The following is a 62,913-nucleotide window of genomic DNA, read 5'->3' as shown; positions in this document are numbered from 1 at the left end:
ATTACCGAAGGCTTTTGACCCTCGGTAATTACCGAAGGCTTTACGCCCTCGGTAATTACCGAAGGTCAAAAGCCTTCGGTAATTGTTAGCGACAAGGGATTTACCGAGGGCTGATTGGCCGTCGATAAGCCGTCTGTAAATGGCATTTTCCGAGGGCTTTTGGCATTTTCCGAGGGCTTTTGGCCTTCGGTAATACCCTTTTTTTTTGTAGTGTAAAATGCAATTGTCTGCGTGCCAGCTCCCTCTCAGATCAGAAACCAGGTTTCTTCCTTCTTCTAGATTCACAACAGCGTCTCTACTTCAAACAAAAGAAGCCAAGAAAGTTGCCCTTACCTCTAATTCATCTCCTCTTCTTCAACACAAAACGGAAACCCCCACTTTCTCATGGACAAACAAACACCAGGCCATGGTTTCGCTGACGCTCCCCTCCCACCGGTCAGAGCCACCGCCGATACCGCGTCGTTTCGACCTCAGGCCCCACCGGAACCACTAACGACCGCAGCGCCGCTGCCTTCTCTTCTTCGCGTGCGAGGCCGACACACTCTCCTTCTGTCTAGCGCGAAAAGCCCTCCGCCAAACCGGCCACCATGGCTCTCCCGCGCCACTGCTTCGTCAACTCCAGCCACCGTGCCACTGCTTCTCCGATCCCATCTGCTCTCTCCGACACCGGCAACCCAGGGAGGGGTTCGTCTTCATCGCACGTCCAAACCTCCACCCGACTGGCAGTCGCGAGCCACCGAAGCCGTCGCCAGTCGAGGCAAAATCTCTCCTCCTCCGTCGCTCGTCGCACGCGGGAAGTTCTCTCCCTTCTTCGTCCATAGTCGCCGCCACCACAGAGGCGGAAACTGCCGCCACCGAGGCTACCGCGATGGGCTCTCCTATTTCTCTTTCAAGGGTTCTTTCGTCTCCAGCATCACCACCGGACCGAAGCATTCTTCCCTCTCTTTTTCTCATTTTTTAAATTTATTTACTGATTAATTTGACATTGATTGATTCAATGTTTTACTGGGATTGAAAATGACGAGTGTGTGTTGTGTACATCTGAGTGTGAGGGGTGAATGCTGGATCTGTTCTGCCTTGTGTGTTGATTGGGTTATGTTTGTTGGGGGTGGTTACGGTCGAAGAGCAATCCGGTCGAAATGATTTCGCGGGCGACAATCCGGACGAAAAAGAAGGTGTGATTGAAACGAAGGTGACGAAGACGAGACGAAGAAGAAGAGTAAGAGAGTGAGAATGAGCGTGAGTGAGTAGCGAGTGAGGTGAAGGTGGGTGTGTGAGGGTGTACGGTAACGGCTGGGGATGCGGTTTTTTAGGAGCCAGGAACCTCGGGTTTTCGCCATTTCATATATAAATTTAGGTTTAATACCACGTAAGCACACACACAATTGCGTTTTGACACCTAAGCACTAATTACTGTCACATCATCATCCCATTAACTCCGTTTGCTTATATTTAACGGAAGGGACTAACTTGACTCACAAATCTATAAGTAAGGATCCATTACAATTACTTTTCTAACGAGGGACTAAATTGAGATTTCCGAACCAAACTGGGGACAAAATTGGGTATTAAACCTAAAAATAGTTATGCAATTTTTATACTTTTAAATTTATATTGATAAGAATTTATAAAAACAAAATTAGTTATTTTTTTTTTCATTCTCAGTATCCTCCTCCCAACAAGCTCTATATAAGTTTGAATAAAATAATTCTATATTTTGTAACATCCCAAAAATACAGTATACAACCATATAAGAAAATAATCACATATTAATAATATTATAAGTCAGTCTTACAAAAGATCGGAAGCACAGTTATGGCCGAACGGCCTTACAAGCTAGCAGGGAGTTAAAATTGTACAATGGTTACAACTAAAACGAACGGTTTACAAAATAAACTTATACCGAACGCTATCTACAAAAGAAGAGGCCAACAACTGACCGAACGGTCCTAAGGTTCAGTCTTCACTTCCACCTCTTCCAGTGCTTCTTCCAACAACTCTTCTCCTTCTGCTCACATCCACACGGATGATCATTGCAATAGGACAAACAACCGAACATACAACACATACAAGACAATAAATAGGGTAAACTTATGTAATTTAATTAATTCAATAAAACATACAATTTTCATGATTAAATCAAACAACAACCAAATCATAATTCATACATCATGGCATGCAAAGAACGACCACTTGACTCTAACTGTCCGGACTGTATGAATTATGTGTAGCTATGACGTTCGTGCACCCAGGTGATGTACTAAGTGGGATACCTCAACAGTTGCCACCCGAGGTTAATCCATTTCGTCCAAGTTAACCTTATGGACTAGGACCTCCTGCCATTCCCACACATGACTTACTCCTCTCTACGTGAGAATGAGTAATCACGGAATATCAGAATAAACTCCCGCTAAGCTTTGCCCACATTCATACTTTACTATTCAATAATCACTTTCTGAGATATTCTTCCCTGGAATACTCTTTCATAACCAAATTATTTCATTCGTATCACATTTTAAATTCCCTTATACTTCATCATCAATATATTCAACTGAATAAGATCACACTTTCTCATCGTAACACAAGTCCGAAAGGAATAACACTCCTTAGAAACTAACATGACCAAGCTATATTTATGAATTGATCTGCTTCAATGAACTGACCCTTAAGAGTTCAAATCGAACACCACGAAGCCTAGGTCGAGTACTAAGACTCTAGGCCGAACACCATTTAGAGACTAATAATGTTTGACAAACCGAAGTACTATGAAGAAAACAAACGCTATTGAGTTTGGCTGAATGCTCTTATTTTAAAAATTGTAATAATAGATTACTAAGACGAGACCCAACGCTTGGTTTAAGACCAAGCACTACAGAAACCGACACTATTGAACGAGCATTGGTCCAAGACCAAACACTTATCAAGAACGAGTGCTACTAAGACTGAAATCTTGGTCCAAGAACGAGCACTATTAAACTTAAATAAAAAAGAGAAGGAATATATATATATATATATATATATATATATATATATATATATACACACACACACACAATTACGCCACTCTTATTTTTAATGAAAAATAACGATAATATCTATGACTTTACGTATTATAGAATACATTAACTAAACTGTTTAGGAAACCTAAAGAAGGATTATACTTGGAACGAACGCTCATTTACATATATCTAATAATATAAAACGATCGTCATTAACTAAATTCTCTACAGAAGAAGAATTTAGTTTAGACGGACGCTCAAAGGAAAACCGAATGGTCAATACTGACTCTCGGTTACAGTTTACATAATTCTGCAGAGTATTATAGAATGACTCTCAGAAAATATCCCTAAAGCATGAGAATTCAATTAAGACCCTACACTTCCATGAAGAATCGAACGATCACGAATGACGCTCGACCACAATTACAGAATTTACTCAGAATACTGCAGTTTGAAGATCAAACCCTATTTCCACTCAGTTCACACCATTTATCAATCGTCCACCCACACATCCAAACATGCAGTAACACGAATATTTCATATTCATCAAATAATCAAACAAAGTATCATACAAACATACAACCATTCAAAAAAAGAATCTTAATCAAATTATATAAGTTTCCCTTACCTCTAATGTAGTCGAACGCTCAAATGATGCAAGTTATAGCTCACCACTACCAGAGACCTTAGCGTTCTACAGTCACGCTTTAAGAAACTAAACCAAACAGAAGACCAAAAATACTCAGAATGAGATAATACACTCATGCAACCAGAAATATGGGTTTGCATGTGAAAGGAAACGAACGTTCTAGGGAGAAAGTAACTCATCGGCTTGAAACCACAACGTGATCGGTTTAAACGAAAGCTCTTGACGTTGGGAGAGTTCAAACGGTGCCTGAGGGATAATCGGAAGAAGAAAAGATGATAATTTCTTAGAGAGAAGGTGGAGATGGTAGAGAGAAGGAGGAGATTCAGAAGGTTGAAGATGAATGATGCATGCAGAGAAGTGGCACGAAAATTTGAAAGTTTAAGTTTTTCTCCTATCGTCAAAACCGTTCGTCCAATCTGCATCACACACATGTCTTCCACTTTCTGAAATTTAGACACCCTTTTTGTTTACACATGTAATCTATTAAGTTGGAGTTTTAAGGATTATGAGATATTTCAATGTTATTCTTTATAAAGTTCTTTTAATTATCAACTATAATAAATGTTGAAAAATATTTGATTTTCAAAATGTCAATCGCATGTTTTATTTTAAAAGAATAATAAGAGGAAGAAGTTAGGAAGAATATTAACAAAAGAGAATGGTCACATCACATCAATGATCTGTGAATCAATTGACTTGTTACGTGGCAAGCTAACATTGTAACAATGTGAACGTGAGGAACAACGAGAACGTGAGGAACAACGCTGTCCCTTCAACAAAACAGATACATTTGGTTTTTGTCGTTGTTCAAATTTCCGCTCTCACCCAAAAAAAATAAGTGTCCTTGATTGCAATTCCCAAATAATAACTAATTACCAAAGAGACCCCTATTATCCTCCTCCGGGTAAATTATTCAATTCAATTAAATTAAACTAAACCCTTTCTTTTGCCGAAACTGTTCTGTTAATTCTCTTTCAATTTAATCAACACAGGCTACGCCCTTCCTTTCCCGCCACCGAGTTACCCATCAGCGCCGCCGCCGCCTCCTGCAGGGTATGAGCCGTTTGCGCCACCGCCTCCGCAGTACCAAGGTTACAAAGCTATTTGAATCAACAGTACCCTCCGCCACCTCCTTCGCATTACGATTGCCACCACTTACAGTATCATGACGATGGTACCCCCGGTTTTACTTCCTTCTTGGAAGCCTGGTACAATTCTCTCTCCTCTTGATTTTTAATTTTATTTTCCTTATTGTTTGTGGGTTTTTTTTTTCTTTTAAAAGAAAAATGTCAAGCTCAGAGGTGTTGCTTTCTAATTCAGATATGCATTTCTACAACGTTGTGTGTACAGAAATAAAGCGGTTATCAATTCACATGATGTGTTTAACATTTTTATATTAATTTCTTCCTCCTGTTTTAAATGTTAAACTAATGGATTAGGATCGTATAATTTTGTTTTTGGAAATTGGTTTAGAAATTGGATATTGGGATCTGAGTTCAATGGAGAAAGGGATTTGAAAGATTTAAATTTTCCTGCATGATTTTTAGTTTTTACAATGTCAACTAATTGTTGATTAATATGCCATTAATTTTACAAAAGTTACTAAAATCAACAAATTTATCATAACATATAATTAGATGATTATGTAAAAGAGTACTATGTTAGTACATTCTAGTTGAATCGAAAGGAAATGTTTCTGAATTAACAATAAATGCAACATTGCTGAACCAAAGGAAAACATCCTAACTAACAGAGAATTTTTTACACAATGCAAACAGATAGATGGCACAGGTGCTCCTGTGTTTTACTACAATGAGTAGAGACCCTGTGAATTTTATAGAAAATTTGTTATTGTTACAATATTACCTTTCAAGTAACATCTTTGTTCCTTCCATTTTTCCTTCATTTTTTTCTTTCTGCACAATGAGTTAATGATGCAGAAGTAGAAGTCAATCGTTGCTTTTTTTATCAATGATAACCTTTTAGGTAGAGTATACCTATAAGGTTTCGGTTTCCTATACTTCCTGAAGAAAAGGGAATCTCAATATTATAACTATGCTGACAAGCTGCCAAATTTTTACACACTGATGGTCTGTTTATAGAATCCTGTTCTTCCATCAAATATTTTGCTTTTTCCATAATGCTCGGGTTCAAATATCCATGGATTAGATGACTATTCATAGCTATTACTTTTAATGTCGAATCGGGATCAACTAGGACAGAAATAAAGCATTGGGTCGAACTCTTCTTTGATGTCAAAGTAATAGCTATGAATAGTCATCGACTCCCGGTAAAGGGTAGAAGAGTACGACCTATTATGGGACATACAATGCATTACAGACGTATGATCATTACGCTTCAACCGGGTTATTCTATTCCACCTCTTAGAAAGAAAAGAACTTAAATCAAAATACTTAATAGCATGGCGATACATTTATACAAAACTTCTACCCCAAGCACACGCAATGGAACCGTAGACAGTCGTCAAGTAAAATCCAATCCACGAAATCATTTGATCTATGGACAGCATCGTTGTGGTAAAGGTCGTAATGCCAGAGGAATAATTACCGCAGGGCATAGAGGGGGACGCATAGAAAAGCATCATAATAAGATAACCCTATTCTATACTGGAGTAATTTAATCCCGTTCAACATAGGATAAACTATCTAAATAAAAATAATCACAAGTTAAAAAAAAAAAAACGCTAACTTCAAAATCAAATCCTAGGCTAAAATTGTAAAACCACTCTCTTACTCTGAATAATAACCAAACACATTTTATACATTTTTCCCGCAATACTGTTCCTAGAAATCTCATGATCAGGAAAGTAATTTAGTTGGGAATGAAAGATGAATGATTCCTTGTTCCAAACTATACTTTAGGCTAAAGTTTAGGTTGAAGGCAAATGGAACATAGTCACATTAAAACTTACAGTCTAGCGATGCACACTAACAGTCACTTCATAATTATTTCTATTCAATGCAAGCTATGTCTAACATTGGCATTCCAATCATAGATATGAGTAGCTAAGGACTTAGTAGAATGTGAAGGAACAACACTCAGCAGGCTAAGGCTAATAATTAAGAGTAATATGGAGAGAGCGTATGTACACTAGGAGATATACCTTTCTGACTGTTAGGATATTAGATAGAGCTTCTGTTGGTGGTTAGAGGTGTAAAGTTAATCACAGAAAATGCAGGGGGCGTATTCTTTTGTGTGGTTTGAATAGATAACCGAGCGCATTGCTCAGTTGTTGCAACTTGTAAGTTCATAAAGTTAAACCAGTGTAGGAAGCTTTTCTACTTCCTTTGTGCTCTGGTATTCAGTAACAGATGTCCTTTTTCGTTGTTCTCTCGTTTCCTGGATCCTAATTGCACTCTCTCCCTGAGTTTCGACACGGTATATACCAATGGAGCCTACATCAGTAAGGAAAGCAACCCCTTGATAACTTGAAACAGTTTCTAGTATGTTCTGATTTATTGATTTCTTTGGAAATAAGACAATTCTACGTATAAATTGTTGGGAAGTCTTATATCTCCTTGTCTCCATTCTTGAGATGCGGCTTTTATGTTTGTTCCAATTTGTTTTGTGATCTGACATAAATCATCGTAAAACTCATTAGTTAGAAACAATGACACATGTACTATACTTGCCCATGGAATTCATAGATTTTCATTTATAATTCACTTCACATCACCATCAAATAATTTTTTAGAGGTCTTACATGTGACAAGTCTTTTGTTGTGTAAATTTTATGACAGTTCTTTAAAATTGCTTATGACTTGAGCCCAAAAGTATTCTGGAAATGTAAAACAAAATCCTTTGGACAACCATGTCCCCTCTTTTGGCTACACCTGTTGGTCAGAATGGTTAACCTGGAGTCAAATCTGTGGTTCAAGAATTATATCAAGTAAATATTGAAATTCTGGAAGAAAAATGACAACAAATAGAATGACTAGAGTCAGTTTCTCTTTAATCATTAAAGTCAACTTCCAGCTGTTGTATCACTTCATTAATTTCACATTACACTATAACAATTAGATTAAAATATGATCTAAGGTCAAAATTTTCTTAGAAGTTACATTATGTTGATGAGCTTAACCTCTTTTTTCTTTTGAATGCAAGTCTCATACTTCTTTTTATTCGATAATAAAGCTTAATACTTGAGCATTTGTGAAATTTATTAATCCGAAGCCAAGTTTTGAAGTGGCAACAACCAAGTTATTTTATTTTATAATCCAAAGCCAAGCTTTTTTAGCAACCTTTCATCCAGCTCTAGGGACTAGGGACTGGAGAGAAATATTTGATATGACTAGAAGCTTTCCATAATATGCAGAAATATCATTTGCTTTTCTCACATAGCCTTAAACAAAGGGAAATTCTAAACTTGTTATCTTTCAGCTTGGGAAATAAACCTTTTCAATTAAAAATGGTATTGAATCCTTACCTTCCCTGTTATGTCCTTTTTGAAAAGCCTTTTTGGTTCTACAGACTAAGATTCCTTTGTTCATTTACATGTGCAGCTTGACAGCGCTTTGTTGCTGTTGTTTGCTAGAAGATTGCTTTTTCTGATGATCATATTAAAAGTTGCATCTGCAGTTTGGTGTACTTGGCCGGTTATAGCTTCTCTGGATAAATGTTGCTCTAATGTCTTCATGTGTGCGGGATCTGGTAAGTGTTAGTCATTGTTGTAACTCTTGGGTCTTTACCTTCTCCCTCACTCGTTTCTGGTTCTTCATAGATTTTCTGATGTGATCATTGTGAATGCTTAATGTTGCTTAATGTTGCTTAATGTATATTGGAAACTGTAAAGAACAATGTTTTTACCTGGAATAACAAACTAATATATTATGGTTGTCCCTTGCTCCCAGTGGCAAACACCACTCATTGTTTCGTTTTTGGTACCAAATGGATTTAAAATCGGTAGTAAAAATTAATTTACGTTCATTGGTTCAATAGTGTATACACAATTAAATGTTTTAAATATATTTTTATCCCTCTTGAATGTTCTTTAGTTTTAATTTTAGTTAGTAGAACAAGACTAATAATATATTTTGTTTTAGTACGAGAAAAAAAAGTATACTCTTAATACAGTCGCTTTAATTCTTTACTTTTATTTATACTCTATTGCTAATTAATTATTTAAACATGTGTTTAGTCTATTATCATGCGTGTTTATTAAAGAAAAAATAATGTTACTATGTAGTTAATTTTGAAGAAGTATCAAAGATCTTAAATTTTGAAAAAAGAAAGTATAGGAAAGACTTTCTTTTTTAAGGTTAATGACATTAATATCAATTTCATTTAATAACACAATAATTATTAAATACTAAAGACGTATTTAATTATCTTAAACATTAATAAGGTTCAAATAAAATTAATAAATTAAAAAATTTGTATTATTATTATACTAAAATTGAATATATCAATCATTGTTGTATTAAACTAACTATTTATTAAAATTTTATGCCGAAAATACCCTTTATAATTTATAATTTTCTGAAACTTAAAACAGTGTAAGTAGAGATTAATTCACTAGATTCAATGAAAATATATCTAAAGACTATATATTATAATAATTCCAAGTTTGTTACTTATATAAGTTTATTAAAGTTAAAAACCATTATCCAATAAATTTTATTATGATTGAAAGTAGTGCTTACACAAGAAAAGAAATCATGAACGAGAAAAATTAATAAAAAAATATTTTAAATTTTGATATCAAGTCAATTGTGAGACGAATGGAATTATGATAAATTTCACTTTAATAACCTTAATTTGCTGGAGTGAATTTTGTATAGGGTGTTTAAATCTATAAACATTGCTCACAAAAATAAGATAAGTAACTTATTTAAAGAACTTTAAATTAAGTCTATCTTAGAAAATTATAAGTAATGAACAAATGGTAGATTGAAACCATTTCACCATAAGAAGCTGAATTTGAAACAGGCAAAATCAAGCATTTTTCAACATTATGAACAGACAAGCCTGTTCAAAGATTCTGGAGTTGGTTTCTGATTCAGTTTTTGCATTTAAGTAGATAAAGGAAAAACACTGATTCACAACTAAACCAGTCAATCCAGATTGATTTTTAAAACACTGTTTAGCACAAGAAGCTAGAATGGAGTTTATTATCTTCGGCTTAAGGACTTCATTATATTATGTATAGAAAAATATATGTGTAGTGTAGCTAACAGATGCATCTACCCAAGAATGAAAATATACTTTTGATCTTCTGAACAAGCTTGAGCAGTGGTTAAAAAAGTACACCTTATGTCTGCTTAAATTTCACAGTGAAGTATATATAGTACACATTCAGTTTTAAGACAAATTAATAAGTCTCATCATTATTCGCAAACTTTTACTCAAAAAAACAAAAAGAAACTGTCAATTTATGATGATAGATGGCGCTGCTTCAAGACTACAGCATGTTATTAATTATACTTGTACTTAAGGACAAGGATTTGAAAAACCTATGAATTTATAGGTCAACCAAATAAATACTTGTATTGAATAGATATTTGGAAGTGCTAGGCAGACAAAATTATTTATAAGTGAGTCATTATAGTTTATGATCACGTTGGAAAACTCAACATAGCAGCATTTCTTCATAGGATATTTGTTTTTCAACAAGTTGAACTCATGATTTGTGTCTTTCCATGAAAAACAAACATGACAAGAACAGTTGAAGAACAAGTTCAAGTGGAGGTCAGTTCAGAAGTATCATATAGAGGGAGAAGAAGAATAAGATAAAGAGTGAAAACTAAGCGCTCTTGCATTGAACAAGTAGATCAAAACTAAAATACTGAACTCTACCGAGAATACAAGAGATGAAAAAGTGGCATGATACTTCTGAAAAAGTGGCATGATAATAACGAGGGGAAAAAGGCAAATCTAAGATATGTATAAAAGTAGGAAATGCAAGGAAGTGAGAAAACACTACACCCGGCTAAAATTGCATTAATGAGTCAGCCTAGAAACAAGTACAAACATCTGAATAACAAGAAATTAAATGAGCTAAAATGCACCTAGAGAGTCCATACATATTCTGGTGCATCTTTCCTTTTCCCAGCCAATGTACGATACAAATACATTTTCTCTACCCTTTGCCCATCTTCCAAGATGCAATCTTCTTGCTCACTTTCATTGAAGATCTCCACATTCAACCTTGGCATCTTCTTGGCCAGCAACTTGCAGGCTCCCACAGTCACTTCGCAGGACGACATCCAAAGGGATCGCATTGTTTCATACTTCCCTACGTCTGTCAGAAGTGCCAAGTCACCAAAAGGGCAATCTCTTATCTCAAGCTTCCTCATTTTCTTGCATCCATTCAACACATACAGCATTCCCTTGTCACTGTCTCCAGCAAATGCAATAGACAGCATTTCAAGCTTCTCAGCATACATTCCAATGTAAAGGAAAACCTGGTCTGTCAACTTCCCTGAGAGTGATAGCCGCCTCAGTCGCCGGCAAGACTGCACAATTGCACCAAAACCTTCGTCCAGCGGCTGCATTGTATCAGGGTCAGGTTTTGTTGCATCAAGGATGCATAACCTGAAGCGGATGAAATTGGGGCAGTTCTTGGCCACTGTAATCAGTGCAGCATTTGTCATCTGGTGGCAGAAGTAGAGCAATGAATGAAGCTTGGGGCACCCCACTGATATTGCAACAAGTCCCACTTCTGTGACAGCCAATGCATTTCCAAAGGGAACGGATGGAAACACCCTCAGTTCTTGCAAATCTGTACATGTCTTGGCTACAACACCAAGTCCTTTGTCTCCAATGCAATCCATTATCTGAAAAAGTTGAGGAATTTGTTATATTCAACAATTGAAGAATTAACAAATAAAATTAGAATGTTCTGAAAATTTGATGTATTTACCCATAAGCGCTGAAGTTTCACACAGTGGCGAATTAGTTTTATCAGATCACTGCCCTGAATGCCTGCGGCATAGCTCAAGTTTAAGGATGTTAAATTGGGGCAAATGGGAAATATCGCAGCAAGACAGTGAGGAGCAACTTCCAAAAGTCCTGACAAACTGGTTATGGACTTGCACTTGAGAATGGTGTTCTTGAGCTTTATGAATGCCTCTGATTCAGGATCTTGGACAAACGATCCAATTCCCAAATCCGCTAGTTGAGGTGCTCGTGTCATTATCCTTTGCAGGGCATCAAGGGGAACTGAACGATTCAGCTTCAAACTCTTGAGGTTAGGAGACCTGGCCACAAGTCTCTCTAGAGCTCCCAAACTAACCTCTCCTTTAAGGCAAGCGAAATTCAGAGAGACAAGCGATGTGCAGCTATCAGGAAAGCAACTTAGCCACTGCCCTTTGTGATCTTCAACTTCATTTTCTTGCAGATCCAGCTCCCTAAGATACCTACATTTCAAAACAAGTAAAACACCAACAACATTGGGAGTCAAGAACACATTCCAAGAATCCTTACTCTATTCTCAATCGGCAAGAGCTTCACCAACCCCACTCGTACCACATGCAAAATGGATATTATTTCACAGGACCATGTTGTTCCAAGATTAAAAAAAATAAAAAAACTCCTAATCATGTGCAATTCACAGACAGGCAATCAACTTTTGTTAATAACAGATCAGTCAAGCTCCCAAGATCCTCCGGGACCTTTGCTGCATGGCTTGACATGTACCAAAAGCAAGTTCAAAGCCATTCACTCAGCAACTCTTACTCAACTAATTAAACTCCTTTATCCCAAACTGGTACATACAAAGAATACAAGCCAGAAGTCACCTTAGAAATGTCGAAAACAACTCAAAACTTTGACAGCACAAGAAGACAAAGACCAAACTAATCAGAATATACCTTCAGCCATATATCCTCCAAGACACAAAAAGCAGTAGGAAGTCATCAAACATGTTCCAAAAAGCCCCCCACGAACCATATATAGTGCAAAGACAGACAAACCAACAAAACTTGTGCAACAAAAGCTTAAATCTAAACCAGCAGAAGACTCAAACTCACAACTTATTCTCACCTGCAATTAGCAGCTACGGCAGCAAGGCCATCGGTGGAGAACCCTTCACAGCTAACAAGAACCAAAGACTTAAAGTTTGTGAAAGAACGAGAAAGTAGCTCCAGGCTCTCATCCGAGACCACCATCCTCTTGAGCCTAAGCTCCTCCAACCCAACTCTGCTCTTGGCCAGAGCCTCAATCCATGGACACACAAAACCACCCCACCCGTAAGGAACCAAACTGAAGTCAGCAAAATGAGGCTTTCCCTTCAAAGTCAAAGACTTGAGACCAGGAAACCTTTGGATCAACCTCTCTGGAGAGATAGAGTAACAGTTCCCTATGAACACCCTCTGCCTCGTACACCTCTCTATCCTGTACCAACTTTTACACACCAAAGACAAAGCGTTCCGGTCACGGTGTGAAACCACATAATCAAATATGTGCTCTATTACCTCGTCGGGGAAATAATTCATCATTTTTTTTCTTGACGTTTCTCTTTCTCTTACTCAGTGATCCAAACTCCCAAACTTTCCAGGAAAGCTTTCATACTCCATACAAGGATAGGAAAAACAAAAACACCCCGGAAAGGTAAGGCTCCTAAATTTGAAGTTCTACCACATCATGGAGAAAACCAAGATCTAAAGCCAGAAAAAGTGGGAACAGATCTAGGCCGAAACAAGAGAGTGAGAAAACAAATCTTGAAATCTAGAACATCAGGGGAGTCTAAAAAGAGGGTACTGATAAAAACTGAAAATTTTATACTCCCCAACTGGGATCTGCTTGGAGGGTAGCCAAAAAAACTCAATTTTTGACAAGGAAAAACCAACCAGAGAAAAAAAAAATGAGCAATGAGGTGGAAGAGAGGAAACCCAAAACAGAAAAATTATGATCTTGCAAATCAAAAGGTGATGATGACGATTTCGAAACGGGATAAAAGGATAAAAAGAGAAGTAGGATAGATCTGAGAAAATCCAAGTTTGGCAGAAATCTTAATTTACACTTTAGACCAAGCCACACAAGAGGTGACTGAGCTTAGAGCTTAGAATGAGAGAAAGACTCAAACCATTGGTGTGACTCACTCACATGTTCTGTGTTAAAAACAAAAGGAGTGAATGAGGTAAGAAGAAGAGGAGCAGAAGAAGAAGGGGAAAGAAGAGAGGGAGGAGGTGGTGGTGAAGTGAAAGAAAGGAAGTAAACCCAACTGGTTGAGTTGAGTGTGGATTTATTTAACCATGGTTACCATATCGTAGGTTAACTCAACCAGGAAGGATGGTTGGTTGGGGGCTTTCGAATGAAATCTGATGAGAGAGCGCAGGCGTCGATTTTGATGATGGGATATTGAGAGAATCTTGACCGTTGAGTGCGTGAACATGCATCAGTCCTTGTCACTGCTTTCCAAGTGAGCCTCACCCTCTGCTAAAGTCTCACACCCTCTCTGCTAAAAAAAAGAGTTTCTGAGAAAGAGAAAGAGAGAGAGAAAACGGCATGGACAAATCGAAAACGACTGTCGGATTAAAGACACCTGCTTTCGTGAAAAACTACGAAAATGCCACGCCTAGGTCTTAGATAACTATGTAGATAAGATCAAATGTAGACTTGACACGAACCTACTCCGCGCGTCTCACATAATCGCCCCTTTTCAACATGTTTCCCAATGGTACAGTAAAAAAGTGACTCATTCTCATTAATTTTTACTTTCGTCATTAATTAAATCTATTATTTTCATACCTTTATTAATTTTAAATTTCAATTCAGAATATTTTGATAAAAATAAATTGAATATATATTAATATCTTATATTTCATTATAAATAGGACAGTTTTACACATATTTATGTTTTACATTAAAATGTTTTTACTTTTGGTCGTTTTACAACAAATGATTAATGATGTTAATGAAGATAATTTTTCATTCATATTCTACAATGACAAATAAAAAAGAAATATGAGTTTTTTTTTTTGTTAAACATCAAACAGCCGAATTAGTCTAAGAATTTGGAAAGAGGAAGACAAACACAATAAAATCTAGTATTTATTAATAATGGCGAGGTTAAAATTTTTACATTATAAAAGTATTCAATTTTTAATTTTAAAAATTCTTAATTATTTTGCTACTTAATTTCGAGACACATAAAGTAACTTACCGTCCGACAGTCCAATTAATATCACGCATTTAAAGAGAATTTAATTATTCAATTTGGTAAAGTCAATTGATGGTATTTCATGAACACAAAAATTTAACTTACATTTTCTAAACCATTAACATCAAATTTAGCATCTAAATAAATGGTAGGACTCTGTATTATTTGAAGATAATTGAAGGATGAAATTCGTCAATTATTTGTCCTATTTTGGTAACGGGAAGACAACGACTTAGGGTTAAAAGATTTATTGGTCAATTGTTTCAAAGGACAGAAGACGATATTTCTGGACTTTTTTTTGTCATATATTTATACGTAGTTTTATTTATTTTATTTTATATTATGCCGAATAAATAAAATTAATATTAACATAGTTTCTTATAATTTAATTGAATATAATGAGTAGAGTGTTTCTGAATAACAAAAATAATAATTTGGAAAGAGATTGATAGAGGAAAGTTGAAAGCAAATAACAAAAAGCAAGAATATTTATTGAAATGATTAGGAAATTAAGTTATGAAAAAGAATAAAAATAAAAAAGAAATGATACAGACAATGAGAGGGAGAAAATGTGTGAGTTGCATGAATGGGAAGAAGTAATAAATGACGATATTAATTGGAGTTAGGGATCCATAAAGATGTTAACACTGCCTACACATGATTTGTTCTTGTTTGTGTTTTTTGCCTTTTGGGTCCTTTGATGATTCGGTGCGTTACGGTGCACCGTACTCCTCTCAACAGCTCCACGTAATTGGTTACATCACTGCGTTCATCACATCAGTCTAAGTCCATGATAGGGACCGTACAGACCACCGCAGTAGATAGAAAGAGAGAGGATTTGTGTTTTGATTGGATAAGGCATCCGAACGCAACCCCTTCGGAATAATACAGCAATCATAGCGGTGGAATTCAAGGATCACACCCAAAAATGGGAATACTCTGCTTCTTTCAATTTCTAAGACTATTTAATTATATTAATATTAATAATAATTATTAAAGATATGTTTTCAGATACAATGTTGATATTCTGCTTTGAAATCTATTAAAATATTATTACTTACTACGTCTGATATATTACTTAATTTAAAAATTAAAACTCAATTTTATTTCAAAAACATTTCAAAAAATTAGAAAAAGTATATTTAAATTATATTTGATTTTAATTTTTAAAGGATATGAGATTATTCTATGCATAGGAAGAAAATGTTTATCATTTTTTTCTAGTATCAGTTCAATTTTTTTTATGAATTTCAATTTTAAAAATATTATTTGGTGTATTTTGAAAATTAATTATTTTAATTTGGTATATTTTATTTTTCTTAAAAGTTATTCCTATCTAAAAAATAGTCTTACATTATTATTTAGAAGTAGATATTAATTAAAGTTTACATATTTTACTTTTTTATTTTTTGAGATATTTTTTTGAAGATAAAATGTAAAAGAAACTCTAAAATAATAAATATCTTATATATATATATATATATATATATATATATATATATATATATGTGTGTGTGTGTGTGTGTATGTGTGTGTGAGAGAGATTAACTTAATTATAAAAAGTTTTTTTATTTGATAAATAAATTTTTATCTCACATTCACTAGTGCAAAATTGGCTTTTATCGTCACTCCGTAGATGTCGGACCACAAAATAACCAATGTAAATTATTGACCGATGACATTTTCGTAAGTAAGTTGGGCATATAGACGTCGGTTAGAGGGTCCCCGAAGTCTATAATATTATAGGCATCGGTGTCCCTCCTAACAGACGTTTATATGTCTGATAGGTAGATGAAAAGTTCTTTTTTTCGTCATATAGACGTCTGATCCCGCCATCCCGACGTCTATATACAATTATCGATGTCGGCCCCCTGTCACAGACGTCTATATGCCTGACAGGTAGATGAAAAGTTGTTTTTTCCACCATATAAGCGTCTGATCCCGCCATCCGATGTCTAAATGGCCTGACACGGTAGGTGAAAAGTTGTTTTGGACGTCGGCCCCCCTTACGTCCGACATCTATATACACTGCGAATATTAATTTTTAAATCGAATGGATGTCATATTAGTGAGGTCCTCGACGTCTAGTCGAGAATAGACGTCGAGCACTAGGGGTTACGCGCGATTAATCGACGTCGTGATTCCTGTTAAATCAGAAATCGCGAATCCGCGGTTACGCGCACTTCATCGTCTTCCTCCTCGCTTTTTCTCTCCGTGACATTGCATTTCCAGGTGCATTTTATCTCTTTTTAACCGTTTAATCTTACTTTTACTCCGATTAAATTAGTCTTTGATGGATTATCTTCCATTTGAACCGATTAAAATGAGTTTTCGTTGTGTTTTGGTGTAATTTTTCTTGTGTCTTTAGGTAACGTAGTAGCACCTTCTCCTTTTGCTAGTTTCCTCGTAAGGAAAGCTTGCGTCTTTTGGATGTCTTATAGCATTTCAACCCAAAACCGAACCTGGGTCCTTGCCTAGTTCTCATGTCACCGTATTCGTTTTCATTGCCGGTTGGAATGGAACTAGACAAGAACCCAGATTCGGTTTTCGGTTGAAATGTCATAAGAGATCCAAAATACGCAAGCTTTTCAAATGACGAAACTAGCAAAGGAAGAAGGTGCTACTACGCTACCCAAAGACACGAACTACAATAGACGTCGGTTAATACCATGTCTGACGTCTATATAGCCCTTAGACGTCAGTTTTTGTGTAAACAGACATCGTTATAGACGTCGGTTTTGGTGTAATCCGACGTCGTTAGAAACGTCGGACCCTATAGAGTCAGACGTCCTATTAATGTCACTCATAAAGACGTCGGATCAGAATCTGACATTAAAAACCCAAAATAACAGACGTCTAAAGCCCTTTATGCACTAGTAATTACATTATAATTATACACTAATATCATTCATGTATATATTTTATTATAATATGTACATATTACACTAATAATATGACATGTTAATAAGTTTTATCATAAGAGATTTTGGTTAAATAAGGTTCACAATTTTCTTATTAGTATTTTAGACTGAATTAATATTGGTTAAAAATTGTTTTAACTATATTTTAAAATTCACATTAGTTATCTATAATAATCAAAACATTAAAAAATAATATTAAAGAGTATTAAATATGTTTTTAGTATATGTATTTTAACACAAAATTAAAATTTGTTCCATCTCAAATTTTAATACAGTTTAATATATAAATTTTAAAAAATAAATAAATATAAGGGTTAAATATGTTTTTAGTCCCTAAACTATTGACCGTTTCTGATTTTCGTCCCTCTTCCAAAGTAAGGTACAATTTAGTCCTCAATCTTTAAAAAACGTTCGTTTTAGTCGAAAAAACGAACGTTTTGAGGACTAAAACGAGGACTAAAAATAAAATTTTAAGGACTAAAACGAACGTTTTTCTAAAAAATGAGGACCAAATTGTACCTTACTTTGGAAGAGGGACGAAAACCAGAAACGGCCAATAGTTTAGGGACTAAAAACATATTTAACCCTAAATATAATCATTCTAATCTAAATGTATTAAAAAAATTATTTGTATAATGTGTTGTAGGATGATTTTTGAAATATTTACTTAGTTTAAATATCATCACTACGTTTAATAAGTTTGATTAAATTATAACTTAAAAGAAATATATTAATTTATTTCTATAGTTTACAATTAAAATATATCAAAATTTGATATATGGATAATTCTAATTTAGTGTATAAGAATAAGAATTAAAAACATATTTTATCCTTAAAAAATATAGCTTTATAATATCAAAATTTAAAATAAAATGTCATTTTGTAAATTTTCAACACTTAAAAAAGTTATAAAAAGTTAAATTAATGTATAACCTATCATATAAAATTTTCTATTTACACATCAATATTTAGTTAAAAAAAAATATTAATCATAATATTATTTTATATTAATCACAAAATCTTTAATATGTAAAAAGAAATAAACAAAACAACAAAATAAAATAACTATCACATTATTCAATTAAAAAAAAGCTAAACAGCATATATTGAATAAGAAAAATAAAAAACTTGTAAATACTTAATAGATAAAAAAGATTTAGTTAAAAATATTTAAATTTACTATATAATTCAAAGTTAATTAACATTTTCTAAAATGATTGATTTGCAACTATTTTTAACAAACTTTTGTTTTGAAATGAATTTGTAGTGGTTAAGATAGAATTGAATGCATGGATGTAAATCCATGGTAGGAAGAGGGTGTTAGTTTGGGGAGAAAAAAAAGAAAAGGTGTGATGGAATATGTTGACTCCATGATTTTGAATGAATGATGATTAGTTGTTGGTTGGGGACACTAGCCGTGGCAAGGGTGTGTGGGATATAGTGATATAGGCATCAGGGATAAATTATTGTTATTATTCAACCTAGATTTCTTCTTTCTCGTATGAGAGACCACATGTGCACATCAAAATGCAAATCTACCACAATTCTGTTAAATCAATTTCAACACAATCTTGCCTCTTCCAACATTTTCTAATTCTTGTTATGTAAAAGGGTTTTTCAGCTAAAACAAAAAACCTTTTCCCATCCACAACTTTCTTTTTTTCTAATTCTCTCATATTTTCTTCTAAAATATTCTAATTCAAGGATGAAAAGGTTTTTGTGCATCAAAAGGGCTACATAACCAATTCGCTAAAACATGTCTGTTATTTAAATGCATTAAAATTAATTTTAAATAATATCTTAAAAAAAATGTGATTATAGTCTGATTAGTGTTAAGAAGTAGATTTTAAGTCTAACTCAATCCCACCAAACTAGTTTTTAAGATGAGATTTGTACCCACTGATCTTATCTTTAATTGTTGTAGGATTTCCAACACACTCCCCTCACGTCGAGGTACATACATCTCGAACATAAAACTAGACATTAATGGATGATCCGATAGTGATCCGACAACAAGTGAAACAATTTGTCCATATAAATTCCACTCTTAAAAAGTGAAATCTAAACCTAATTACTAGTTTAAGTAGAACTTCTAACAATTAGTCTACACAATTGTCATTCTTTACTCAAATTGAATTTTTGTATGAAATTATCATACTATATTTTTGTTGGCACTAGGTTGAAGAAACGAATAATCATACGAAGTAACATTGAAATTAAATACAATATTATATAATTTCAACAATTCAAAAGGCAATTTTTAGACAAAAGGAAAAGGGGTGGTGGGAATTTAATTTAATAACTAAATAATATTAATATTGGTGGAATGGAGGAGTTGATTTTTAATTAATATGTAAAATTTTATTAGAGTGTCGTGACTTTTAATCATGAGATGCTTCTTGATTCATGTTAAACAAATAGTAGAAAATTGTTTTCCTAACTTTTTTAGATGATGATGATAGATTCTCAATTTTTCATTTTAACAAACTCAAATAAATATTAAAATAAGTGATAATGATGTTAGTGGTTAAACTATCAATATGTAACATATCCTCCTTATTCGATTACTTTTAAACTTTCAATGTTGAAAAAGAGTAACATTTTTCTATAAACTGTCTTACTAACTAACTCATGTAATATTAGTTTATGATATAAAGATACTGATTTAATATTTAAATAAAATCACATACCATTTGACTTGATATTGATACAATAGCTTTAATAATTAACAAATATAAAACAATGTTGGACGTATAACATCGTAATTTTATAACAGTGTAAACCAAAATAAAATACTTCTCAGTAAATCTATATTATGGTACTTTAATTAAAATTTCAAATAATATATATAAAAATTTGTTAATAAAAATAATGAATTTAGATACAGAAGAATGATAAACATTTTAAGTTAATTTTTTTCTTTTTAAATAAAATAAAACTGTAACGTGGTTTTTTGTATTATTGTAGCACGAATAATTTTATTTTGCAAATTCTTGATAAAATTTAAAAAAATAATTTCTCCAATTCACCATAATATGACATAGTGAATGGATATTCTTGATGTTTTGCATATCAACTTTTTATAGCTTGGTTGGGACAAGACCTACGGTGGGGTAAGATGTTTGTGATCTTGATTTCACTGCTTTATTCTTTGGAATATACTTCACAAAATCAATTAATCTCCACCAATTATTCAATAAAGCAAGTTGTTCATATGCTTACTTTTCTTAAGTGAAAAAAAGTCGTTCTTTCCATCTAAGGGTGACACATTTTTAAGGGGTTAGATATTCTCGACCGTTGTTAGATTTATTGTTTTTATTTTTATTTTCAGAGAAACAGGTGTAAAAGAAAAAAAATATAGTTCATATTATCTTATAACGAGAAAATGATAACTTTAATAATTTTATCTAGAGTTTAATAATTAAAATTATACTTTAATTTGAGTATATTAATTTGAATTTAAATTATTAATCAATATTGTTAAAAATGGAATATGAAATTTTATATAAACTTTATTTGCAAGTTCATCAAGTGTGAGAGTGTAGAAAATAGAATCTTAAAATTGATATCATATTTTAAATAATGAGATTCATTTATTTTTGTTTCAGTATAAATGTGGAAACCGAGATACGAACCTAACAAACCTCAACTGTTCCTTTATGTGATGCCGCTACTGTGATATCTCCCTTCCTGCGCTCTGTTCTCTGATGGGAAGATGGGTTGGGTACTTGCAAAGGCACTCCGACGCTCAAGTCAAAAATGGATCTACTGAATCTTTTCAGTTCAAAGTGGTCAAGAAGAAGAATAATTTCTCTCTCTTAATTTCTCTAAAGGGAAAAACGTACCTTTTTTCTGGTGTGATCTTCATATTTAAAACAGTAAAATAAACCGTTTACCTGAAAATCCGGTCGGTTATCGAAGTTGGTTACCTGGAAGTTGTAACTGTTGGACCGTGTTTGACACTGGGTCAGTTATTCCCGTGATTCGTGGCATTGACTGATCTTTGTAACTGTTTACTCTTAACCGCTAAATTAGGAATTGCTCACTGATTGTCGAGCGCCTGGTGAATCGACACAAACTTGTGAGTGTTCTGTGTCGTGTGTTATATGTCGCGACACCGTTGTTGGCTTGTCGACTACCAATGTGTCGACATCAACAAACGATTGGCATTAAGAAGTGTTCGACACTCCTGCGATCGTAAGATGGGTCGACAAGCTGTCGTCCGTGGTACTCGTCGACCGTTGGTGAATTCAGGTATCCTTCGTCGACCGTTGGTGAATTCAGGTATCCTACGGTACAATTTTAATATTAAAATTTCAACATTTTAATAGAAATTCTATTAACGAGTTTTATTATTATATTTCCAAACAATTGTCAATAAGAGTTTTTTATCCTTTCTTTAAGAATTTTGATCCTCTATTAATCAATTTGAAGATCATAGATGGTCCAAGTGATTTATGAGACAATGTCCTCTATTTCAACCGATCACTTTTTACAAAAAATTAAATTGATTTATGCTCTTTTTCTCAGCTTTTTTACATTTTTCAATGCATATGAGCTATCTAAACTTGCTGTCTTATGTGTCTTCTATAAGACTTTATACTTATCAGTGATTCTAATAACATATCTTGATTGTGTTTTTGTTATTCGTAGGAACAGATAATGTCCTACGCTTATGGAGTTATCTTATAGTCATTTTTTAGCTGTTAGTCATTTATAAGGTAAGGAAAGTTAGATACTTTAGTGTATGTGAGTTAGAGATTTTTTATTGAACCTAGTATATTGAATTTGATTGTTGTTTTGGTGTTGAATTGTGTGATGAATTGATTGTCTGAAATGGGTGTTGTATGTATTTAAACTTTGGTGATTGAGAAAACTGAGATTTATTGATATGTGTATGTGTGTGATTCTAATGGATCCAAGCACTTTAAGATGAGTTTTTCAATCTTTCACGAGGGATTCTTTCCAAGGTTGGAATGAGCAATTCCTCAAGTCCAGGAGCATAACAAAGGCAAACAATGATTGAAGTAGTAGATAAATGAATGAAGGTAAATGAGTGTTGTATGAAGGGGAATAGAGCACTACTCTGGGTGAAATGAAAAATGAATATTGGTTCGGTGAAAATGAAGCCTAACAGGATTTCCACTAGGGAAGGTGGGTAGAGGAGGTTAATCACTCTCTCTTTGGTCGTGACTCTTGAAGGAGAAGAGCTATGGAGTAATCTCAACAAAATGACTTTACTATATTCATAAAATTTGATGTGGTGGAGTACGAGAGATGACATATGGTTATGGAAATTGTTGGGATTAACATGGTTTGATATAAGATGACAAATGGTTGTAGAGATTGTTGAGGTTGACATGATTTGATATAAGATGACATATGGTTGTAGAGATTGTTTGGTGTTAGCACGATTTATCTGAAGGATGATTTGAATTTAACTGACTAGTATTAACTTGATGTTTGAGATAAATATGTTGTACTAATGTATTGATGTTTATTTTGTTATCTCACCCTTGTTTGTTTGTGTTTGTGTGATGATCGTATAACTCATGTTGTTATATGAGAGGAGATGATCTTACAGATTTTCTAATTCATGAGTAAGGTGGCAAGATTTGGAGAGTGGTTCAAAATTTTTTTGTTATTTTAAATGATTTTATTTAAGTATAATGTGACAATTTTATTTACCTTCCAAAGTGTTAGACTTTTATTTATATTTTGTCCAGTTGACATTAATAAATTAAGATTTTTATTAAATTGTTTTTTTAAAAACATTCGAAATTAAATTTTTGCAAATAAAAACGGTTTATATCTTACTCATGGCATCCTAAATCACGATGTTACACAAAGTAAAATCAAACACTATTTAAAAAAAAGTTTAAAAACACTATTCAAACCCGTTCCCTTTCTAATGTTTTCTCATGTTTCAAGTATTTATCATTTCCAATCTCTTTTAAGATTAGTCAATATGAATACTATGCATCAAGTGGTAATTTTCTATTTTATAGAAACCAAAATAAAAAAATGTTTTACATAAAACAAAATCAAAACTCACTTAGCTTAGAAGATTAGGAATATATTTAAGCTTTTTAAAATTTTATAGATATTAAGTTTTAATATATATATATATATATATATATATATATTATTTAAGTTGATTTTAATACATATTATAAAATAAATTTATGTAAATAACAAAAAAATGTCATTTTATCGAGATTTTTTTATTATAATAAAATCATTAAATAATAGTCAATTTTGAAACAAAATAATTAGTCATTATTGACTAAGTTAGACATCATTTTACAAACTAAAAGTTTTTGGTATCTAAAATAGTCTCAATTATTAAGAACAAATTACAATTAGTGTGTGAATTAAAGTTTAAATTAGCCTTTAACATTAGCTATCAAAATTTTAGGTATCAAGAATTTTAGCTACTTATTATTATTGATTCTAAATTAAAGACTAATGTTTATCTATGCATATCCATGTTAATTATAGAAAAAAAAAATCATGCATGGTTTTACATTAACAATGTTCAGGCAATAAAGGTTACTATCTTAAATAAATTGTTGAAAATCCTTCATGTTTTATAGAAGTTGGGTGATCGAGAAATCAAGAAGCCTACTTTGAATCTGCCTTAATTTCATCTCCAATAAACCTTAACTTTTTTGTATTATCTAAGGAAAAAAGAGTAGGAATGGAAAACAAATTTAAGTGTTTAGGAATTGATAAAATGATAGATTGTCTTATGGTTAATATCTTCTTAAATAAGGTGGAACTTATTTTCTTGATGATTAAAATACCTTTAATTGTTCTACCTCATTCATTTCCATCTCTCTTTCTCCCTCTCCCTCTATCTTTGTATCTTAATTTCAATATATGATCTTTATCCACATGAGATAAAGGTTTCAATTTATCTTATAGAAGCATTTTATGAAAGAGATCTTGGTTCTTGAAGGTCATTGGTTCAATTCTAGCTATTATAAGTATTAGGTTAGGTGTAACTATGGATAAGTAGGCTATGGATGGATTGAAAAAAAAAGTGGAGGCTTTCTTGGATAGATCTTGATAGTAATGAAACAACTACTTTTGGATAGGGAACTTGAATATAGTCTAAGACTTTTTTGGTAAGTGATAAATAGTCTAACAACAAAGCAAATCATCACAACATTTTATACTAGTTTATCCAAAACACTCAAGTTACTCGTAATTATTTTCTTTTAATCTCCCATTGATTATAACACAAGTATTCTTTAGTTTCCATTCATGGTTACAAACACAAGGATATAAAAATTCTCAAAAGGTTACTTCACAACACAAAAAACAAAGGTTTAAACACTACCCACAAAAAACATATTATTGTAACATCCCGATTTCTGAGATGTCACGGGTTATTAAAAATCGATAAAACTCAAAATTTATCATAGCGCGGAAATGTACTTAAAGAAAACCTTATCTTACATTATTTCGAGTAATAAAATAACGAAGGAAATACTCCAATTATATTGTCTTAACTTGTAAAACAAAATAGCTTTAAATGAATCCCAAGGTTATTCTTCATCCTCTCTCGAGTCAATCACGCCTCTGGAACATATGTAACATTATCTGCTCTCTATAACACATTATATGATCATCGCCGATAATTTTATTCACAAACACACAAACACAAACATGTTAAGAAAAACTACCGATAAAAAAATCATAATAACAAGATACATACATATTGATTATATCAACCATAATCAAACACACAACAAGATACATATCTTCTTATTATACCAACCATAATAAAACACACAACAAGATACATACCTTCTAATTATATCAACTATAATCAAACACTTCATACATAGTAGTAATAACAAATAGGATTTCTAATTCTCTAACATAAACAATTCAATCATATTGAATTACTCGATCCTCGATCTTTGAACTTCGATCATGATTCTTGATCTCTAACCCTCGGTGTCATCACTAACATCTCACACATAGACTATTTGTCTATCCACTCATTAGCACCTATGCTAACTACTTACTGTAACCATTATATTGTTTGGACTTGGCACGGAGAAGTACTAGAAAAGCCTACAACATCACGAGGAATAAATTATGTGGAAGAATGCTTGAGTGATCATTTAGAGGACATGATACGTGATGTTAGTGAAATTTTTTTTTGGAAGAGTTTATTTGTATGATTCTCTTAAGAATGATTTGGAGCAAGAGTTGTATCTAGTATACTCTAACTTTACACGTCTTTCTGCAACTTTGAAATTGTTTAGTTTAAAAGCAAAGAATGGATGGACCTACAAAAGTTTCACATAATTGTTGGAGTTGTTGAAGGAGCTGCTTCCAGAAAATAACACTGTACATATCCGTAATTACAAGGCGAAGAAAATTTTATGTCCAATGGGTCTGGAACATCAAAAGATACATGCGTGTCCTAATGATTGTGTTTTGTACATAAAGGAGTTTTCTTCACTAAAGTTGTGTCCAACATGTGGTTTATCACGATTTAAAAACAAAATTGATAAAAAAACATTGGTGATGAAGGCAATGATGGTGCACTTGCAACTGATGGTATGAATCCTTATGGAAACTTAAGTAGCAAACATAGTTCATGGCCATTTATTTTGATTATATACAATCTTTCTTCTTTGTTGTGCATGAAGAGAAAATATCTGATGTTTTTCGTGATAATATCGAGTCCTATGTGATGAGTCAATATTTTTTCATATTCACTTAGCTTCTTGTACTATATTTAATTAGAGAATTGTGCTTAATTTGACCAATATTTCCTTATTTTTTTTATTTGGGCTTAATTTGACAATAGTAATTCATATTTTAATGAATTTGAATTATTTGAGCTTATTTATTTCCATTATCATTTTCAAGACAAACTTTGGAATCATATTTTAGGACATTAAGAGACCTGTCACATCATTCTCCACTCTCCACATCAACATTTTAGTTTAAATTAAATTATAATTTCATTTTTAGTGTATTTTTGGATCAGATTTAGCTATTGGGCCATTTTTGGTCATTTTTAGTAGAAGCCCATTTTAGGGACTAACCTAGTTTAGTGTGCCCATGCAACAGCCACTAAGGGACACATTCTCATTCTTCATGCTTAATGAGACTCCATGCTCGCCTATCGAGCGCTCTATAAAACTCCCCTGACCTAGTGAAACTTTCTTTTTGCTTAATGAGTGCTTTTTGCAACTTTTTTTTCTACCAAAATTGCACCATTTAAGTCCACTAAATTTAAAACCTCTTTTCATTAAGCAGGAGTTTCACTTGCCTGACAAATAAGGACACCAACTCTTGTTGAGATTCAAACTCGAGACCTCCTACTTACCAAATGGGTGCTCTATTCAAATAGCTACAACTTCATTTGTTTCTTTTACTAACTATTATAATTTCCCCAATTGAAGGTCGATTTGAGTTGGTCCAAGTTAGAGGTTGAGTCAAGTCCTCTTATGTCTAAGGTTGAGCCAAGTCATTTTAGAGTCAAAGGTCAAATCGATTCAGCTTGAGGATGATAGTCAGGACAAGATAGCTTGGGTCGGAGGTCGAGATGAGTCAAACCTGACTAAAGGTATTAATGAGTCAACTTCGATCAGAGGTAAAAAATGAGTCAATCTAAGATGAGGTTCAAGACAAGTTGGTCTAGGTTGAAGGTTAAGTTGAGTCGGTCTGGGATGACGTGTTAAGTTGTGTCATCATGGGCCTAGGGTCAAGCCAAGTCATCCCAAACCCAAGGTTAAGTCGAGTTGAGTTGACACGATCTCAAGTCGAGCTGAGTCAATGCGAACCAAGTCAAGCTAAGTCGATGCAAATCAAATTAAGTTGAGTCAAAACATGCCTAATTGTAGGTAAGTTAGTGTGGATTGAGGTCAAATCCAATCAGTTTGAGTCTAGTTTGACTCAAGTTAGCTCAGGCCGATGCCAAGATGAGGCGGTCCATACACAAGTCGAGCTGAGTGAACCAGACTCAAATTGACTCGAGTCAATCTGAGTCTAGAGTGAAGCAATTCGATCTAGTCTATGTCTAATAGATCTAATAGTCAAATATGTTAAATTGATCTCACTAGATTCAATTTAATTGACAAAGTAGATTCAATTTGAATTGGATCGAAAAAAAAAAAATCTAAAGCTTTTCTAATTAAAATGAATTTGAATTAGAGATTCAATCTAATGGATCTAGATTAGATTTAGACTAAATTTTAAAAATTACCACGCTTAATTTTTTATGTTCAAGCAAAACCAACTTATTTTTAAAGAGAAAAAAACAACAACTTGAACTTCGAGTTTTGAATTCTCTAGGCTATATAAATACCGTGAATTTATGCTATACGGGAGGAACATCTCTCTTATCTTATTGAGATAGTATTCGAAGTTATGAAAAAAAAAAAAATTAAAACATAAGTTGATAACTTGATACATTGATTGGTTAGCATTGTTGTTCAATATATTATACGTGGCTTTATATATTAAAATTTGCGTAGATTTTGTTCCCATAATTGTTCTACTTGTTATTAACATAGTGATAAGATTCCAAATAAGAATGATTAGTAACTTAGATATTTCATTATGCCTAAATACCTTAAAGTAGATGTATAATACAAAACAATTATCTAGTACTTTAGTTCTCGTTCAAATTTTCCGTATGTGTATGTAATGAACCAAACTACATTAGCCAATTGTTGTAAGTATTAGTAATATACATGTTAAGTAAACATCTCTTGTATCACAAATAACGATATTCATATATTAATTACGGCCTATTACAATTAGAATATACATATAAATGATCGAATTCAACACGAATAAAAAATTATAACTCATCTTGACACGTCAATAGCCCATATGACAAAAGAAAAGAAAAAGTTATTTATTTTATAAAATTAATTTAAATAAATAAATATATTTATAGAATATAAAATATATTAATGATTTAAATGTTGTATTAAAGAATAAGTATATATATATATATATATTATAGAATTTTAACAAACAATAATAATAATAAATGTATTTAAGATCAATAAAATAAGTATGTATTTTTATTTTTAAGATCAATAAAATTTTAAAAAAAATCATAAATTTTAAACTTGATTTTTTAATATTTTTTTTAATTTAAAAAAAAAGGAAAACTGGCTATATGAAATAGACAACAGTATATTAAGGAATTGAAATACTTAACCTAGAACTATCTAAGTTAAAATATTATAATCTCATGGATCTTTGACTTACTTTATTACTAAGTTCTTAGCCATGAATCAATAGTCATTGACATCCTGAAAGTGGCATTTGCCATCATGATGAAGTGAATATAAGTGTTTCCCACTTATCCCCACGTTATAAATTCCTATATCTATGAATTGTGTCTCAATCAAGAGGAAGAAGAATAGAAAAGGTAAGTGGGATAGTGAAAAACTAAAAACAAAAAACAAATAAAAAATATCATGTACCATGTAGGGCGTGTGTGTGGTTGAATTAGGTGAACCAATAACCAAATAATAAATACTTACATATACAATTAGTTTTGAATTCAATTTTCAACACTCTTAATAAAAATTCAAGAAACAATCTACTTTACATCTGAACATGCAGACACGGTAGTTATAGATTTAGCAAAAAGAAACAAGCTTCCTTGTTACCAGCTTCACAAACAAAAGTTGAAACATGTAACAATTTTCAAACATTTGCAAGTAACATGTAACATATGGGGTTGTAGGTGTTATCTATGTTTGTTTCCCCTTTTTGGTGTGTAGAGGATATTTGTAACATCCTTTTCTCTAAGGTTTTATTTTGCTTCTGTTTTGCTCTCATTTGTTAAATTCTCAACTGCACTAATTTGTTGTGGACAATTCCATGTAGGATCTCATCCTTGCCATGTGAAGGTGGGTCACCCACACTACCCATCAAGACTTCTTTTTTACTTCCAAGAATATATGTCATTCCATGCTACATTTTTACACACTTCCATCACAATCTTGCTTCTATTTAGGTACTGTGTTCCATTCTATGAAACCAGACCAGTTATTATTACTTTATACTTATGTATTCATATACCACTTTATAAAACAGAAATATTAGCCATCTAAAAGAAAATTTGACTTCTGAAGAAATGTTTGGAGTTTTGGGTATATATGATTTAGCTTTTACTGTGGGGAAAATGTGAATGATTGAAGAAAAGTGGTGTTTGAGGAACCCTACCATTAGCATTGTTAATTAAGTTGATGTTGTTGACTCCGTTTGTTAATAATGTTAGAGCTTATTACAAAGTGTCTACGTCTGACACAGAAAGTTCCTTTTCCACTTGATAATGAGAGTTCATGTGTAGCAAGTTATTAACGTGACTTTTGTATTTTTCTAATGCTAAAGGTTGTAGAAAGTGTTCATAAGCTGGCAAATTTTGTCTTCAACTTCTACAATTCAACACCCAATACGTACCGATTTGACGTTTATATACTACCACACTAATTGCCCGATTAGACAAATGTAATTTGCATATCTAAAATCTCTCGTTAGGCCAAAACCTTTTTTTAAATAATAAAAGGATTGTTGGGATTCCACTTACCAATCATAAATTTTTTATTCCTTTTATAAGAATAGGATAAAGATTAATTAATGTTATGGGTAATTAAAGAGGATTTAGGTTTCGTTTTTTATTTTTTATTTTTCGTTCACTTGCAAAATAAAAGTGATGTAGTATGTGCTTAAGAGATAAAATGCTAGCTTACAAATTAGATGATATTAAAATTAAATTTAATTATGTTTTTTTAATTAAATCATTATTGTTTAATTGTTTTTTCATTTGAGTAATGTAACTATTATCTTCTTATTCCATTATTTTTGTTTTTTTTATCTCCAAGTGTTTAAAAAATATGAGATTTTTTTAATTTAGCTACAATATTATTTTATATTAAATAAAAAAATTATATTTATTGATATAAGAAAATTAGAAAGCAAAATAATGAAACAAAAGTAATTTAATTAACGAAAAAATTAAATAATGTCATACAAATTTATAAAGGTCTTATAACTTAATTACATCTTTTAATCCCACTACTCTCAGTTTAAAAATATTATTTAGACCACCTAAAATTATTTTATTAAGATTTGTCTATTGTTAGAAGAATAAAAAATTAAAGAACAAAGAAAAAGGAAGATAATATAAAAAAAAACAAAGGTAATGATCGTTTCCATTTTGATATTGCGCCTTCAATGATTGACTAGAATTGCAGCCATGTGAAGTACATGAGGACTACAAGCATTGCAAGATTATCCAACCACTATGTCTCTGCAAAACTCTATTTTATTCAAACCTTGCAAAATAATCATATCCAATTATCAACGTATAAGGGTCTTTGATTTTTGTGAGATAGTGGAGCACAATTAAATAAATAAATAAAATTGCTTCTTTTTCTATTTTCTCACTTACCTTTTTAATTTAAAATTAGTTTTTATTTAATTATATTTATGCGTGGCATGTGATTTGAACACACTTGATTAGTACTAATTCCACCGCCGTAAAACTCACACCCATTTCCCTCCTTTTATTTATTTTCATTTCACTTTCATCACTTCAAAGTTTTCGTTGCTCCAAAAATACCCTCTTATTTTCCAAAACGTAATAATTAGTGTTCATAACTTTGATAACCCACTTCTAAGAACATTATTTATTTGGACACTTTTTAAGTCAAATTTCAAATAATCATAAGAAAAACAACACAATACAAATTTATAAGTGAAGTATTCGTCATTTTATTTAATGAAATTTGGAGCCATTTCTAATTGAGGTGGGTATTAATTCTTTTTATGAATCTCTTTCATTCAATACCATCGATTTGATATATGAATAATATGGCGAATTATTAATTTAATAGATTTATAATATATGTTCGTACCATATGAAATATGAGTTTGTAATAATTCAATTTTGTACTAATAGACTATACTTGGTTTTTTCCTATTAGAGTGATTACTCCCAAAAAAGAAAACATCAAAGGTTAGAGCACTATTTTCTTCCATATTGTTGATTAAAAAAAATGAAACTGCATCGCATCACATCACACATATATCAAATTGATTATTGTGAACAATAAAGTAATATGAACATATAGATGGCAATGATATAAAGCATGTACATTCTATGATTTTAAGCCATTCCATTGAAAAAAAATGAGCTTTTAACTCAATCACTTGTCAAAAACGTGTAAAAAAAGGGTATGCGTTTATAGTTTATGTTTTCAGTTGTTAGATATTTGATCTATAAAGAATATACAAAATATGAAAAAGGAGAAAGACTTTTTTGTTGTGTACCCCATTTGTATTGTTGTTGGTTTCATTTGATATCTTATAACTCAACGTCGTAGAGACCGTTCCAAAAAAAGTTTACTTTATAATTTATACTAGCTTTTTGCGTAAGGTTTTCATGTTTATTGTCATAACAATAGATAAAAGGGTTTAAAGTATACTTTTATATATATATATATATATATATATATATATATATATATATATATATATATATATATATATATTCTACTTCCAATAGTTCCACATCGATTAGAAGTCGAGACAAAGACAGTTTAATACTTTTTCCTCCTTCAACCTTGATGGAGGAGCACTTGGTTGGATCTACTGGAGAACGCAACATACTGGAGGCACTGCTTGATTTGGACAGAAAACGCAACGAAAATGGAAACATTGATGTTGATGAAGGATGAGAATATGGAGTGTAGTTTCGAACTAAGACAAAATACCTAGCTAGGGAGAGAGGTTGGAGGAGGCTCCAAGACTCTCCCGCAATGACTCTCAAAAGGAGAATTAGACTTTGGAGTGATCTCAACATAGTGATGTCTCATTCATTTCAAAAGTGTCATTTACAATGGATGAGAGCTGTATTTATAAGTCATTCAACTCTTGGTTCATGTAAGCATAAAATTTTGATCATTAGCTTCAATTAATGAATCACAAGCCATGTGTAAGCCCAGACTTTACATGTGTTACAAACAAGAAAAATGTGGATCAACTCAGCACACTAGTCCTAAGCGAGATGATGCTTCTGTTGGCCATAGGTCTGGTAGCAAGGAGCTTGTGAAGTGTTTGGACAAGTTGTCACTAGGCGAGCTGCTACCTCTACTAGGCGAGACCTTGTTTTGGTTGGGTGAGCTTTAGCTTGCGTTGGGCTCCTGCTTACTTCATCTCCTTTGATATTAAGCTTCCTTGCTACTTGTTTATAGATTTTGGAACCTCTATATTATCTTTGCTGAGTTGGTTTTTATTGTGAGAGGTCCGTGGCTTGGACCTAAGTCATCATCCTCTCCCTCTTGAGAAAGATTTATCCTTAAATCTGGTGGATCATCTTTATTCTAAGGATACTTGTATTTATTGTGGAAGAAGCTCCTCATAGTCTTGGGAGCAGACCATCTTGTAATGACTTTATTTCTTTTGAGGTCCATATTAACCCCTCTTGGATCAAATATCCTTCTACAATAAGCATTAAATATAATTTGAATTAATTTTGGTCTCACCAATAAGATATATAGAAAGATATTTTGATGGAAGCACAAAACCCTCAATCCTCAATTGAAGACCAGCTCCTCTAAAACACATTTTGAATCTGGACTTGAAATGGAAATGAAGGCAACAGAAGCTTGAACAAATTGGTGATGAACATAGTTTGGAATGTGGTGCGTATGGTGTGATTCAAACTAGGAAAGATTGTCTAGCTAGAAAGAAAGGCTAGATGAAGCTCAAGGACTCTCTGGCCAGTGACTTTCGGACAAAGAGGGGTTGGAGTAATCCCAACAACATAACTCTATTATTTCCAAAAGTGTTTTACAATGGAAGGAGATGATGAATTTATAGATGCATTCGACCATTTCCATGTTGCATAGGATGCACCTGATGATCATGCTTCTTTCACAGATCAAATTACACATGTATAGTCACATTTTACATGAATCAAACACGTGGAAAGCAAGTTAGAAACATGGGTGTATAACTATCCATCAGCGCTAAGCGTAGGGTGACTTCCATTGAGTACAAGGTTGCAAGTTGGGTGAAGGAAGCTACTGGAAATCATGGTGCTGAGTGTAAGGGCCTGTAAATTTATAAAGGGGCCTTTGGGCCTTATGTGGGGCAGCCAGGCCCATCAAACTAAGGCCAACTTGACCTTAGGAGGGGCTCTTCAGAACTCATTTTCTTCCCCTGAACTTCATTTCTCCTTCTCTCTAAAACTCTCATGCCCTAAACTCTCTCTGCCTTCTCTCTAAATTTCCAGCTCTTTGAACCTTTCAATCTTGAGTTGGAGGGTGCTCAGACGTTCATCTCACCGAAGGCTTCCTTTTGAACCGATCGCATTTTCGATTGGACCGGTGAGTCAACTTTTCCCTTCTCTGTCTCCATTCTAAAACCTAGAACATGAAATGCTACTGGTTGTATGTTACTAGGGGGTTTTGTTATAATTTTTGTTTGTTAAATCAAGCTCTAAGAGCTGTTACTGTCACCACCTTGGTGGTTTGTAGGGTTTGGTTGAGTTCTCATTTGGTGAAACACCGTAAAGGAGTGTTCCTATGAGCTTGGTAGTTCGACTCTGAGGTAAGGGGAGCTAGACGTTTTCTTCTGATTTTATTGTATGAGGTGTATGTGTGTTGAAATCTGAACTGTTGTGCTGTTAAAGTTGAGTTTTAAGATTGAATGTGTAGAATAATATGTACTGACATGTTCTTATGTGAAACTGTAAATTATGTTATATGACACTGCCTTGTATGTGAATGTTGTGTGAACCATGAATTGAGGTTGTGACTGAATTTGGGGTTAACCATGTGGTAGTGATTAAATATGATGGAGAGCGTTAATACTGTTGTGATGGTCATTTTGGGAGGGACTAAGTAAACTGAGGTAGGAATTTTAGTTACTATGATTGGGAGTGTGATTGAAGTACTGAGATAGTGTAGAGTGGTAAATTGGGACAGGTTGAGAGCACTGTGTTGGTAGGATAGAAGAATCTTAAAAACCTGAGTTGGCACATCCCTGATCATAGAGCAGCCCTGGCCTGGTCCAGTCAGTTGTGACTAGTCATATGTGCTGGCGTCGAAGGTGAGACTGATGCGTTCAGACATCTGATTCTTCTCCGATGACCAATTGGGTTAGGGAGATGTGGTTGAGGTGGAAATCCTGTCTTAGTCGTGTTTAAAATGGTAGAATCAAAATTGGGTCCTTGGGTTGATGAACTTGGAAATTTAAGTTGAAAAACTTGGTAGTAATCACTTTAGAATCATGCTAAGAACGTTTATAATCATCTAGACAAGTTTAATTAGGCGTGATACAAGAATTAGGAGGGTTAGAAGTTGGGGAAATAACTGGAAGTGGTAAGGATTAGTGTGAGTGTGTGATTCTGCAGAATTCACGTTCTGCAGATTATGCAGTGTCGCTATGCGAGTTGTCTCGCATAGCGAGACCCTGTAGAGGGGTGCTCACTGTCTTGGTAATTCGCTGTGCGAGTTGGTGCGCTGTGCGAATTATTAGAGGTTGATGCTCACTGTTTATGGACTCGCCATGATGAATCCTGTCGCTATGCGACTGGTGGTTGTCTGGGATCACTGCCCATTTAATTCGAAGAGCGAGTGGGGTGCATAGCGAGAGGTTTGAGGTGTGATGTATGCTGCGAATTAATTCGCCATGCGAAATAGGGTGCGCTATGCGAATTTTAGATGTCCCTTTGTCAGGAAAATTCGCCCAGCGCATCAAGGGTGGTGCGCTATGCGAATTTTAGCTGAAAAACACTTTCCCGTCAGGGAAATTCGCTCAGCGCACCAAGGGGGGTGCGCTGTGCGAATTATGTGTGACAGATTGAGTGTTTTCGGTGTTTTTGATGTTTTGGGAGTTCCGGATGTCCGTTTCGGATGTTCTTTAGTTCGTTTTAGGGGTTTTGGACCTTTCCGGAACTGTTGGTGATGGTTTCAAAGTTGTTTTCTTTGTCTAAGTATGAGTTTAAGGGGTTCTGTGTTGTTTAGTGGTTCTTCTTGGACTGTTATTGCCTATTAATGTACAGGGAATGGTTTCGTGTGATTTTTTATGACTTGTTAAGTTGTTTGTGGTCTTTTGAAGTATAATTAGTATTATATCTATGTTTGTAAGCAATGTAAAAGTGAAAGTATGTGGTTTCTGAAAAGTATGATGGATGGACGTAATTCCATGATCCTCAAGGAGAGGATACATGGTGGTGTTTTGGGGTTGTATAGAATGATTACATGGTAGCTCAGTTTTGGGGGTCATCCTGAAACTCCAATGGTCTTTCTTCTCATGTAGAGAGGATTGAACATGTGGTGAGGAGTAGCAGGAGGTCCTAGTCTTGGATGCTTCCATATGATCCAAGGTGAGTGATAACGGATTAACCTCGTGACTGTGGCCGGGCGGTAGTGCCCAAAGTTCCACCGGGCGGTAGTGCCCAAGTTTCACAAGGCGGTAGTGCCAGGGCGGTAGTGCCCAAGTTTCATAAAGTCACAACGAGTGCATGACCCGCCATAGCTCGGTAATCATTCTAGTCCGGACGAGTCGGTCTATAAAGTAACAGGTCGGGGTATAAAGTAACAAGTTTTGTAATGCCAATTTACCATGATTGATGAACTTTTACATGTCGTGTGAGTGTGTGAACTATGGTTTAATGAGTATGGCTTAATTGTTCTTTTATATGAATCTATGTATGATAACATGAATTAACTGTGCTATCTGTATAACGTTTTTTTTTTATATCTAGCTCACCCTTGCTTGCTTGTGTTTGTGCATGTTGTATGTGTTTTCTTTTGCAATGATCATCCAATTGGATGTGAGCAGATGAAGAAGAGGTATGTGTGGAGCAAGCACTGGAAGACGGTGATGTTGCAGCTTAGTATGCTTAGGCTTTTGATTTGTAGAACTACTCTGGAGAAAATTTTCAGTGGTCCTCTGTGTTTAAGAGACCAACTCTAATTTTATTTTGGATGACTGTAACTCATATAGTCTGCCTTATGTCTCTAACTGCTTTCCAATATTATAACTGAATGACGTCTTTATTATATATACATGTCGTATATTTTGGGGATGTCACACTTATGGTATCAGAGCAGTTTGTCCTTAGGATGACCTGTGAGTTGAGGGCTTGTCGTGTCTTCTCTGTGAAGAATTGAGTGTAAATGGTATAATTTACAATTTCCTCCAAGTCTAGATAGTATAGTATGATATCTAACTGGAGGTTTTGAGAACAGAAAACGTCTTGATAGGAGTGATGAGGGTGCACACTCATGACTTTTACCATAGATGATTTTCCTTTCTTAATTATGAAGGTTTGAGGTAAGAAAGAGTTAAGGTTCAAGTGTTATTTCGTGTAGTAATTCCTGTCTTGTTCTTGCCTTTGTGGTGGTGTAATGTGCTCTATAGTAGTAGAGGAATGCAGATTCAAGGACAACTTGAGTTGTATACCTTTTTAGAATTGGTTTAAGCCTTTGAGACAAATTCTTGCCTTGAAGATAAGAAGTTAGAAGACCAGAATCTTGGTTTCACAAGACAAGTGAAGATATTGGAATTTAGAAGTAATGTTTTTGGGTGAAGAAAAAGTTCTCAAGAACAGAGTCAGAAGATCAGCTATCGTACGTTCCACAAGAAGAGGGGGGTTCGAAGGCTAGATTAAGAGGAGCTTTGGATAAGCATGGGTGTAGCAAGGTTTGAGAAATCAGTTTGGTTTAGTATATCAGTAGCGTCAGAGGTTAGAAAAAAAAAAAAAAAGAGTGTTGGTGAGCATCAGAGTGGCATTGGGTGAGATTGGTAACATGGATCGGTGTATTAGCGATGATTGAGATCTGAATAAGAAGGGTGGTGGAAGGTTTAAAGTTTAAGTTAAGAAAGGAATATGAATTCTAAAGTGGACCAAAAAGGGAATCAATAACTAGAAAGGAAGTAGACGAAGAAGAGTTTGAGAATCAGTTGTGTACGGCATAGAGCTGATTTAAGCAAAATTTAGTAGAAGGGAAATTTCCAAATTGAGAGAACATGAGGTCTTTGAAGAAGAATGAAGTATTGTAAGGGTCTTAAGTTAAGTGAATAATTGGAAGGAGATAGTCAAGTTTTCTCAGCAAGTGGATGTTTAGAGTCAAGTTTAGAATGATGTTTCAAGATAAGTGGTTCGTATAGAAGAAAGGTTTGATCATTGGCTGAGATGAGAGATTTCAAGTGTTGAAGGAAGAAGTAGATCAGAATGTCAGTTTGGTAGGAAAGTATAAGATTAGAGAATTAAGAGCATAGTGGATGAAGAAATGAGGAGAAAAGGTTTTAGAACAAATGACGAAGGGTGGTCACAGTATAAGTTGTGAAAGAGGGTGTCGCGAATGATCAGAGTTTGGGTTAGTTGAGATGTTCAAAGTTATGAAGTTGCATGCTGTGATAAATTCAATTTTCATCGAATGTGGTTTTATGGTGATGTTCAGCGACCGGCTGAGTCAATCAAGATAGAAAGGGATGTTGAATGATGGGTTGCAAAAGGCAGTGAGTTGGTAAGTTCAGATAAGGTCAGAGGATTGGTGTTGCTGGTTAAGGGTATTTTGAGATTTAAAGGATTCGAGATAGGGTCTGTAATTCGGAAGATTCAGAGTTGAAGGGGGCAATTCTTGAAGAAGAAGGTTTTAAGTTAATTTGGTCGAAATGAGTGCATGAAGAATTCTAAGTGATGTGGCGTTTGTGGAGTTAACCTAAGGGCTCGAGTTTGAAGTTTATATAGAGTGGTTTCTTGGCAAGGAAGGAAAGCGAAGATGGTGCATCAAGTATAGTTGAACAAAAGATGGAAGCAAGTGTTATGGGAATCCAAGATGTTTGAAAATTGTAAGGGAAAAAGAGATGGCGTTGTTCTTTCATACATTTGAGGTGTGATCATAAGGGAGGATGGATTGTTTCAATTCGATTTTGGGTGATTATGGTCTTTAAAAGAAGTGTTGTTTTTTTTAGAAAGAGAATAAATGGGTATGTATTAGACGTGGTTCAAGTTATAAATGAGAAGAAGAAGGGTTGTAGAAGTCAGATGATTCTAGTGAGGATAAGTGGAGAAGAGAAGATAAATCTTTTGAGTGTAAGGGTTTCGGTTGGTGTTCTATGACAAGTATGGGATTTTTATATCTTGGAGAAGTGGAATTCATTTTGGAGTGGGGTCTTAGGCAGCACCGGTTATGGATTGTTCTTGTTGAAGTTGAGTAGTATAAGAGGAAGGTGGAGTTTTGGTTAGAGCAGCAGTGTTTGGACTCAATGTAATCATAGGGAGAACTACGAGGTTGAAGAATCTCAGAAGAGAAATAAAGGACAAGTTGGAACAATCTAGTATAAGTCATAACAATCAGGAGTGATTTCGGGCATGTTTGTTCTGTGGAGTAGAAGGTAGTGTTGAGAAAAGGAAATGGCAAGGATATCATGGAAGTTTTGAAGAAGGTTTTTCAAGGGCGATCATGTTTGGGTTACGGTTGACATAAGGAAGTGTTCTTTGAGTCAACTAGTGAACAAGGAGGTGTGAGGAATCAGAGTAGCGCAGCGGATGATAGTGAGCATGTGGTTGTCAATAATAGGTATGCATGAAGAGCTTTCATAATTGTGGATGGGTGGTTTGTGAGGGATGAGTTCTTTGAAACAATATTGGTGTTGTTATATGAGAATGAGTGGGAGTGTTCGGCAACCTTCAAGAGTCATAAGTGAGTTTAGGTGAGGAAGAAATAGGTATCAAGTAGAGAAGATAAGTGAGTGACGGTTTCAAGCTTCAGGGTCAACTTCAAAGTAAGGAAGTATTAATGAATTTGGAACATGAAGAGCGGATCGGTGGACGAGAAAGATGATTTAAGTTATGGTTTTGAGTTATAGTGGCAATCTAAAGGTAGGGAAATGTTAATAGAAGGGTTGCACAAAGAGAAGATTCAGGTTCTTGGTTTGACAAGTATTGAATAAGAGTTGGTTGAAGAATATGATGATCGGGGTCTCTAGTGAAATTGTAAAGTGATTTCATTAGTATAATTGAATATTATAACTAGTGGGTTTCTCAAAATGGTTGAGAAAGTGCATATTGGACAATCCTAGTTTGAGATGTATCATAAGTTGATTTGATGTTGATCAAGCTAGTGATCTCAAGTTGAAGAGGTTCCAGATCTAAGTATGAATTACAAGCTAGTGGATTAAGAAATGCATATGGTTCAGGTTAGTGAGATATCGAAGTGAAGCTGGATTGCTCAAATTGGTTTTGACGTTGCAAAGAAGAAGAGTTTTACTTTGGTAATGAGATAATATAAGTGGTGATTCTATAGTCTATGAGTCTAATTTTCGAGGTCGAAAATTTTTGATGTGTGGGAGAATGTAAGGGCCTGTAAATTTATAAAGGGGCCTTTGGGCCTTATGTGGGGCAGCCAGGCCCATCAAACTAAGGCCAACTTGACCTTAGGAGGGGCTCTTCAGAACTCATTTTCTTCCCCTGAACTTCATTTCTCCTTCTCTCTAAAACTCTCATGCCCTAAACTCTCTCTGCCTTCTCTCTAAATTTCCAGCTCTTTGAACCTTTCAATCTTGAGTTGGAGGGTGCTCAGACGTTCATCTCACCGAAGGCTTCCTTTTGAACCGATCGCATTTTCGATTGGACCGGTGAGTCAACTTTTCCCTTCTCTGTCTCCATTCTAAAACCTAGAACATGAAATGCTACTGGTTGTATGTTACTAGGGGGTTTTGTTATAATTTTTGTTTGTTAAATCAAGCTCTAAGAGCTGTTACTGTCACCACCTTGGTGGTTTGTAGGGTTTGGTTGAGTTCTCATTTGGTGAAACACCGTAAAGGAGTGTTCCTATGAGCTTGGTAGTTCGACTCTGAGGTAAGGGGAGCTAGACGTTTTCTTCTGATTTTATTGTATGAGGTGTATGTGTGTTGAAATCTGAACTGTTGTGCTGTTAAAGTTGAGTTTTAAGATTGAATGTGTAGAATAATATGTACTGACATGTTCTTATGTGAAACTGTAAATTATGTTATATGACACTGCCTTGTATGTGAATGTTGTGTGAACCATGAATTGAGGTTGTGACTGAATTTGGGGTTAACCATGTGGTAGTGATTAAATATGATGGAGAGCGTTAATACTGTTATGATGGTCATTTTGGGAGGGACTAAGTAAACTGAGGTAGGAATTTTAGTTACTATGATTGGGAGTGTGATTGAAGTACTGAGATAGTGTAGAGTGGTAAATTGGGACAGGTTGAGAGCACTGTGTTGGTAGGATAGAAGAATCTTAAAAACCTGAGTTGGCACATCCCTGATCATAGAGCAGCCCTGGCCTGGTCCAGTCAGTTGTGACTAGTCATATGTGCTGGCGTCGAAGGTGAGACTGATGCGTTCAGACATCTGATTCTTCTCCGATGACCAATTGGGTTAGGGAGATGTGGTTGAGGTGGAAATCCTGTCTTAGTCGTGTTTAAAATGGTAGAATCAAAATTGGGTCCTTGGGTTGATGAACTTGGAAATTTAAGTTGAAAAACTTGGTAGTAATCACTTTAGAATCATGCTAAGAACGTTTATAATCATCTAGACAAGTTTAATTAGGCGTGATACAAGAATTAGGAGGGTTAGAAGTTGGGGAAATAACTGGAAGTGGTAAGGATTAGTGTGAGTGTGTGATTCTGCAGAATTCACGTTCTGCAGATTATGCAGTGTCGCTATGCGAGTTGTCTCGCATAGCGAGACCCTGTAGAGGGGTGCTCACTGTCTTGGTAATTCGCTGTGCGAGTTGGTGCGCTGTGCGAATTATTAGAGGTTGATGCTCACTGTTTATGGACTCGCCATGATGAATCCTGTCGCTATGCGACTGGTGGTTGTCTGGGATCACTGCCCATTTAATTCGAAGAGCGAGTGGGGTGCATAGCGAGAGGTTTGAGGTGTGATGTATGCTGCGAATTAATTCGCCATGCGAAATAGGGTGCGCTATGCGAATTTTAGATGTCCCTTTGTCAGGAAAATTCGCCCAGCGCATCAAGGGTGGTGCGCTATGCGAATTTTAGCTGAAAAACACTTTCCCGTCAGGGAAATTCGCTCAGCGCACCAAGGGGGGTGCGCTGTGCGAATTATGTGTGACAGATTGAGTGTTTTCGGTGTTTTTGATGTTTTGGGAGTTCCGGATGTCCGTTTCGGATGTTCTTTAGTTCGTTTTAGGGGTTTTGGACCTTTCCGGAACTGTTGGTGATGGTTTCAAAGTTGTTTTCTTTGTCTAAGTATGAGTTTAAGGGGTTCTGTGTTGTTTAGTGGTTCTTCTTGGACTGTTATTGCCTATTAATGTACAGGGAATGGTTTCGTGTGATTTTTTATGACTTGTTAAGTTGTTTGTGGTCTTTTGAAGTATAATTAGTATTATATCTATGTTTGTAAGCAATGTAAAAGTGAAAGTATGTGGTTTCTGAAAAGTATGATGGATGGACGTAATTCCATGATCCTCAAGGAGAGGATACATGGTGGTGTTTTGGGGTTGTATAGAATGATTACATGGTAGCTCAGTTTTGGGGGTCATCCTGAAACTCCAATGGTCTTTCTTCTCATGTAGAGAGGATTGAACATGTGGTGAGGAGTAGCAGGAGGTCCTAGTCTTGGATGCTTCCATATGATCCAAGGTGAGTGATAACGGATTAACCTCGTGACTGTGGCCGGGCGGTAGTGCCCAAAGTTCCACCGGGCGGTAGTGCCCAAGTTTCACAAGGCGGTAGTGCCAGGGCGGTAGTGCCCAAGTTTCATAAAGTCACAACGAGTGCATGACCCGCCATAGCTCGGTAATCATTCTAGTCCGGACGAGTCGGTCTATAAAGTAACAGGTCGGGGTATAAAGTAACAAGTTTTGTAATGCCAATTTACCATGATTGATGAACTTTTACATGTCGTGTGAGTGTGTGAACTATGGTTTAATGAGTATGGCTTAATTGTTCTTTTATATGAATCTATGTATGATAACATGAATTAACTGTGCTATCTGTATAACGTTTTTTTTTTATATCTAGCTCACCCTTGCTTGCTTGTGTTTGTGCATGTTGTATGTGTTTTCTTTTGCAATGATCATCCAATTGGATGTGAGCAGATGAAGAAGAGGTATGTGTGGAGCAAGCACTGGAAGACGGTGATGTTGCAGCTTAGTATGCTTAGGCTTTTGATTTGTAGAACTACTCTGGAGAAAATTTTCAGTGGTCCTCTGTGTTTAAGAGACCAACTCTAATTTTATTTTGGATGACTGTAACTCATATAGTCTGCCTTATGTCTCTAACTGCTTTCCAATATTATAACTGAATGACGTCTTTATTATATATACATGTCGTATATTTTGGGGATGTCACACGCATGTGATACCCGGGCACTGATAAGAGGGCGGGGAGTGACGCCGGTGCAGGGAGCATGGTGCAGGGGGCACAGACAAGGAGCGGCTCCTGGCAAGGCTTCCGGTGGAAGGGACACATGGATGAATCGAACATACACCGGAATGAGAGGGATCTGGAGACTGTGTAGGTATGGGACTATACAGTTGAAGGATAGCTTAAAGGAATTGATTTGACTACTCATATCACCAAAATGCATTTGCTTTTCGGTAGCCTGACTCATAAGAACTCCATGGTTAAGCGTGCTTAGCCTGGAGCAATTCTGGGATGGGTGACCTTCTGGGAAGTTTTCCCGGAAAGTGTGCGAGTGAGGACAAAGCACACTGGAAAGCCTGGTGGTGATCTGTGGGGGCAGTCGATGGTCCCTGTGAGTTGCCGGGACGTTACAGATGGTATCAGAGCCTAGCCTCTCCCAGTACGGTGTGGTTCGAGGACGAACCATTCGGAAGTTGGTGGGCATGTGATACCCGGGCACTGATAAGAGGGCGGGGAGTGACGCCGGTGCAGGGAGCGGAATGAGAGGGATCTGGAGACTGTGTAGGTATGGGACTATACAGTTGAAGGATAGCTTAAAGGAATTGATTTGACTACTCATATCACCAAAATGCATTTGCTTTTCGGTAGCCTGACTCATAAGAACTCCATGGTTAAGCGTGCTTAGCCTGGAGCAATTCTGGGATGGGTGACCTTCTGGGAAGTTTTCCCGGAAAGTGTGCGAGTGAGGACAAAGCACACTGGAAAGCCTGGTGGTGATCTGTGGGGGCAGTCGATGGTCCCTGTGAGTTGCCGGGACGTTACACTGAGCGCCTTCTGATTATTGTTGGGTGGTCAAAGCTCGAGAGCTCGATATCTTGTCCATGGAGCTTAAAAGGCTCGACCATTTGATCCTAGAGCTCGGCTAAACCGTCCTTAAGCTTGGCTAGACAGTCCTACAGCCAGGGAAGTATGTTCCTGACCTTATTAGGTCCATTTGAATGATCTTTAGAGCTTATTATGTTGATCTGGAACTTTTCTTGCTAGATCTTAAGAGTATTGCTCTTGTTGATGGGTCCATTGGTTAGACCCAACTCATCATCATCTCCTTCTTGAAAAGGATTTGTCCTCAAATATGGGGGACCATCTTTATTTTGAAGAAACTTGGCTATATTGTTGAGGAAGCTCCTAACATTCTTAGGAGGAGGCCATTCATTACTGGCTTTATTTCTTTTGAGGTCCACATGAACCGCTCTTTGACCAAATTTCATTCTATAATAAGCATCAAATATAATCTTAATTAATTTTGATCTACCAAACAAGATATATAAAAAGGTAACACTAGAAGAATGTCTTCATAAAAACTTTTATTTTTTTCTTGAGTTAGCTGTAATCACAGGGTAACACTAACTCAAGATGTGATTTGGAAATTATTGTTGAGGAGTTTGAAATATTAGAGTATGGAGTTGAAACATTTTCAAAAGAGAAGTTAAAAATTGAATAATTGCAGAAAAGATTAAGGATTGGACGACTCCCTTTAAAGTCCTTGAACCCATTATAATTGTTGGAGTGGTAGGTGCCTTCAATAGCACTTCCTCCTTGAGGATAATCTCTTTACCCTCCTTCTATCTTCTCTTAAGCTCTTCTTCTTCTTCTTCTTCTTCTCTCCATATTCTCTTCTTTCCTCCTCATTTTTCTTTCTTTTTTCTATTCTCTCATTTTTCCTTCTATGTTTCTCCTCTCTAACTCTTTTTGCTCTTAAAATTTCTACTTCTATAAGCTTTAGAGCTTCTTTTTCTTTCTCTTCTATCTCTCTTAATTTCTCTTCACTCTTTCTAATTTCTCTTTTTTTTTTCCATCCAAGAAGAGTCTTTCAAGTTTTTCTTCAAACTCAACTTCTGTACGAAAGAACTCACTTACTCCTTTAATGAATTCCTTTCCCTCTTTAATGAATTATCTCATATACCCTTGGTTTCTCTCAAATGAAGGAGAAACAAAAATTCTTTTCATGCAAACTATTAATTCACTCCAATCTTGAATGGATAATTTTCTACCTCTCTTAACACTATTTTTCCTTTCACTCTAACATTCACATGCATACACATCGAGCTTAGAAATGAATATACTAATAATGTAGGATTTACTATTTCTAGCAAAGAATGGATGCAACTCTTCAACTTTCCCTTCCCAAGCTAAATATGATATTACACTTATATCCTCACCAAAGAAAGGAATACCTCTCTCAACTTTATACTATAATTAATCCTTAATCCTATTGATGACTACATATTTATATCCTCATTTAGCCTTTAGTATTGGATTCTTAATTGATTTTTCTACTTTAATATAATATTTTAATTACGATTTCTTATAATTGGGTTTGTTTAGAATGAGATACAAAATCATGTTAAAAATAACTTTTTAGTTGCATAGATGTTTTTTTGGATATTTTGAGGTGTGTTAGTGCAGTTGCACTTAAGTTGAGCTCTTTGAGGTGTGGAAATAAATTGGGTAAAGTGGCATACATTTGAAAGATAAATCCAAGAATAGAAATAATCAAGATCACAAGAATTCAATCCAAGAATAACATGAAAAACTGAAGAAATTTAGCTAAGCCAAGAAGAGGGAACAAACAACAAAAATTGAATCTTTCGATTTTCTCTATTTTGTTTACTTAAAGGGCTTTATTAATTGATAAATATTTATGATTAAAAATAATTTCGAGAAAATATATCTTAAGATATTTTATTTGATATATTTAAATAATTACCTTATTTAACTATACCAATAAATATCAAAAGATAATATTTGTCAAATCTTTTTTAATATAAGCAATATATTATCAAATATATTTAGATCTTCACAACAAGCAAATATATCTTGAAGATATTGCATTATTTAGAAGATAATTGGAGAATAAAACATTACCATAAAGAAGATTACATCAACAAAAAAAGGCTGAAACAAAGCTTAATCTAATTTCTATATAAATAGACTTAGGGAAACATATTACGGAGCTTAGGAACCTTTTGGGGTTCCAATTTCGTCCCTTCTCTCTTATCTCATGTTCTCCACCATCTCTTCTTATAATTTCATGGTATTTCAAAATTTCATGGAGTGTTAAGACTATAGGGTTGATTCTACTGTAATTTCTTAACTGGATTCTACGGTTAGATGGATAAATTTGTTTACTCTTTTGATTCTTGTTGTGATTTATTTTTATCTACGTCTCTTGCTTCTTAACTAAGTAAAAGTAATGATTTTTACATTATATCAAGTTAGAATGGTGTTAAATCTACATAACATATCAATCATATGAGTCCAAGGGTTTTTATTTTTAATTGAGAATTTACTTTGAATAAAGTTAGGAACTTTCATTTGATTGAATGAGTTTTTTCTAATAATTGAGAATGTACTTTGATTAGTGGTAAAAACTTTAACAAGAATTAATCAAGAATGTACTTTGGCTAATTAGCTTTTTGCTCTGTATAAGAGATAAAATAATAGACATGATTAGACATAATAATATTTACTTAAGAATGTAATTTGGTTAAAATTAATAATGCCAACAAACTAATTGAGAATATACATTGATTTATTTTAAAATCTAACACAATAATTAATTGAAAAGAGGGTTTAAAGTTAATTTACATTGATTAATTTGAAAATCTAACACAAGGTATTATCTGCTTTGGAGTCTGGAGCTCAACCACAATTTTGTCCTTAAAAGGTGTCTCGGAGGATGGAAGGTGGAATGAGTATTTAAATTGTCTTTCGCCTCGACTCTTAAGTGATGTGGGACTATTGAGCGTACGAGAACAAAGCCCTCAATTGATGTCTATGGGAAATGAGGGTTCATCTCCAATGGAGGGCTTAAGGGAATTGATGGTTCATCTTTAGAACCTCATTTTCAACCTCACGATAGGCGTCAATGTTCCGATCCCAAGTCCGTCGATTATTATCGTCAGGGTCAATCACCGCCCATATGCGGTATTGTTCGCTTTGGAATTTGGAGTTCTGTCATAATTTTATCCTTAAGGGTGTGTTTACTTTGAAGGAAGGATTTAGGGGAGAGTGAGTAAATGGATTTGAGAAAATTTGAGGGTGAATTAATTGTTGTTTATTTGAGTGGATTTGGAGGTAAATAAGAGTGGATTTGGAAATAAAATTTGTGAAAATTAGTGTAGGATTTGATTGATGTGACAAATAAAAAAAATTGTTTAATTGGTAGAAATTAAAGATTACCAAAATGTCGCTAGTTATTAAAGTAATATAAAATGATAATTGTTAATGTTATATTTAATTGTAAAAATGTTTATAAAGAGTAAAAAAATAATATTAACAAACAACTTTGGCTAGAATGATTATTTATGACTTTCTTGTGATTTCTTGAAGAGCAAGTTTGTTGTGTATTTAAAGGGCTGATCAATTCTGCACACTTGGGTGTAACTGTGAGATCAGAGTCTACAATCTTGTGAAGATTGGATTGAGGTTCCCTGTTGTGACTACATGAAGAAGAGTGTGCGACGTTCTTGACTTTGAGAAGTGTCTCAAAGGGTTTAGACAACAGGAGAGGGGATTCTTGCTGCTAGTCTGGTTACTGTACTTCCTATATTTGATTAAATGGTTAGAGAGGTGTTTTATATTTTTGAAGTGAGGTCTCTATAAAAACCTTGTTATAAAAACCTTGATCATTATAGTGCATTTGCTTCTTGTGGTTGGAAGGACACTGGATGTAGGCAGGTTGGCCGAACTAGTATAAAAAGCAGTGTTTGAATTTTTTGATCCCTACTCTTTTACTTTTAATCGACTTTACTCTGTACTTATTCGATTAAGTTTTCGCTGCATTAGAAAGTTTTTTACCTTGCGTTTCAAGAAAGCTTTAAAGGAATCACCTTTTGAGAAAAAGATTTTAAAAAGACTTTGTTTTTAAGTTTCACTAATTCACCCCCCCCCCCCCCCCCCTCTTGGTGTCAGAAATTGAGTCATTCTATTTTAACAAAGAGGATATATTTTCAAATACAATACAATCTGTGACACTTGAAAGTGTTTCTCTCTTTGCCAAGACTTCTCTCTCAAAAGATATTGAGCATTAGATGATGTAAGAACACTTTGAGGTTTTCTCTCTTTTCTCGTTGATATTCTTCTTATGTTATTTTGTACTTTTTTTATCAACACTTTCAAAAACTTCTAATATGTATGTGTGTATGTGTGGGGGGGGGGGGGGGGGTGCTTTTGACTGTTGAAGAGTTGGTAGCCTTTAGATCTCTGAAGTCTGACTTTAGTATACTTTTTAGGGTGATTGGTGCATATTTATGCCATTATTTAGCCTTTAATAATGGATTCTTAATTGGTTTTTGTACTTTAAAAGAATATTTTAATTAGGATTTGTTATAATTGGGTTTATTTAGCATGAGATCCAAAAACATGTTAAAAATAACTTTTTATGTTCTTTGGATTTTTTGAGGTGTGTCAATGAAGCTATAGCTATTTGAGCTCATTGAGATGTGAAAATAAATTGGTTAAAGTTTCATGAAACCTTAAACATAAATCAAAAGATAAAAAATAATCAAGACTACAAGAAGTCAATCCAAACATAACATAAAAAAGTGAAGAAATTTGGCTAAGCCAAAAAGAGGGAACAAACAATAAAAAATGGATCTTGCAATTTTTTCTATTGTTTCTACAACAAGGCTTTGATAATTGATAAATGTTTATGATAAAAGATAATTTGGGGAAAATATATCTTAAGATATTTTATTTTTATTGTTAAATAATTACCTTAGTTAACTATATCAGTAAATATCAAAAGATAATATTTGCCAAATCTTTTTGAATCTAGAAAAGATATTCTGAATTTTTTTTTAGATTTCCACAACAATCAAATATATCTTGAAGATATTAGATTATTTAAAAGATAATTGGAGGAGATTACATTATTAGAAAGGATATTATAATAAAAGAAAAGCCCAATCTAATTCCTATATAAAGAGACCTAGGAAAACATCTTAGGGGAGCTTAGGAACCCTTTAGGGGTTCAAATTTCTTCATCCCTCTCTTCTCTCATGTTCTCCACCCTTTCTTATTTTGTTTTCATATTATTTCTACATTCCATGGAGTATTAAGCCTCTAGGGTTGATTCTTCTGTAATTTCTTAATTGGATTCTAAGGTTAGATGAATAAATTTGTTTGTTCTTTTTTATTATTGTTGTGATTTATTTTTATCTATGTCTTTTGCTTCTTAATAAAGTTAAAGTAATGATTTTTACATTAAAGTGAGTTAGCATGGTGTTAAGAGCTTTTTCTCATAACCTTAAGCAAAACTTGAACTTTTACGGTGTGACAAGACAAATGACTTCAAGGAAACATTTCCAGAATGTTCTTCTTCTCTCACAATGTTTTTTTCTTAGATGCCGTGATTCTAATCATATCTTTCTACTTTATTTATCTTCACGGATATCAAGAAACAAAGTATATAAGTACTAAGAGACTTTATCATCTGTCATTTCACTAATAAATACATCATTTGTGTATATTCATTAGGTATAATCATAAAATGTTTTTCTTCAAGACTAAACCATTTAGTCGTCACTTATCCAACGATATTCTTCTATAGAAGGCTTTGTTTGATATAAAACTGTTTGGATTGAAACATTTCTTTAATTCATAATGGTATATAAGAATTGAACTTTTATTTTCATAAGAGGCTAGCTTATTTTGCAGTTTTCTTTATTTTTTCTACCAAAAGGGCTTTGATAATTGATAAATGTTTATGATTAAAGATAATTTGGGAAAAATATATCTTAGGATATTTTATTTGATATTGTTAAATAATTACCTTATTTAACTATATCAATAAATATCAAAAGATAATATTTACCAAATCTTTTTTAATCTAGCAAATATGTTCTCAAATATTTTTAGATCTCCATAATAATCAAATATATCTTGAAAATATTGGATTGTTTAGAAGATAATTGAAGGAGATTACATTATGATAAAGAAATTACAACCATAGAAAAGCCTGAAACAAAGTTCAATCAAATTTCTATATAAAAAGACTTAAGGAAACACATTAGGAAAGATTAGGAACCCTTTGGGGGTTCAAATTTTGTCCTCCCTCTCTTCTCTCATGTTCTCCACCTTATCTTCTGTTTTCATGTTATTTCTATATTTAATGAGTGTTAAGCCTTTGGGATTGATTCTTCTATAATTTCTTGATAGGATTCTAAGGTTAGATGAATAAATTGATTTGTTCTTTTTTATTCATGTTGTGATTTATTTGTATCTATGTCTTTTGCTTCTTAATCAAGTGAAAGTAATGATTTTAACATTATAGCAAGTTAACATGGTGTTAAATCTACATAACTTATCAATCATATGAGTCCAATGATTTTTATTTTTAATTGAGAATTTACTTTGATTAAAGTTTGGAACTTTCATATGATTAAATGAGTTTTTGCTAATAATTGATAATGTACTTTGATTAGTGGTAAAAACTTTAACAATAATTAATCAAGAATGTACTTTGGTTAATTAACTTTTTGCTTGATATAAGAGGTAAAAGAATAGATATAATTAGGTATAGTAATATTTACTTGAGAATGTAATTTGGTTAAAAGTAATAATGTCAACAAACTAATTGAGAATTTACATTGATTAATTTGAAAATCTAACACAATAATTAATTGAAAAGAGGGTTTAAAGTTAGATTACTTTGACTAATTTGAAAATCTAACACAAGGTATTATCTGCTTTGGAGTCTCGAGCTCCGTCACAATTTTTTCCTTTAAAAGTGTCTAAGAGGATGGAAGGTGAATGAGTATTTAAATTGTCTTTGATGTCGACTCCTAAGTGATGTGAGACTATTAGGCGTATGGGAACATAAGCCCTCAATAGAGGTATAAGGGAAATGAGGGTTCATCTCCAATGGAGGGCTTAAGGGAATTGATGGTTCATCTTTAGAACCTCATTTTCGACCTCACGATAGGTGTCAATTTTCCAATCCCAAGTCTGTCGACTATTATCGTCAGGGTCAATCACCACCCATATGTGGTGTTGTCCGCTTTGGAATTTGGAACTCCATCATAATTTTATCCTTAAAAGACGCCTTAGATGGTGGAAGAAAAAAGACATTTAAAATCCTTTAATTTCAACTCCTAAGTGATGTGAGACTATCAAATGTATAAGAATATATATATATATATATATATATATATATATATATATTATTAATTTATTTTTTATTTATCTAAAATATTATTTCTCTAAAACTTATAACTTTTTATTTACGGAAATTACCATTTACATTGCAATAGAAAATAAATCAAATCTCTTATTATTTTCTTTAATTATTTTATATGTGAAGTTGTCTTCACATGTGTGAAATTTGATTGAAAAATGACTTTGTACTTCAAGATGACAGTACTTGGAGGTAAGAAATAATTATGTTTGATATAACTCTGTAATCATTTATGTAATCACTAGTTTATATATATATATATATATATATATATATATATATATATATATATATATATATATATATATATATATAACATATATAACATATATTTCTTATTATTATAAGTTATAAACTTTCTTATTAAACATATTACTAAATTTGGTCTAATAAAATAAGTTTGACGTTAAATTATTCAATTCATATTAAACACTTAAGATTTAACCATATTTATGCGTCAAAACACCCTTATAGAGATTTGATATACATTATTTTAGGGTTTTAGAAAAAGTGATTTATTTTTCATTGTTGAATAAAAGATTAGCTATATTATAGTTAGAATTGGAAAGATAACCTTTATCCAAAAAAAGAAAAAAAAGAGATAAGAAGGGAGAAAGAATACCAAAGAAATCGTAAGAAAGTCATAGAATCCTAAACTTTCTCAATTATAAATTTGATCCTTAAGTTTTATAAAATTTTAATCTCTTAATTTAAATTATATATAATTTTGGTTTGTTAGATTTGTTAATGATTAATTATCTAAAATGTTATTTAATTTAGAATTTTGATTATACAAAATTATTTTATAACAAAATTAGAGAAAAATGCATTAGATGAATATAAGATGTTACGAGGTTGAGGTGAAATATGAGAATGTGATAGCATGCGGTATGATAACGCATGAGGAATGCATGGTGGTCCTGCATTTATGAGAGAAGATCATTAAACAGTTGAAATTCAAAGATCTCAGAATGAAACACAACAAGTCCCCACTTCTGTTGCCCCAAACTAAACCCTAAATCCCAAATTAATGTCAATGGATTGGATGATTGTGTGCTATTCAAAAAGGTAGAAATGGATGGATACAATCACCCACCACACAAATGCTCTGCTCATGTCACCCACTGAAACAAAAAAAAAAAAAAAAAACACCCTCCAATGCATATTTCTCATCTTCATTTCATCCCTCCATCTTTCATTCTAAACAATTCTTTCAGAATCTGTGGATAGATTGTGTTTGAACTTTTTCCAAGGAGATGAGAAATTGATATGTAGAAGTGGAAATGTTGTTTGGGATCTCATAATTGTATGTGGTAATTGAATTCAATGTTTGAAATTGATGAGAAAAGGTTCATCTACATGAACATGGCAGCCATTTGTTTTTCAGTGGTTTGTAAGTTAGTGGAGGTTGAGAAGTTCTCAATTGCTTTGAAGTGTACCATGTTTATTCTCCATGGTCAAACTGAAAGCTACATGGTCCACACAAACACCTAAAAATCTGTAACAAAAACACATCAAATGGGCTTTGAAGTGGACTTTTACCGAATTTCTCTCTTCCGGAGAAACATGGGTAGGCCCACTCAAGACCCACAGGTTAAAAGAAAACATTAGTCAAAGGCTGCTACATCAGAAAAAAGAAGAAGCTACTAACAAGAATATTATGGACCACGAAATTCAATTTTTTCAAGATCAATTCTAATGTCACAAACTACTAAGATGAAACATTCTGTAAACACAGTTTGTATTTCAAAAATAATCACAGTGTGTGGTGCGTAAATTATTGTTACAAGAAGGAAACAAAAAGATTATTCTTAAAAGACATTTAATTCGTTATGTGAGAATTAGTATTTTCTAAAGGGAAAAATAACTTTATATTGCTCCAGCAGCCATTGCAATAACTTTATATTGCTCTTCTTCATAACGATCCTTAGATACTGGTAACATAGGATGGCATTATCTAGGATTAATCGCTAATGTATGATTATCTTAAGTCCATTACATTTATGAAGTATAAATTATATATATAATATGTCTTACTTAAGAGTTAAAATATCTTTTGTAAGTCATAAAAACATTTCATAGTGACAACTTGAAAATTAACATAAAGACTATCAACTTAGTAATAGTGTTACGAGAAATCTTGCTCTTATAAGAATATCTCTACTCTTATAGTGAAAAGATTTAACTAGTTTTCGAAAACAATAAGAAAAGAGAGTTGAATTAACTAGGTTTTTTTAGGACTTAATTTGTAAGACTTATATCTAAGAAATAGTTTATATATTCTCAAAATATTACCAAAGACATTAAAATATTATTATTATTGTTGTTATTATTATTATTTATTATTTAATTAGTTAATTAGATTGTTGAGTTGTTTTGAACAACCTAAGAATAACATTTTTAATTGTTTTACTTCGACTTATTAGCTAAATAGGTTGGTATAACTTATGTTTGATGTGAGTTACGTTGCATACCTCTAATGAGTGGTCTAGTTTATTTTCTCTTGTATTATGAAATAACATATACTACAAGACAAAAGAATGGACACAGGTTGAGTTTGGAGTGATATTTTAGGTTTAAAGACTACTTTAGAAATGAAAGTTTAAAACATTTTTTTCAATATTATATATCTAACATTAGAGATAATATATCTAGCATATATGCAAATGTTTGAATTGACAGATATGAGATAGGAAAGATGAGAAGAGAGAGAAAAAAAAGAGAGAAGGGAGATTATGTTTTCTTTAAAATTTCATTCATGTATCTATATTTATAAAACTTCTTTTTTATAGATTTGAAAGTTATTATGAAATTAAAACTCTAACTAAATAAGTTATAAATAAAAAAAAGTTATTTGACAACTTTCATTTTTCTTAATTTAATCAAGAAGAGTGAGATAAAAGGAAGAAAAGGAATAAGAGTTGAATATACGGTTAATTGATATGAGAAACAGTGAAAAAAACAGAAAAAAAAAAGCAAAGTGGGAATTAGAGGGAAAAGGGTTTTTCTATAAGTATGCTTAATTTAAAAGAAAATAAAGAAAAAGAAAGTAAAAGAAAAGAAAGAAAGAAAAATTAAGAGTATTTTTAGGGTGTTTGATCGAACAAAAATGAATGAAAAGAATGTTTTTTTTTCTTGCTTGAATGTGTAGAAAGTGAATAATAGAATGTTTATAAAAAAACATAAATATTCATTTAAAAAAAGAAGAAGAAAAGTAATAGAAAGTTATTACTCTTGTTATTCACACCTCTCTCCTTACCTTTTTGTTCCAAATATGGATGAAATAATTTTTGATGAGGGTCTCAAACAAGAATCCTCCCTCATTTGTTATTGATTGAGGGAGAAAAAACAAAAGTTCCATTGCAACCACCATAATATAAAATTTTATTCACCCTCAATTTTCCCATAGCTTTTTTTTGCTCAAAGTTTACATTGAAATTTTAACTACTTATTTAGAAAAACGATGTAAAAATTATTTTGAGAGTTTTGATTTCACCTAACTGAAAAGAGATAGGCACAAACAGAAAAGAAAGTATGCAGGCCAAGTAGACACAGAGAACTAAGAGTAGGAGGAAACAAAAAGAGAAAAGAATGAGAGAGAAAGAGAGCAGGAAATGGTTCTTTCCATAATATTTGTTCTACCATTTTGAAAAAGCAAATAAATTTTTATTCTTCTTTGAGAATTAAGCCACTAAATATGCTAAGAGCTTCTTTTTTTCCTAATTCTATTTTTACTAAAAATAAAACATTACCATAAGAGGGGGTTTTGTAACAGTTAATATATAGAGAGAACATAAAAAACGTCCACGCCTGAAACTGAAACGTATTAAGTCAATTCTTGGCATTTTATGCAATAGTAAAAGCAGTGCTTTTTGTGTACCAAACCTTCACTCCAATACTGCTGTTTTGTGTATATAGGTGGCTCAAAAGATGATTGAAAATCGGTCCCACTCTTTATTGGACGCAATTCTGAGTGGTTGTAAACCCAAACTTTACGAACCAAAACCTTCTGAATTTCGGCAAATTAGGCGACGCAAAAGAATATAAGAGTGTTAAATGCATCAAACTCTTCCTTTGTGATAGTCTCATATGTCATAAAAATCTTCAATAGAATGAGTATTTGTCATGTTTAACTAACTTGTTGCCACTTAAAGCATAACTTCCGTAGTCAAGATAGATAAAATTATTCTCAAAGGTATCTTCAATTTACATAAAGCCCAAGTAATCGTCTTGCAATGAAATTCTGCAAACCAGTTGTTGTAAGCTATTTAAATGTCTTCGACAACATAATACTCTTTTGCTATTTCCATATATAGATTAAACTTTTCAAAATGAGTTCAACACTGTTTGTCTTGAACATCAACTATTGTAAGATTTGAGGGTTTTCGTCCTCCTCTATAAATTCAAATCTTCTATCGGAGAGCTTCTTTCTGCACCTCCATACATTTCTACTTGCATTGCCATATAGTTGTATAATGACTTATTTGCCCTTATTTTCTTCCTTCTCCACCAGGCACCCCTCCCCCTTGCTTCACCTTCTTCCCCACCAACGCACCCCTCTTTCCCAATCTTCATCTTTTTCTTCTTATTAAAAAATGCATTTCAGGTTGCACAATTGTAATCCAAATTGTACATTCTGGAATTCAAGGATTGTGCATTTCGGAACTCATGAAAATCCTAAACTAGAGGGTAAAATTAAAATTTTCAAGTGTATGGAGTGCATGATGAAATTATGGAGTTGCAGGAAGAACCAGCCCTCACAGGGTATGGAGACCAATGATAATAAAACAAGGTCAATCTGATACTAAAAGAGCTCCTTCCATGCAAGGGTCTATGAAAGGGGGTTGGGCTTGGACCCATATGTAAAACCTTTGTGACTCGGCAACAACCCTGATGTTAAAACTTTAGAAATTATAGAATCGTTTGACATTAGGCATTGATCTTTTCTACATGCACCACTAATAATTTTCTCCTTCGATTCAATAGTTAGATTGATTATTGCTTTTAGAGAAAGGGGTTGGAATCTACCAATATTACTACCCATCATTAACCAATGGGTAGATTTTACTCCTTTTCTCTACAAGATTATGTCAAATTTTCGATTCAATTACAGATATATGAGGGACTTAGCATCATTGAGATTTTAGAAGATGAAATTAAGTTAAAGAAATACATTTCGTCTTCTATAATCCGAAAGTTTATATCAGGGAGTTCAACAGAGAGGAAAATGCTCATGGTAGCTGAAAGATACGAAAATAATCAATCTAACTATTGAATCGAAGGAGTGTAATATAACAGTTCTTCCTCGAGAAAGGAAACTGTAACTTTTCAGAACAGAGAAAAATATTGGTGTAATTTAAGAACCTTTACGAAGCATAATGTACACCAATCCATGAAGATTTCTGGTCACGAACCGTACAACAACCAAACACGTACAAATGCTCAGCCATTATTTATGTCACTCAGCAAGACAAACATATTATGTCCTATAGATAAAGTAAATGCAACCAATAGTCGAAAAGTCTAGACCCAATACTCCCCCTCAACTGCCCTCCACAAAATGATGAGTCTGCTGATAGAAACAAAAAAAGCTCACATAATTGAAATCCTTAACAGAAGCTCTCAGTGTAACAAAGTATCTGCTTGGCATCGTTGTGAAAGTTATTGCTTCTTGAAGAACACTTTCTTCTTTAATTATTTATTTTCTATAAAGCTTCTACAAAAATAACCTATTATGTTTAAAAAATCTGTTTGTACCGTTAGATGGTGAAGCTTGGTGTAACAAGGTCAATACATTTTCCCTTCAATGTCATTGGTTCAGTTGCCAAAATAGCTTTTCTGCTCATGGGAGTAAGGGTGTATAAATCTAACCCTTCAGAGACCTGGCATAATGGCAGTCTTGTGTGGCATGCACAAGGTTGTAGTTTTTCTTTTCTCCTATTTCTATTTTTACTTCCTTAGAAAAGCACCGATTTCATGTTTATCTTTAATATGCTTCTGATGTCATGCCACTTAAAAGTGCCTTTATATTTTTGGCTCTTTTGAGAAATAAAACAAGTTCCTTTACCTCAACTGAAAAAGCAACATTTGTTAATTGTTTGTGGGCTTATTTCAAACACACGTTCAGATGTAAAATTTGATAAACAAGTCATAAAATTTTACGCTAATTTGTTTTCAATATATACACAGCAGAGAATAGCATTATACTAACAGAAAGGTGTACTTGTTCACATAAACTTAAAGTATGAAGGCGATATAATTTATTATTGCTTATTTTGAACTTAGGCTCCCTATTGCAGCAGATTACTCGACAGTAACTTTTTTCCAAGCACATAGTGCGATCAGGAATATCTTCATTTTCTTTATTAAATACCTATTAACACCTATGAATACTGTCTTCAATGAACACAATAAGAATTATTTTGCAGAAAATTTGGCTATAGAGGGTCTACATCTGAACTAATTACCTGTAAAATTTATTTAAAGTTTATCAGACAGCATTAAAATAAATTGTGTAGATCATACAAAACATTGAAGTTCTCACACACTTATTTTTGGAATATATGTGAAAGTCAAATGATGAGTTCACCTTGCAAACAATGTCGCAGAAAATGGAAGAATTATGATGAATATACAACAGAGCTTCAGAGAAGAAACTGAGGCAAGACTTTATTTTAGTAGTTTAGTCTTTAGAAACATCTCTAGTTGATAAAATTCATTGAACCATATGAACTAAGCTCAGCACATTTAAACGGCATCTAGGATAGGCTCAACAACAGGGATAGTGGGGGAGGATTTTGGATTTTGCTCAACTAGACCTTGCCCCACATCTTAGGTGATGAAGACCCAAGATTCCAAACCTAACAGATTCCGATGCCCCCTCATATCATATAACTTCACAGTTTGCGATCACTAGCAAACTAGAGAAGCCCAGCTACAATCTACAAAATGGTATAACTAAGTACACAAACACAGAATCAAACAAGATATGCATATTTCTAACACAATGGGTCTGTAAGAATTTATGAAACAGTAAGAAATACAGACTTCATTCATAAGAAGTACACTACATTCCTATTAAATTCAATATTTAAAATGGGGCAAGGAATCTTCTTCTCAAGTATTTTGCCATTCACAGAATCAATTGGAGTCAGTTTAGAAGAATATAGGCCTCAGAAATTTCTCTAAAACCAAACATTCTCTCTCAGATTAGTGTTCGTTCCAATTACCTCAAAACATCACTATCCATACACTACCTACCAAGAACGGTAAAGTTAAAAAGAAAAAAAAAGGCTACATCTAGCACTTGCACAAATTTATCTGAGCAGAATTTCTGAACAAAAAGCGCATTGTGCGCGAAGAAAACAAAGAACTCTTCTTTCTCACTGTAGACAAAGCTATATCTCTCCAGAAAAACCCTCACTAACCTGTGCAGAACTCAAGCATCACTGTCGTCGCTATCGTCTTCATCATCGCCGAGGCCGCCTACGGCCGCTTTCCCCGCGTCATCAGAAATGCGCACTCCTGCACTCGCCGCCCCTGTCCGTCCCCGAGTCCTGGACGGCAGAATGTTATTCAAATCGACCTCCGTGAGCGGGTCGTCGGAGAAGTCACTTCCGTCGTCATCGGAAGCGTCGTCATCACTATCGTCGTCGGAATCATCATCATCCTCGTCTTCTTGTACCATTTTCCCTTTTCCCTTGTCTTGACGCGAAATCCCTTTCCCCTTTCGGTCCTCTTCCTCTTCCTCTTCCTCGTCGTCGTCGTCATCGTCGTCTTCATCCTCGTCGTCGTTTTGGTGCTCCTCGTTGTCGTTTTGGGGGTTCTTTTCTTCGACGTCGTCGTTTTGGATTTCTTTGTCGTCTTTGTCGGGTTCCTTAGGGTCGGAGGAAGAAGTGGGAGGCTGGGAAGTGCTGTGGTCAGCACTAGGTTGGGGTTCGTGGGTTTGTTTGAGGCCGGGAGTAGCGAGCTTTGCAATTTTGGATGGGAGATCTAGAAGATCAGGATCGGACTTACGCTTCGGGGGTAATGTGGGTTCATTGGGGTCGTTTGGTCCAGCCATGAATGTGAATGTGAAATAAAAATGGTGAATAAGAGGAATTAGGGTTTTGTGGAGAAGGAGGATAAGTAGAATTAGAATCGGCGACAACAGTCTGGTAAGTACAAATAGTTTCACTGACTGTCACCGAATGGCTTCAACCCAAACAGCGGAACCTAACTAAAGGTAAAATTTTCTTACACCCTTTCGTAAGCAACATTTCCCGGAACTTAAATAACACCAGATAAAGAAAAGGTAAAATTAAACTTAAAATATAGGTACTTCTAAAAATGAAATAATTAAATTAAGATTATACAAAATTGATTTTTTTCCCTTATAATTAACCATTTGATAGTGGTAATATATATATTGTTATTACTTTGCATAGCTTGTTTTATTGAAATTAATGAATTATTTTGTTTTTATTTGGTTTGGATTTTGAGTATGATGAAACTGGTTAAATTTTAAATGTCCTTTTCACCTAGTGTTGATGACATAAGTGAAAGTATAAAAAAATATTCAATTGGCATATACTTTTTTATTTGAGTTCTTTATATATAGTTTTGAAAAAATATGATCGTTTGTGTCTTGAGATAATAATAATAATCATCTCATAAAATATGAGTACAACAATTATATATATTGAATACTTATTAATTAGTTAAAATTATTGTGAGGAGTTTAAAGTTCTATCAGGTACAAATAAGGGTTAGATATGTACATAAGATTCCAAACTAAAAAGTTTTGAAGCACGTCACAAAATGTCCTTTAATGATTTTCTTAACCTAGTTTGTTTCTATCTACTAAAAAATGAGTAAAGTTTTTTGTTGTAGCATTGACGGTTTGACTGAGGTAAACTTGACTGCTTTAGACAGGTGGATTGTGAGTAGGTCGGGCTTTAAATGGTTGACTTTAGTTAGAATGATGTTTGACGTTTGTCCTTTCAATTTATGTGTTGTATTAATGAGGGGTTTTGAGTAATGATTCCTCTAAGCGTGTAAAGTACTTTTTCACATTTAATGCAATTGACTTCCTTGTTGATGTGTCATCCATTTATTGGCGTGATAGGGAAGGCTTGAAATGCCAAGGGTCATGATTGTTTGGAGGGAAACCTCGTTTAAGAAACCCCTCTTTTAAACTTTGTCCTTTTTAAGTTTCACCTTCTTCTTGCTTCACCTCTTCTCTATTATGGAGTCTTTCTCTGCGATTTGTGTGTGATTCTATCTTTGACCCTTTCTTCTGCACACTTTTTTACTTTCTTTCCCTTTTTAATAGGTATGTCAAGAAAACACAAATATAATGATATGTCAACAAAAAAAATTAACCCAAAATGTAATTCTCTTTGTTTTTGTTTCCTTTTGATTTATTTTGTGTTTAAAGATGATAGTGTCCTCATTGAGCTAGGTTGGACCAAAGCTTAAACAGAAGCAAGGAGGTGGTCCCTAAGGTGATTATGGTTGCGGAAATAAGGTGAGAGAGGTGTTTTGGTTATGCAAATGGTGGTGGTGAGATGGTAAGCTCACTACTTTGAGTGGTATGGTGAAGATGGTGTGTAGTTTGTGTTGTAAAACCTGTATTGCAAAAGACTTTTTCTTCCGTAGTTTGTGTGTGCTGAAGAATCGGATGATGCAGTTTTTATGGAGTGGTTTTGACCACATGCACTGTAGTCTCCCTAGGTTTGTGCTTCCAGCGTCTTCCGCAAGCTAGGGGCTGCCAACGTTTATTTTGCAACGTTTTAATTAATTGAAATATTATTTTTTTTCTAAAAGATATTTTGGATTTTTAGATCATGGGCTTGATCCATGAACTCTATAAATAGGGAGCTCCTCCTCCATTCCAAAACACACAAAAATTCATTCTTTCTTATTCTCCTCTTTTCTGAGTTTCATTCTTTAGCTCTTCTAAAATTATTCTAGGTTATTCTTATACACTGTTTAGAGTTCCTTGCTAGTTCTGAGATCCTCAGAAATTCTGAGAAGTTCCTATTGTATCTTGGGGGGCTTGCGCAATACACCGCGGATATAAGTCCTTAAGGACAGTGATCTACACGCCTCAGGAAGTATTTTGTTCGTGATCTTTATTCTTTATTGTCAGCTTGTACAACAATCTTAAGGACTTATGGCTGACAACAACAACAACTCAATCCTGAAGAATCAGAATATTGTTTCCGGAACTCAGACGGTCTTCGCGAAACCTTTCCCGGATGTATCAAAAATTGAAGTCTTCTCTGGTCAGAATTTTCGACGCTAGCAAGAACGTGTGTCAACCCTGTTAGACATGTACGGAGTTGTCTTTGCTCTTTCATCTTCAAAACCTGACTCCAGTCTCCCTCCAAATCCAAAACAAGTTAAAGATTGGGTTCATGCAAATAAGGTATGTTGTCATACTTTACTTAGTGCACTCTCTAACGATTTGTTCGATGTATATTGTTCCTATAAGGAAAGCGAAAGAAATTTGGGATTCGTTGATTCTCAAATACACTGCTGAAGATATAGTCAGACAAAGATTCATCATTGGGAATTACTATCGCTGGGAAATGGTTGAAGACAAGGACATAAAGTCGCAAATTAATGAGTACCACAAGCTACTCGAAGATATCAAAGCGGAGAACGTTCTTCTACCAAATGAGTTTGTTTCAGAGCTTCTGATCGAGAAACTGCAGCCTTCCTGGACTGATTACAAGCAACAACTAAAACACAGACACAAGCAAATGTCACTTTCAGAGCTGATCACTCACATAATTATTGAAGATACCAACAGGAAAGAATGTGCTGCTGTGAGGGCCAAAGCATTGTCTGCAAAAGCAAACATGGTAGAAGACAAACGTGCTGCAAAAAGGTACGAACACAAACCTGATCACAATAAGAAAAATAATTTTCAAAAATTTTGCCCCAACACATCTAACCCCACCTTTAAGAAGAAAGGAAATTGCTTCGTATGTGGGAAGCCGGGCCATCATGCACCGCAGTGCAGGCGCAAAGTAAGAAACGACAATCCTCCTAAGGCTAATATATTCGAAGGAGATGACATTATTGCTGCGGTCGTTTCTCAAGTAAATCTGATGACAAATGTGAGTAAGTGGGTGGTAGACTCTGGTGCTAGCAGGCATATCTGTGCAAACATAAGTGCCTTTACCTCTTACACTAATGTAGGGGATGGAGAAGAGCACGTCTACCTCGGTGATTCCAGGACCACTCCTGTTCTGGGAAAAGGGAAAGTTCTTCTCAAACTCACATATGGAAAGACTCTGGCCTTGAGTGATGTGCTACATGTGCCATCAATCAGAGTTAATTTAATCTCTGTGGCACTACTGGGAAAAGTGGGCGTTAAAGTGTCATTCGAGTCAGACAAGATTATAATGACAAAGAATAATGTTTTTGTGTGGAAGGGATATTGTGATCAAGGTCTCTTTGTACTTAACATTTCTGAAAATACTAATGAATCATCTTCTTCTACTTATATTATTAATTCATATGATATATGGCATGCTAGATTAGGACATTCGAATTCTTCCTATGTTATGAAATTACAACGACTAGGATTAATTAATATGCATGATA

At 33.9% G+C, this 62,913-nt stretch overlaps 2 protein-coding genes and 3 long non-coding RNA genes across 6 annotated transcripts; 3 read left to right on the top strand and 2 right to left on the bottom strand.

Annotated features, from left to right (window-relative positions):
• The first annotated feature begins 4,374 nt into the window (after window positions 1-4,374).
• Window positions 4,375-8,505, top strand: LOC148197787 (uncharacterized). 2 transcript variants are annotated; one of them, XR_015786721.1, is made up of 3 exons: window positions 4,375-4,552; window positions 4,641-4,856; window positions 8,172-8,505. It is a non-coding gene; the product is annotated as an uncharacterized LOC148197787 (long non-coding RNA). The 2 variants fall into 2 exon arrangements; XR_015786720.1 differs by lacking the exon at window positions 4,375-4,552 and having other exon boundaries at window positions 4,561-4,856.
• Window positions 8,506-10,577: 2,072 nt separating this feature from the next.
• LOC148197786 (protein AUXIN SIGNALING F-BOX 2-like) lies at window positions 10,578-13,814 on the bottom strand. The gene is made up of 3 exons (XM_088116311.1): window positions 12,652-13,814; window positions 11,531-12,026; window positions 10,578-11,444 (listed from the first exon to the last, which is right to left on the bottom strand). Exons 1-3 carry the CDS (start codon window positions 13,104-13,106, stop codon window positions 10,677-10,679), a joined length of 1,719 nt encoding a protein of 572 aa, XP_087972437.1. The 5' UTR covers window positions 13,107-13,814; the 3' UTR covers window positions 10,578-10,676.
• A 20,085-nt stretch (window positions 13,815-33,899) lies between these two features.
• On the top strand, window positions 33,900-36,745 carry LOC148197785 (uncharacterized). Its single transcript, XR_015786798.1, has 3 exons — window positions 33,900-34,082; window positions 34,233-34,305; window positions 36,544-36,745. It is a non-coding gene; the product is annotated as an uncharacterized LOC148197785 (long non-coding RNA).
• Window positions 36,746-40,164: 3,419 nt separating this feature from the next.
• LOC148197784 (uncharacterized) lies at window positions 40,165-43,010 on the top strand. Its single transcript, XR_015786799.1, has 3 exons — window positions 40,165-40,347; window positions 40,498-40,570; window positions 42,809-43,010. It is a non-coding gene; the product is annotated as an uncharacterized LOC148197784 (long non-coding RNA).
• Window positions 43,011-58,289: 15,279 nt separating this feature from the next.
• LOC148197783 (uncharacterized) lies at window positions 58,290-59,521 on the bottom strand. The gene has a single exon (XM_088115461.1). It carries the CDS (start codon window positions 59,375-59,377, stop codon window positions 58,754-58,756), a length of 624 nt encoding a protein of 207 aa, XP_087971587.1. The 5' UTR covers window positions 59,378-59,521; the 3' UTR covers window positions 58,290-58,753.
• Between the last annotated feature and the right edge of the window lie 3,392 nt (window positions 59,522-62,913).

Source organism: Vigna umbellata, chromosome 5 (assembly GCF_029865625.1).
Source record: "Vigna umbellata cultivar VRB3 chromosome 5, Vumbellata_1.0, whole genome shotgun sequence".
Classification (NCBI taxonomy): domain Eukaryota; kingdom Viridiplantae; phylum Streptophyta; class Magnoliopsida; order Fabales; family Fabaceae; genus Vigna; species Vigna umbellata.
The sequence above is the reverse complement of the archived record's forward strand: the minus strand, read 5'-3'. Positions and strand labels throughout refer to the sequence as shown.

Excerpts from the sequence above, each read along its gene's own strand:
- LOC148197783 (XM_088115461.1), bottom strand. The coding sequence starts at position 59,377 with ATGGCTGGACCAAACGACCCCAATGAACCCACATTACCCCCGAAGCGT.
- LOC148197786 (XM_088116311.1), bottom strand. The coding sequence starts at position 13,106 with ATGATGAATTATTTCCCCGACGAGGTAATAGAGCACATATTTGATTAT. Across the intron at positions 12,027-12,651 it reads GCCGTAGCTGCTAATTGCAG|GTATCTTAGGGAGCTGGATC; the intron begins GTGAGAATAAGT and ends TTTGAAATGTAG. Across the intron at positions 11,445-11,530 it reads TGAAACTTCAGCGCTTATGG|ATAATGGATTGCATTGGAGA; the intron begins GTAAATACATCA and ends CAACTTTTTCAG.